Genomic DNA, 70,733 nt, shown 5'->3' with positions numbered 1-70,733 from the left:
TTTTCCTTCTTGTATAAGCTAGTTGGGTTGCATAATAAAGTTTAATTGCTAAGAAACAGAGTCAACAACCCATGCTGTTATTCCACACCAAAGGGCTTGACTGGTACTGCAAGGCAGATCCTTGCTCTACATTCCAGCAGCAGGGTCTTGCTTCCCAATGTCTGTGCTCTAGTTGACCAGCCCTATCCTGGGACAGGGCACATCGATGAACAGAGACCATCCCCAGGTCCCCACTGCTGCCAAGGCCTGAAAACTGACCTGCCAAGTAGCCCATGTCACACGAATGAGTGGGTGATGTTCTTAGCTCTGTTCAGACGTTACTCCCCAGGTCCCAGGAAAGCATCAAGGGTTAAGCTGGGTTCCATGGCCTCTGTGGCCCAGTCCCCACATTGTCACTGTCTAAGTGCTACAGCAGTGTCCTAGGGTCTTCATGTAGGCACAGTCATCAGCTATCTCAAGCGACAGAAACTTAGAGCTACTGCTTCCAAGATGAGCTTTCCCTCCTTGGTTACCTGGGTTGCATTCAGTGAATAAGGCTTGGCACACTGGGAGCCACGACAAAACAGGAACAGTGGAGACTCAGGTTAGGGACAGTCCAAGACAGGCTACACAGCTGGGCGTGGTGCACGCCCTTAATCCCTGCGCTCAGGAGGCAGAGGAAGGTGGAGCTCTATGCATGTGAAGCCAGCCTGGTCTACGTAGTGAATTCCTGTCTCAAACAGCGAGAGAGGTAAGGATGGGGGCAAAACCAAAGAAGATAGTTCCAGTGTGCTGGGGCCTATAGCCCATGCCCGGTTCCTACCATGGCAGCTCCTGACTTAGTTGAGGGGTCTCTGTGCCACCCAAGAAGGTGAAGCCCAGGACTGGAGGGCTCGCCCTGTTTCCAGCAACACTGGGGCTCAGGAGGCTATCAGCACCCACCTCAAGTTTCCGGGACACGAGTGACAGTGCTGCAGGGTCCAGGTTGGAGGCGGCCAGCACCTCGTTGAACTGCACCTCTCTCTTCTCCACAGCCGCATTCAGCGCCTGCAGCTTACGCTCCAACAGCAGGTTCTTGAAGCCTGTCTTCTGCTGCACCTCCTGGATGGCTGCAGTGAACTTCCGGTAGAGCTCATCCCTCTCCTGCTGCACCTGAGACAATGAGACAAGGGTGATCAGCAGGGACCCACCGGGGACACCTCACTAGGGAGAGGTGCTTCTGCAGAAGGGTCACTTTCACTACTGCCACGGCCCATGGGCATTTGCTGCACACATCACCTGCACTAGATCCCGCATGCACAGAATGAAAAGTGGGTAGTTTAGCACATAGCAGAAAGTAAGGGGGGGGGGGTCAGAATTATCCTGGCTAGGGCATTGTAACTAGCATTATCCTGGTTAGCATTATCCTGGTTAGGGTCACTATTGCTGGTGATGAAAATCCATGACCAAAGGCAAGACAGGGAGAAGGGTTTATTCGGCTCACACTTCCACATTGTAGCCTATCACTGAAGGAAGCCGGGACAGGAACTCAAGCAAGGCAGGAACCTGGAGGCAGGAGCTGATGCAGAGGCCATGGAGGAGTGCTGCTTATTAGCTTGCTCCCCGTGGCTTGCTCAGCCTGTTTGCTTATAGAACCCAGGACCATCAGCCCAGGGGTGTCCTTACCTACTATGGTCTGGGCCCTCCCCCAACAATCACTAATTAAGAAAATGCCTTACAGGCATATCTACAGCCTGATATTATAGAGGCATTTTCTCACTTGAGGGTCCCTCTCGTGTCAAGTTGATATAAAACTGTCACACTCAGTGCTCGTCTCAGAAAACAGGAGCTGGACACCTGCACCTGTTAACACGCACTGCAGATGGCCAAGGCGCTGGGTGGGGCACACTTAACACACACTGTAGATCCAGGTGTCAGGCGAAGCACGTTTAACACACACTTAGACAAGTCCTGGGAGTGGTAGTTTCATCAGTTTCCTCCATCCTTGCTGATACCCCTCCCTGCCTTGGCAGTTTCAAATATCTGGCCAAGGCCAACCCTGTACCCCAGGGCCTCAGGGCGTTGACTGGCATCCATGACCTGAGAATTTTATCTGTGAACTATATATGATCTTTGGAGAGAGAATTCATGACTACAGACCAATGGTGGGTTTGTCCTCATCGTCCCCAGAGCTGGTTCCTTTGAAGCAATCTGTGTTAGATCTAGACTTACTTTCAAGGGCACCGAGCATTCTGGAGGACATGACTTGCTGGGCTCTGCCACTGTCTGTTGGCACAGGACAGCCTAAGGGCAGACTCAGAGGGAACCCTTTTCTCCCTGTGTTTCTGAGGCTTGGGGGCCCAAGGCACTGAAACCGTACATAGCCATTGAACATGGAGCTGGAGCTTGGTGGGATTCTGTGAGAGCTGGGTAGGCTGTGGTGAAGCCTTGTACGGTCGGCCTTGGATGGTGCTCAAGGGAATACCATTGTATGAAAGGCTGCAGTAGAAGCAACGCCATATTTTATTCCTAATAGTAAGACTGCTTTCACATGTGTAGAAAACAGGAAACAGTCCCACCAAATGTTTAGATTAGTGGCCTCAGGGAATTCACATCAAAGGCTGTTTTGTTTTTGTTTATCAAAGTAAGGCATCTATCTATTGGCAGAGTCTCTCCTTGTAGTCCAGGCTGACACTGACTAGATCTGGGTTTAAGGTGTGTCCCACACCTGTCTTACTCCCTGGTCTCTTTAGAATGAATAGGCAATAAGCTGATATTAAGAAAAGTGCAACTCAGATGAAATCACAGGAACCAAGTATCCTTCACAAAGTGATAGTCCTGCTTCCATAGAGACAAAAAGGATCACTCCCAACTAGGGATCCTGGTCTCATGAAACTCTGGGCCTTCTACACAATACCACAGGTTTTAAAAGATTTATTATGCATGTACACCTGCCCACCAGAGGGCACCAGATCTCATTATAGGTGGTTGTGAGCCACCATGTGGTTGCTGGGAATGAACTCAGGACCTCTGGAAGATCAGCCTGTGCTCTTAACCTCTGAGCCATCTCTCCAGACTCCTATATCACAGGTTTTTGCCTCATAAAAGTCATGTGCGTGTCAGGTGGTGGTTGGGGCACACACCTTTAATTTCATCAATTAGGAGGCAAAGGCAGGTGGATATCTGTGAGTTCAAGGCCAATCTGGTCTAAAGAGTAAGTTCTAGGACAGCCAAGAATACACACATAAAAAAAAAAAAAAAAAAAAAAAAAAAAAAAAAAAACACACACACACACACACACATAAAAAAACTTGTCTCAAAAAACAATAGAAAAAGGTTGTACGCACACACCTGTGATTCCAGCTGCTCAGACGGCTAAAGTAGGAGGGTGCTAGATCCCAGGAATTTAAGACCAGGCTGAGCGAGACAGTGAGACCTCATTTCCAAACAAGCAATATGCCGAGCAGGCAGGAGGGGTGCAGCCTTGGCCCCGCAGCTGCTCACCTTGCTGAACCGCTGCTCCAGTACCTCATGCTCCCACTGCAGGTCCTTCAGCTCTTTCTCAGAAACCTTTAAACGCGCCTTGGTGCACTGCAGAGACATCGGGGAGGAAGGGGCATAAAATGCTTCGGATTCACAGACACTCACATACCAGACTCCTGGAGACGGCAAGGGCAGAAAAAAAATCATGGCGAACAGCTGGTTGGAGACTCCAGCAGCTGGGCCCCAGCCAAGCTATGAGTGGAATGTGTGGAAAACCAGGGTCTGATCTCCAGTAGCGCCCGCCTGCTTACACCCCCAGGGTTGTCCGAGGGCGCCCAGCATCGCCATGGCTCCCATTCTTGCACTAAGGATGAGTCCTGCTCACATGGGCCTCAGACACATCCCTCACAGGCCTTCCTCCTGGGCCCAGGAGGGAGGGGAAAAAGGATCAAAGGAGGGAAAAGAACGCAGTGGACACTCACAATCAGGATCTGCTGGTCCCTCTCGTAGTTCCCAAGCCTCCTCTGAATGTCACTCATCTCGTCCTTGGCCTTCTGCAGGGGTTCTGCCAGCCGCCTGTTCTGCAGCGACACCTCCGCCATCTCCCGCTCCAGGTACTCTTCCTTCTTCCGCATGTCCTCGATCTGCTCCTGTCAGCACAGAGCACAGGGCTGCGGGACGGCGGCTGAAAGCTCTCCTCCTCATTTGTCCTTACTGTGAGACATGCGTGCACCTGGGTGCGCACACCACAGCGCACACAGAGGTCAGAGGACAGCTTTCAGGAATCCTCTCCCTCCACTATCAGTTCCAGGGCTCCAACTCAGGTTGGCAAGCACTTCTACCCACGGGACCATCTCACTGGTACTGATTTGAGACAATGGCTCCCTGAACAGCCTAGGCTGGCTTTAAACTAGTTCTCCTCCTGCCTCTACCTCTACCTCGTAAGCACTGAGATTACAGGTTTATGCCAGCATATCTAGCTACGGATGCTCTCAATTAAAAGATCTGAGGCAGGCGTCATAGCACACACCTTCAGTCTCAGCCCTCGGGAGGGCCTATGTGAATTCAAGGCTAGCCTGTTCTACGTAGTGAGTTCTAGGACAGCCAGGACTACCCAGCGAGGAACCCTGTGTCAAAAAGCCAAGCAGTCACATGCATACTGAGGACTTAGTCTTATTTTACATATAATCTTTTTTTTTGAGACAAGGTTTCTCTGCAGCCCTGGCTGTCCTGGACTCACTTTTGTAGACTAGGCTGGCCTTGAACTCACAGAGATCCACTTGCCTCTGCCTCCTGAGTGCTGGGATTAAAGGCGTGCGTCGCCATGCCCAGCAGAAGCAATGTAAAAGTATAATTCCATGCAGACTGAGGGGGTCACATTTGTTTTTAGACCAAGGGCAGTTCTCCACTGTGGAAATCCTGCCAGTGTCAATTTGTGTGTCCCAAGTTACGAAACAGTGAGGGATGGGAGGAACTCCCCACACCATCCTGTCAGCACCTAGGCACAATGACAACTGCCAACTGGCCACATTTCAGTCAGCATGCATTGCCTGCCTCAACCCCGCCTACATCGGCATGCCAAGGCACCTTGGCCCCGCCCACTCTACATGTCAGAACACCTTTTCAGTTATTCCTTTCTCCTACAACACAGCTGGAGAAATGCCCAGACGACTTCCAGTTACACTGTGGACTGCTTACACACTACATGTGAATCTTATCTGAGAGTAACAGAGGGACACTGTCCAACACTATAGAAAGGAGTGGTAGATCCAGTGGGGTTGAAGCGGGTCTGCACCCCACGGTCCCTGAGCACGTCACCCAGACCACGGCAGCACCTTGAGGGAGTTGATGAGGGCCAGGTTGTTGAGGGTGACGTCGTTGTAGTAGTTCTTGATGTCCGTGAAGGCCTCCTCGTGCCGCTGCATCAGGGTGCTGATCTGCCCATTCTTGCGCTCCTCCACCTCGTGGATCTCAGTCTTTCTCCGCAGATCCAGCTCATCTCTCAGCATCTTCATCTTCTTATCATACTTGGCCTCGATCTCTGAAAGGCAGCAGCACACACAGCAGCTTAGAACAACAGGTGGCCCGAGGCCACAAGAAAAGGTGCAGCCAACAAGCAGTGGCCAAGAGTGCCTGTTGGGGTCAGACAACTGCCAGAGCCAGATGCTTTGTGGGGCTCTTCCCACAAGTGACATCTTCAACACATGGGTCCCTGTCACCATCCTTCTGCCTATGGCAGCCAATGCTTGTAGTAAGTGTCCCACACTAATCCCAGTGGACTAGCCATGGCCAATACGGCCACCAGCCACATGCTACAGGACACAGTCCATAAGCCAGGTGGACTTTTAACACTTACGGCTCTCAGTCAGGAGCTAAGGAGAAGAGCAAATAAAGTGCTACCTGCAGTAACTGTTGCTTTCAGACAGACAGGGAGTGTTAACTGCAGCTCCCCAAATTCACGTGGGCATGAGTTTTTTCTGTGGCTCTGAGTGAACCTGTTGGTTTCTGAAATAGTCTCTCCCTGCTCATTCTGTCGGTCTGTCTTCCTCTCTCTCGTGTGTACGCAAGCTGCTTTAATGTGACTTCTGTGCCTCGAGTTTCCTACCAAACAGTGATGGGAGGGATTCTCCGACACCACCCTATACCGCGTGTCTGCCAAACTGACCTCGAACTTGCCTTTCAAAGTCATTTCGCATTTTGGTGATCTCCTCAGCATGTCTCTGCAAAATGAGAAGTGGGTGTTACCAGACAGACAGACAGACAGGCCTACTACCCTGAGGCTGAGCCTTTCCTCACCCGTGGGGAAAATTCAGCTTAGTGACCCCTGCACTGTCTCTGCCTTCTGGGTTCTCCTCACCTCTTTGTCTCAGGGAGTACAGCCACACAACATGGCTTTGATAACCTCCACACTTCCCTCAGTGAGGCTACCTCTGAACCTGGGCGACAGTGGCGGACGTGCCTAACCCTCTCAAAGCCTGAGAGCAGCTGATCCAACTGCATGGACAGCAACTCTCTCCAGGAGCCATACAAAGCTCCTGCCAGCCCACCTCACGTGCCAGCCTGCCTCACGTGCCAGCCCGCCTCACGTGCGTCAGGTTCCAGCAGTGCGCAGAAATGTGGTGATGATGATGATTTTGATTTTGAGACAAGGTTTCCCTGCCAGCTCTGCCTGTCCTGAAACTCACTCCACAGACTAGGCTAGGCTTAAACTCAAGAGATCTATCTGCCTCTGCCTCCTGAGTACTGGGATTAAAGGTGTGCACCACCACACCCAGCTCAGAGATTATTTTAATGAGCAACCATATGTTATAAATTTTTGTAAAATTTTAAATGTGTGAGCATTACATCTGCATATATGTTTGTATACGATCTGCATACCTGGTGCATGTGGACACCAGAAAAAGGAAGGCATCCCCTTCAAACTGGTGTTATACACACCATGTGGGTAATGGAAACTGAACTTGACTCTTCTTAACTGAGTACTGAGTTGATCTGAGTGATCTGACCGCTGACCCACTTCTCCACTCCGCCTTGTGTTCTGCTGGCATGTATGTCTGTATACTACATATGTGCCCGGTGCTCACAGGGCCAGGAAAAGTGGTTGGATTCCCTGAAACTGTACTCATGAGTGGTTCTGAGCTGCCATGTGGTTGCTGGGAATTGAACCCAGGCCCTCTAGAAGAGTAGCCATTGCTCTTAACTGCTAAGCCATCTCTCCTACCCCTATATATTACAAATTTGATTAAGAGTTTTGCTAATTTATCTGTTAAAAACCTCTGATCACCTTTTCACAAAAAACCAAGTTCCTAGCTGTAAGGAACAGCTCAGATGGCCAGGTCCATTTCCCACAGCTTATACGGCCAGGCGCACTCCCACAGCTTGTACGCACCAGGCTCACTCCCACAGCTTGTACGCACCAGGCTCACTCCCACGGCTGGTATGCACCAGGCTCACTCCCACAGCTTGTACGCACCAGGTGCACTCCCACGGCTGGTACGCGCCAGGCTCACTCCCACAGCTTGCACGCACCAGGCTCACTCCCACAGCTTGTACGCGCCAGGCTCACTCCCACAGCTTGCACGCACCAGGCTCACTCCCACGGCTTGTACGCGCCAGGCTCACTCCCACGGCTTGTACGCGCCAGGCTCACTCCCACGGCTGGTACGCGCCAGGCTCACTCCCACGGCTGGTACGCGCCAGGCGCACTCCCACGGCTGGTACGCGCCAGGTGCACTCCCACGGCTGGTACGTACCAGGCGCAGGTTCTTGATCACCACCTCGTTGGCCAGCTCCTGCTCCTTGAGCTCCACTTTCAGTGTGCGCATGTCCTTGCGCAAGGCGCCCTCCTGCGTGCGGTGCTCCTTCTGGGCGAGCTTCATGACGACAGTACCCTCAGCCTTCACCTCCGCCAAGTTGTTCTGGTGCTCATACAGCAGGTGCTTTACTTTCTGCTTGTAAACCTACAAGGTGCGGGGCGGGGTCAACGCTCTGAAGTGCCAGCCCATACCCAGCTCACAAGCAACAAAGTGGCGAAAGAACTGCAGAAGGCAGCGCGCTCGCAGCCCTGCCGTGTCACAGGCTTCAACGCTAACACTCAGGGGCTGTGCAGCCTCTCCTGCTCCTGGAAGTGTGAAAGTGCGTTGCCTTGTCCTCTTCAGAGACTTTTTGGCAGTTCTAACCGAGGACAGGGTTGACATCGTGGCAGGTTACTCAGTTATAAAAAAAATAAATAGGCTGGGCGTGCTGGCGCACACCTGTAATCCCAGCACTTGGAGAGACAAAGGCAGGCGGATCACTGTGAGTTCGAGGCCAGCCTGGTCTACAAAGTGAGTCCAGGACAGCCAAGACTACACAAATACTGTCTTGAAAAACAAAAGAATAGAAACTAAAACTTCACGTTTGTTTGTTGTTGTTGTTTTGAGACAGGGTCTCCTGTAGCCCAGGCTGGTCTAAAACTATAGTTACATAACTAAAGTTGGCCTTGAACTCCTGAATCTCTTGCATCCACCTCCCAAGTGCTGGGATAACAGGCATGGACCAATGCCCACCACTATGTGTTAGGTACTGTGCAGTTTTCTTGGCTGAATTCATAGCTGTCCTTGGAGCACCTGCGCCTAGACCTTACAGCAGTCCTCTCTCATTTGGGCAAGTGGTCCTCTTCAAGAGAACACGCTGACTCAGGAGGGACACGTGTGCAGATGTGCCCACCAAGTTAATAAGCAGAACGGAGGCTGGTGATCAACTGGGTGACAGACGACATGGCCAAATCACCTTTGTACTCCTCCTTGGACTCTTAGAAAAATCGCCCTGGTTCCTGTCACAGCCGCATCGAAGAGCGGCAGCCGGGGCGGTGCGCTACTCATGGCTGTGGGGCCTCAACAACGCCACAAGGTGACAAAGAGGCACAGCTGGCACCTCAGGCGTCTCACCAAGCACACCAGGTTCGTGAACTTGATCAGGGAGGTGTGCAGCTTCGTGCCCTATGAGCGGCGTGCCATGGAGCTGCTCAAGGTGTCCAAGGACAAGCGCTCACTCAAGTTCATCAAAAACAGGGTGGGCACGCACATCCGGGCCAAGAGGAAGTGGAGGAGCTTAGCAACGTGTGAAAAGATAGGAAAGTTGTTTTTCAACCCTGGCCACTTGGTACCTTTCAAGATGGCCTCAGGGCTATTCTAAACCCACACCTTGGTACCTGTCCCAAGCACCTGACAGCACGTGATGTCCCAAGTTGAGCTCTTACCTCTCAGGGATAAAATAGTAACCAATCATGTTTGTACTGCGTTCTGCTTCTTTAAGAGTATAAAAGACGCAAGCTTTGTTTATTCGGGGTCTCCAGCTCAATAGAGCTTGGTAGACCCCATTGCGATGGAACAATAAAACATCCCTTGCTGATTGCATCAGACTGGACTCTCATGTCTCATTGGGCTCCAGGAAGTAGGACCTAGCCCCCCAGGTCTTACGTGTGCTGGCAGCCGTGAGGAAGGCAGCAGCCAAGAAGGGCTGATGCCCCCTCCCCCAATAAACGATTGTGCCACACCAAAAAAAAAAAAAAAGGAAAAGGAAAAGAAAAATTCACCTCTGGTTCACAGTAGAAAGAACTGGTATGTTCCCAAGAAAACGAGGACACACCCACCCACCCCACCCCAGACCGTTTCTATGCGCACAGACAGACAGACTGACCCACTCACCTTGATCTCCACCTGGTGCCTCTCCTCCGCCTCCTCCATCTCCCGGTCTTTGTTGCGCAGCTCTGCCTTCTTCTCCTCCAGCTGCCTCCGCGTGATCTCCCAGAAGGTGTGGATTTTGTCGCGCTCCAGCTGGAAGTAGTTGCGCTCCTCTCGCTCTCGGTCCAGCTCCTCCCGGATGCGGGTGACATGTTCCTCCACCTGACCAGGCACAGGGCATCAAGTGAGGCCCATCCTCCACGGAGAGTGTGTGGGCCGCCAGCAGCAGGGAAGAGAAAGGGAGGAGCCATTTTACTAAAGTTAAAATACAAGGCAGGGCCCAGCACTAATCCCAGGAGGCAGAGGCAGGCAGATCTCTGTAAGTTCAAGGCCAGCCTGGTCTACAAAGCAAGTCCAGGACAGCCAGGACTGTTAAACAGAGAAACCCTGTCTCGAAAAAAAAACTTAAAAAATTTTTCTCAAAAGGAACACAAGCATTATTTTTGTTCAAAGATATTAGCATTACCATTGTTATTAATTACAAAAACAAAAAACAAAAAAAAAAAAAGCAAAAAAACAAAAACCTTTAAAAGGAAGTGATCTACAACTATTTTAAACTGGAAAATGGTTGAAAATTGGAATATATGAACTGTAAAAGATATAAAAATCACACAGAACCCCATAAATGTCCCCACAAAAACTATAAAAACTAGTGGGCTCTTTGCACTCAGCAGACCTAGGTCCAGAGCCAATTATAAATCTGCAAATAGGTTACGGGGGAAAGTAGGACAGGCTTCCAGCTTTCTCGGGCTCTGGCTTCCCTTGAGAATTAGTTATCTTAGGCACAGCCCCAGGACAGTTACTGTATGTTCCCTCTCAAGACCACAAAGATTGCATTCCACAGGGCGGGGGTGCACGCCTCCCAGCACTCAGGAGCAGAGGCAGGCAGGTCTCTGTGAATTCGAGGTCAGCCTGATCTACAGAGTGAGTCCAGGCCAGCCAGGGCTGCACACAGACACCCTGTTCTCCAAACACCAGAAGACTGCCTTCCACACCATAGTCTCACTTCAATAAAGAGGACCACAAGCAGCCAAGGAGCTCTGAGGAAGACGCTGGGCTAGAGCTGGGGCCTGTGAGGGAACATGGCACGCCAGAATCTGACTAGTGCTTCACATAGTGTCATGCACACTGACAGTGTCTGACAAGTGTCTTCACACTGTGGGCCTTTAGAATCACTCAAATAGTTACAAAGAAAATTCCTGTTCTGTTTGGCTCATATGGTATCAGAGTTTGTCATCAATTGCTACTTGGATTTCTTATAAATATCCAAATTTCTAACTTCCCTTGAAAAATCAAAAAGTTAAGAACACCAGAGTTCAGGACCCACTGGGCACCCACGTGTTAACTTAGTACAACTGTAAATGGGCCTTGTCTTCCTTCCAGACCCTGAAGGCTTCCAAGGCTATGCTCCAGAAACACAGTGCATGAAGGCCTGCTCAAGCCGAGTGTGTATTGGGACGTGTAAAACACCACGGTTCAATCTCCACAGATGTAAATAAGCAGGGCACAAAAACCATGTTGGGGCAGCTGAAATTCAGACTGTTCTACATCCAGCCAAAACACAAGCCCCTAGCACACCTCTCTTTAAGATGCTCAGAGTTTTCCTGTACATAGAATAAAGCAGCCTGGTCTACACAGACATTCCAGGGTGCTCAGGGCTATAGAGAGAAACACTGTCTTAAAGGGGGGAAAAAACAGCAGTCATGGGAACAGAGATGGCTCAGTGGTTAAAAACACTTGCTGCCAGGAGTGGTGACACATGCATTTAATCCCAGCACTTGGGAGGCAGAGACAAGTGGATCTTGTCAAGTTCCAGGCCAGTCTGGTCTACAAAGGGAGTCCAGGAGAGCCAAGGCTACACAGAGAAACCCTGTCTCGAGAAACTAAAAAAAAAAAAAAAAAAAAAAAAAAGCATTTGCTGCTTTTGCAGAGGACCAAGATTCAGTTCCCTGAAACCATTGCTGGCTACAACCATCTGCAAACCCAGTTCCACAGGGTCTGAAGGCACCTTCTGGCTTCCTCAGGCACTGCACACACATGGTACACACTCAGGAAAGGCACACACACTCATACACACACGTAAAATGAAATCTGTAAAAACATACACATCGCATGTGCATCATGTGTATGCTTGGTGTCCTTGCAGGTCAGAGGAGGACATGAGGTTCCCTGGAACTGGCATTACAGATGGAAGTGAACCACTGTGTGCATGCTGGGAACCAAACCTGAGTCTTCTGCCACAGCAACCACGCTCTTAATTGGCAAGCCAACTCTCCTGCTCCTAAAAATACCCATTTTAAATAAAAACATAGCAATGTAAAGTTGCATGTGGTAGGCCAGGGCTGCAAGCAATAAATTATTCAGAATACAAAGAGAAATCAAGGAAATGTATTGACATATGCTGCGAGAGAGCAGCAGGCGATTTTCCTAAGAGGTCGCGTGTGGCTGAGAACAGGTGAAGTCTTGTTGATGGTTGAGGGGGAAGTTGTTTGGTCTTCTCAGCCATCTGTGTGGGATCCGCATCTGCACACATGGGGGTGAGGGACATCTCACTGCTATGTATGTAGCAAGTTTGTAGCACTAATTGTTTTTCTTGAGACTGGCCAGCAGTGGACAGTGCCATTAGGAGCTGGCCTCCAGATGTCAGTAGAAGACATCAGGCGTCACTTAAGTCCCACACCCACCAAGTGGTCATGCTTGTGCGGTAAAGTGGGGACGTTTCTCTTTCACTTTTTGGCCTTTTGCCTGAGATCGGCAATACTCAGACCCTTGGCCAACTCCAGTTTCAACATCACCAACCCCTTTCATATTCTCTTACACCATTAAAACAGTGAGTCAAGAAAAAATAAATAAATAAAACAGTGAGTGTTGTTAGCACAGCTACATATAACCCTCCGGGCCCGTGTCGGAACCTCACAAGGCAACCTCATCAACACAGACACGGGAGGACATAGCGTGTCTGTCCCATGTTGCGGTCTTTGCTGTAATTACGTTCTCCAGCCTTTAACACCAACATACACAAGCAGCTTAGAACAATCGGCGTAAGGACATTACCTCCTTGAGTGCAGTCCTCAACACTACTAAAAATACAATGAAGAGCTGATAGGCGTGGTGGCGCACGCCTTTAATCCTAGCGCTCGGGAGGCAGAGGCAGGCGGATCACTGTGAGTTCGAGGCCACTGGTCTATAAAGTGAGCCCAGGACAGCCAAGGCTACACAGAGAAACCCTGTCTCGAGAAAAAAAAAAAAACAATGAAGACCTCACCCAGGGCCAGGGGTGTAGCCCAGTGGACTAGCACACGCCTTAATGAAACAAATAAAGAAAAGACTAACCACAAGCAACGAGAAAGAGACAGCCCCAGAAAGGCTGCTCCTTATTGGAAGTTTTGTCAAAAACAAAACAGCAAGGAGCCAGCAAAATGGTTCATCGGGTAAAAAGGTCTGCTGCGGAGCCTGAAGACCTGAGTGCAATCCTGACCCCCACACAGTGGCAGACTCACATGAGTTGTCCAAATAAATAAACGAAAGGTATCAAGTTTAAAAACAGTGAATGATTAAAGACGGAGACAATAGCTTATTTACTTATTTGTTTATGTGTATGTGTGAGTGTGTGTGGTTTTTTCAAGACAGGGTTTCTTTGTGTAGCCTTGACTGTCCTGGACTGGTTTTGTAGACCAGGCTGATTTTGAACTCACTGATTCACCTGCCTCTGCCTTTCCAGTATAGGGATTAAAGGTGTGCGCCCCTGTCTCGAAAAAAACAAAACAAACAAACAACAACAACTCTCCTTCCTTTGAAGCAGCTTTGGCTGTCCTGGAACCCACTATGTACATCAGACTGGCCTTAAATCACTGAGCTACACAAGCCTCTGCCTCCCAGGCATCCACCACCACACCTGGCTAAAACCTTCCCGTTTGCTATGTTTACTGGCAAACATGGATGACATATATGCTTTACCATGCATGTCTCAACTCTATGACCATCAGGTACATAATGAAAAAAATGCAGAAAGTTTAAAAAATAGCTATTATGTTCAAGGGATGGGGGGGGGACTCTTTCCAAGTTCTTATTATAGTTTCTTCACATGGCTGTATTATATTTCTTAAAAACACGTCCTGTGGAGTCGGGCATGGTGGTGCACGCCTTTAATCCCAGCACTCAGGAGTCAGAGGCAGGCAGATCTCTGTGAGTTCAAAGCTGGCCTGGTCTACAAAGCAAGTCCAGGACAGTCAGGGCTGTTACACCAAGAAACCCTGTCTCAAAAAAAAAAAAAAAAAAAAAAAAAAAAAACAGAAACAAAACAAAGAGAAACCTTGTCTCAAAAAGAAAGAAAAGAAAAGAAAGAAAGGAAAGGAAAGGAAAGGAAAGGAAAAAAGAAACGGGTCATGTGGAGGTGATGGAACTGCAGGTACCTGGAAGGCACGCTGTGCTGGGACAGATTGAGAGAAGGGACCAGCCCTGCCTGGGACCAACAAGGGCTGCGCTCACCTGCTCCTTGGTCATGTCCTCCGGCGGGAGCCCATCCACGATGTTGCTGCCTTTGGCCTTGCCTTTCTTGCCTTTCTTTTTGGGCGCCTTTGGGTGAAGAAGAGATGGCTGAGTAGGTAAGGGACAACTCTAACAGCGCCCACAGGCTGGCCGTTGCTTACATGGGCATTCAGGGACGGACCACCTGTTCAGAATCTGATCTCTACTGCTGACACACTGCTGAGTGCACACTCACCTGGAGGGCATCACTGTACTCACTCCTACACACCTACACACACACACACACACACGCGCGCGCGCGCGCGCACGCGCGGGGTGGGGTGCATTTGGGGAAGCACAGAGGAGAAATCTTCCCCTTTGCAAAAGGGAAGGAAGCCCCCCCAAAATCCATTCATTCCTGGATGTGGGGCAAGGATTTCTTTGGTATTGTTAAATTAAAAAAACAAAAAACAAAAAACTTTTTTTTCTTTTGATGAAAAACTGATTTGGGGGAGGGTAGAGAGGGTTGAGTAAAGAAATATGGGGTAAGAAAGCTAAAATTAAGTGGAGAAGTTTTGGTTTCTCTGTTATTTATGTAAACATGTTTTTTGTTTTAATCCCAGGTGTGGGATATGGGATTGCCCACAGCAGCAGCCTTTCTCCTGTGGCTCTCAGGGCATGGTCTTTGCCAGCTGCAGTTAGTTTAATTCTGAGGACACTGGAGAGGGAATATGTGCCAGAAAGAGACTCTGAGAGCAAAGCCGGCTGCTGGTGCTTCTTCCCCACCCTGCTGCTCCTGCTGCTGTGGATGTGATGGGGGGGGGGGGGGAGGAGAAGTTGGAGAGATCCTGAAACGAGGATTGGATTTACCCTAAAGAACCCAAAGACCCGGACAGCAGGAAGTAGCCAAAAAGAACTGCGCCCCTTCTCCCCATCAGCCTCCTTTCCTCTCTCCTACCTGGTGTTCGGGTATTGGAAACAATTGGGTTGGAGAAGGGAGAAAGAGATTTAAGAAACCAAAGTAAAAATAGATTTTAAAACTAACACCTACAGCCCGGCGTGGTGCGCACGCCTTTAATCCCAGCACTCGGGAGACAGAAGCAGGTGGATCTCTTTGAGTCTGAGGCCAGGACAGCTAAGGCTGCCCAGAGAAACTCTGTCTCTGAAAAAACCAAACAAAAATAAGCAACAAAACAAACAAAAACGCCTACAGGAGCATTTGAGGGGTAGTGTGGAAGGAGGAACACACACACGCCCCACGCCACCATGCAGAATGTTGCCCTATCACACGCTCCATAACCACCACAGAGAGACACAGGAAGCTTCTCAGTAAGTACAGAGAAAGTGCCTGTTAGGTAAGATCTAGCCTCTGTTCTCATGGATTTAAATGCAGGGAGGAGTGACCAAATGTGAGGCTTCATTTCTTCCAAATATAACCCTACTTCAGAGAGCTCTGGTCAGGCCAGCAGCACACAGAGTGTCTGTAAATGTGTCACCGGCAGAAACTGCTCACCACGCACTGCTTTATTTTAAACAGCTTTAACAAGGCCATGAAGGCTTTGAGGGAAGATTCAAGAGCAGTTGAATTGGCTATGTTTCCGGACAGGAGCTCCCACAGGGAGATGCCACCCACAGCTAATGGCCCATGCCCGGGCACACCTGCCAAGAAACTGCATTAATGACAACAGCTACAACCCAAAGATGGGTGATCATATGAGGAAGGTGTAAGGAGGCGGGGAGCTTCTAGCTTGTTCTTCCCAAGAGCCCGAGGTATCTGAAACCCAAGGTGGTGCCCCTGGGCGCCCCTGGGTGGCGTGGGACCTCCAGCCACCGTGGTATGAGCTAGGCTCTTCACCTCAGAGACAGTTCCTGTGGTTTCTCCTGTGTCTGACTCTGCTCCCTGTGGGCCCTTAAGGGCCTCAGAGTCCATTTGAGGTGGAATCCTACATCCCAACGATCTGACGGACTGAGCTTCTGACTTCTGGCCACCTTGCACGCCAGGCTCTCAGTCTGGCAAGTTCGACGACCATCCCAGAGAACGGAAAAAGTCAAGCCTTAGCTCGAGTTTGATACAGGCCCCGGCAGCCAGGCCTCCCTGACCGGGACCCCACAGAAGCGCCCGGTTCTCAATGCTAGTAATCCAAAACTGCAGGCCGCTCACCGCAGGCCGCCCAGGCCCGGGGACCCGACCCTATGCGCACTTCTGCACGCGAAAGTCCTCCGGTTCGCCCCAGGTTCTCGGTGCATTGGAGACCCAGAGCATCGGCCCGACTCACCATGCTCTCAGCAGTGTAGCACCGCCACTACTCCCGGAAAGGCGCTGGTCTGCAGAGGCTGAGCTGTCTCCTAGCAACCGGGACGAGATCCCGCACCGATTCTCAAATCCTCGCGAGACTATCCTCCACGCCACCACACCCCACCCAGTCCTGAGGGACCTGGGCTACCGGGAGAGCGTCCCTAACGACGGGACTGAAGCCGAGCTAATTGCTGGTCTCCCTCCTGCTGGAACTGAGGAGGCGACTATTGTCCCTTTCGGTTGGTTCTCCAGAGTCTACATGGCGGGCACTCTGGGAGGACTAGGTTGGAGAATGTCTGAATGGTTAATCTGCCACCCAAGCTTAGTTCCCAAATTGGATTTAAATGTGAACCAAGAGCCCGCTCCTGCGGTGCATCCACCTTGCCCGGCTTGTGGAAGTTGCTTCCACCTGCTGAGGATGAAAATGCAAAGCGGGGCTTCCAGACAGTGGGGAAAGGAAAAGGCTGGGAGTATTATCTTGTGCCCGCAATCACAACACTGGGGGAAGCCGAGAGGAAAACTGCATGGTTTGGGAGCTAGCCTGGGCTACCGCATGAGTTATAATTCAGCCAGAGTTACATACCAAGACCCCCATCTCGAAAACAAACCAAGAAAACAAAGCAGCCTGCCAGGACGGGGAGCTCTATGCAATTAAGTAGCGGAGTATTTGCACACATACTGAGCGTCCTGTCAGTCCCCAGAAAAGAGGATCAGCAGGGCATGCTTCCCCGTTCGCTTTGGACATGAAGATCCCGCCACTGCTCCGTCGAAGCAGCAGAGCAAGGCTTGCTCAGTAGCAGGCATTTGAGAGTCACAGCAACGAGCTCCTCTTGTTTGCTTCACAAGCCCCCTGTCCCCCCACACGCAGATTCTTGGAGAAGGATATGACCAGCTGGAGAACAGCATTGGTTCCTCCTAATGTTCTGCCCGCGGCTTATTTATAGTAAACCTTAAAAAAGAGCCATCATGACTGCTAGGCTGCTCGCTGTCAGTGAACTCGAAGGTGAGCGCTGAGAGGGAGGGGGTCAGACTTCTCCTACAGGAGACAGTGCCACAGCACAGTAGAGTAAGTAATTAGCACGCACCCACGACATGCTTCATGCTTGGTAATTTGACTTTTGCTTTCATTAATCTATGGGGGAACCTTGAATTAAATAACTGTAGTAATAAATCCTTTCAGCCAGGTGTGGTGGCGCACACCTTCGATCCCAGCAGAGGCATGTCGGTCACTGAGCTCAAGGCCAGCCTGGTCTACTGAGCAAGATCCAAGGCAGCCAGGGGTACAAAGAGACACCCTGTCTCAAAATCAAAAACAAAACAAAACAAACAAAACACAGCAGCCCTGCTCCTCAAAAAGGGCAAGAACAGGAAGATTTGTTCGGGAAGCATAGATAGGATTTTTGCTCGGATTTTCCAATATGGGATTGAAGAGATGAGCAGTTTAAGGAGCACCGGTTTGAGACCCCCTAGGCTCCCAAAAGACCCACCCTGACCTGGGCTTTTCATGAATAATTTAAGGTACGATAATCAGAAAAGAGCCTTTTCTTCACGCTGCCAGCTTAAGAACGTCTTAGACAGCATCAAACAGTGCCATTGGTTCAGAAGCCCAGACAAAGGGCATCAGTTCCACGCGAAGCCCCAGAGCAAACACTGATACCCACAAGCCAAGTGAGGTCTTGCTACCTCAGCCCACTGCCTCAATAAGCTGGAGGCTTGGATATCTATCGGTGCAACCAAATTGGTCTTTATTTTAGAAGTAAATACTGAAATATTTGAAAATGCAATGAATTGCTATTATGTGTACAGAGGCCTGCTTCAGAACAGCACAGTGTAAGGAAGGCGGCTGTTATACACGGAGAACAGTACCTGTGACCGGCTTGCCTGGGCTGGGCTTATGCGTGATCACACGATGCCATTCTCCCTACTGTGTGCTTGAGAAGGTCCTTAACGGAAATGCAAAGATAAAACAACACTGGCCTCAAAAGCCGTGCCACCTGCTGGTGACCAGCTTGGAAATCTTTCACAAGAATCTTTCTCCACCAGGCTGTGGTGTCGCGCTCCTGTAATCCCAGCACTCGGGAGGCAGAGGCAGGTGGATCGCTGTGAGGTCGAGGTCAGCCTGGTCTACAGTGTGAATCTAGGACAGCCAAAGCTACATAGGGAAACCCCATCTTGAAAAACAAAAAAACAAAACAAAACAAAACAAAAAAGAATCTTCCTCCATCTTTTATTCATCTTTCAAGCGGGAATCACTGGGAAACAAAGATGTCAATGACAGGAGAGAAGGAACCCCAAGGCACGGTGACAATCCAGCGCCCTATTTGGTGACAATCCAGCGCCCTCGTTTGTCTTGCTCATGAATCTGAAGCTTGGCTACGACTTAGTGGACCAACCCACCCAGCCCTGTCATCACCCTCTTCCGAGGAAAACTCAAAAGTAACCCCCTGGAAGCACCTGAGCCTAGGCCAGCGATCGGCTGGGATCTCAGATTGTCAGCAAGAACACACAGGTGGAGCCTGGGTAGCCTGTTTTTCTCACCACATGGTGACATGCTTTTTACAGGAGAGTCACATGGCATCACATCTACCACAGGCCACTGGCCAGTGCAGTCACAGGCTCTGGCAACACTGAGGCAAAGGTGTCTTGACAGGAGTGGCTCGGGAAGAAACACCGCCAGTGGTTTGGGCTTTTATGCTTGCTGGGGCAGGGTGTCAAGCAGCCATGGCCGACCTCAAAGGTGCTGCGTCACTGAGTATGATCTTGAACTCCGGATCCTCCTGCCTCCACCTGTGAGGCGCTGGGGTTACACGTGTGGCACACGTGACTGGCTCCATGACATTTTTAACAGCCATAGTCCTTTTGAACACAGTGTGCTGCCCCAGTTGCCTAGTGGTGGCCTATGCCCGACCCACGTCTCCACTTCTCCCAAACTAACTCTGTACCCCAGTTTTTGTCCCAGAGGAAAAGAATGACCAAGGAGTGACCCCTGACTCAGGCCTGGTGGTGCTTTAGAAGGCTTTAACCAGAAGGTGGGTTTATTTCCTTGTCCTGTAAACTAAAGAAAAGAACTATTAAGCCAGGCGTGGTGGCACACACCTTTAATCCCAGCACTCAGGAGGCAGAGGCAGGCAGACCTCTGTGAGTTCGAGGCCAGCCTGGTCTACAAAGCGAGTCCAGGACAGCCAAGGCTACACAGAGAAACCCTGTCTCAAAAGAACCTAAAATAATAAAAATAAATAAAAAGTTAAAAATAAAACAAAGCAAAAACAAAACTATTAGCTTTCTGAAATTGACCTTCGAACTTAAAAGCCATAGGCTACCTGACGTCCACTAGAGCTAAGCAGGAAGCAGAAGCTGAGAGTCAGACCCTACTTGACCAAACAAAGCTGTCAGGCTGCTGTCCTTCTGGCCATCCGTTGTGCCCAAGGCAGAGCCCAGTTTATCCACTAGTCCATACTCCCCAAAGCCTTCTTAGCTATGAGTAACACAGCCTCTCCTGATAGTTGGTTTTCTCTTTTCTTTTTCTTTCTTTCTTGTTTTGGTAAAAAGTGTAAAAGGGGTTTAGGTTGGGCCTTGAATGTGCAACCTGGAAAAACTTACTTACTGTTTCTGTGCTCAGCATCTTCTTTGGATCTCTGGAAGAAGTAAAGAGATACCGTGTGTCTTAGTTAGGGTTACTGTAGCTGTGATGAAAAAACACACTCAAAGCAACGTGGGGAGGAAAGGATGTATTCAGTTTACCCTTCCACATTGTCATCTTCAAAGAAAGTCAGGACAGGAACCTGGGCAGGACCCTGGAGGCAGGAGCTAGTACAGAGGCCATGAGGAACTCCTTTTGCTCCTCTGGACTTGCTCTGCCTTTCAGCGATCTGTCTCTCTGTCTGTGGAGAGCTAAGATTAAGGTGTATGGCACCACTGCCTGCAGGACCACCAGGCCAGGGACAGTACCACCCACAGCGGCCTGGCCCTCCCTCGTCAATAATAAATTAAGAAAATACCCCACAGCTGAACATTATGGAGACATTTTCTCAACTGAGGTTCCTTCTTCTCAAATGACTTCATTTGTGTCAAGTGGACATAAAATATCCAGCACGCTGCAATGTAAGCGGGTCTGGTGCAGAGCTGTCGTTTAGAGATGGGACTCCAATTGTGGGCTCTCAATACATCCGAGGCCTCCTTTCCTTTGCCAGGTCACACTCCGCCACCTCCCCACACTACCACTCCCCCACCTCGTATTCTCAATATGGATTCAATAGTATTAATCAGATCCAGGCTTATCAACTGAGGGTTCTGACACTGCTTTAGGCCTTCTTGTGCCACCTCCTCTCCTACTCTGCCAGGCGCCCCACAAATGCCTGGGGGTGGATGGATGGATGGATCTCAGTCCACGCAGCTCAGTCCGCAGGACTGAGGGGTCCGCAAAGGGCTGTGTCCCTGCAGGATGACAGGGGCGCGGGGGTGGGGGTTGTTGTTGGCCAGGTCGGCAGGGGGCGCGCGAGGAACAGGGCGGGGCTGCACCTGTGCTGCTGACTGCTGGAGATGGGGAGGGGACGGGCGCCCGAAGCAGCTGCGCGCCCCGCCCCGCGGGCTCCTCCCCGCCGCCGCGGCCCCTTGACTGCTGCCCCGATGCGCTGCACCCGAAGCCGGGACCTAGTAGTCGCCAGAGCAGTTGGGGAACCCGGGCCGGCTGCCGCCGCCGCTGCCTACACCCCTCGCGGACCCCATTGGCTGCATGGAGTCTCCGGAGGGCACTGGTCGGGGAGGTAAGTCCAGCCCAGGTCCCCCGAACCCCAGCAGCAAAACTGCAGCCCCTCCTGCCCACTGGCCGGCTGCTCCCCCGGCCCTGGAGACCGGCGGATGCCTCCAGAGCCCGCCTGCCCGACTAAGAGCTGGGGGCGGAGGAGGGGGCCGGGCCAGCGCCTTGGAAACGTGCGGGTACCGAGCTTGGGAAAACAGACTGCGTCTCTTTCACCGCTCTTCGAGCTCCAGATTCAGGAAGCCTGGCTGACTATCCTCCAAGGTGGTGATGGGGGTTTCGCCCTGAGCCCCTTACCAGCCGAGGCTGGGAGTGGGGGTGGGGCGTGCAGGGACCGGAGTTCGGGGTCTTGAGAGGCTATTCATGGGGACGACGCTACCCGCTTGTTCACGCGCAGGCTTTGTTCGCCGCAGCGGCGATACCCGGAGGAATGAGAAGAGGCGGAAGGGGGTCTGGGGCTCCTGGCTAAACTGGGGTTTTGGTGAGGTCATGGCGCATGCACCCGAGCTCCTGGTGCTGCAGGGCAGCGGCGTCCATGCTGTCCAGCTGCCATATATTTGGAAGGGACGGTGTAAATTGTGTGCTCCCGTCTCATCCTCTCGCAGCAGCTGGACATCCTTGAGGTTAAGATCCTACCGCAGGTCTGCCTTCCTTGGAGTCTGCCAACAGGCAAGTAGCTGATAATAGGGGAGGAACTCTTAAATAAATCACCCACCCCGCCCCCCTTCTCAGCTTTCCAGGGATCCATCGCTGTGGCAACTTCGTTTGCCAATCTGTGCCCAATACCTCTAGGATTTCCTGAAGGTCCCATCCCAAGGAGCCACCAAGTGTCTGAGGATTTGGCCAGCTTGCCATTCCGCTTGCAGCCCAGCTACAGAATAGCATTTTCTGAAACCTAAAAGGCTGCCCCCTGGGAGTTGTCCCCAAGCTGTCTCCTGTGTCTCCAGGCGGGAGCAATGTCCTGTTTGAGAATCCTATTCTCCTAGGCACCAGGCGCCCCCCAGCCAGTGGGATTGGTTATGCTTTGTTGTTTTGTCTTTATGGGAGATCAATGTTCTTGCTGTTGACAGTCTCAGGACCCAGGGTCTTCCAGCCAGCGCTGTGGGCACCAGAGGGTGGGTAGATGGTTTGGAGAGTAAGGACTTGCTTGCAGAGTTCAAGGCTATTTTGGAGCTGTTTGATGTTGGAAACCTGCCTGTGCCCCCCTGAGGCTCTGTTAGCATGGCTGTCAGTACAGGCAGCCCCTTGTATGGGGCAGGTTTTTCTTTTTCTGGAGAAAGGAGAACCTGCCCAAAAGTTTAAATAGAGATTGAGTGAGTTGTTTCTATTTCTTTGTTTTTGCTGTTGTCGTTTGTTTTGGGGTGTTTTGTTTTGTTTTTCAAGACAGGGTTTCTCTGTGTAGCCTTGGCTGTCCTAGACTCACTCTGTAGACCAGGCTGGCCTTGAATTCACAGCGATCCACCTGCCTCCCAGAGTGCTGGGATTAAAAGCCTGCGGCACCATGCCCGGCTGAGTGAGTTGTTTCTAATACATAACTTACTGTTTGGGCGCCTCAGACACAGATTCAGTGAACAAACCAGCTACCTATTCTATGTAGGTCCTGTGCCTGCCAGGGTGACTGTGACTCCTATCTGAGTTACACTTTGGAGAGTATGAGACACACACAAAAGCAGAGCCCAGCATGGTCTTCTGTATTCCACCTCCCAGGCCCAGCCAGGCTAGCTCATACAGATTTGTCAGCTTCCCTTCAGTACTTTTTGTTTTGTTTTGCTTTTTGAGACAGGGTCTCTCTCTGTGTTAGCCTGGGCTGTCCTGGACTCACTTTGTAGACCAGGCTGGCCTCAAACTCACAGAGATCCACCTGTCTCTGCCTCCCAAATGCTGGGATTAAAGGGGTGTGCCACCATGTCCTTTTTTTATTTTTATTTTTTTTTAGTATTTTGTATCAAATCTATACTGGTTAGTCATCAACAGCCACTGAAGAAACTACCTTCCCAAAGGTAAAAAATTTTAAACTATTACTAAGCCAAGTTCTGACTATGTAGCCTTGGCTACCCTGGATCTTGCTGTGTATACCAGGCTCGCCTCAAACCCAGAGATCTGCCTGCTTCTACCTCCTTAGTGCTGGGATTAAAGGTGGCATGCACCATCATCCAAGCTTAATATATAATTTTTGTACCTAAGTAATTGGGGGTGTACGTGGTAAGGTCTCATTAGGTAGCCCTGGCCAGCCTGGAGTTCACAGATACCCACCGGCCTCTGTCTCTTGAGTACTGGGATCAAAGGCATGCCTCACCATGCCCACAGCAAATAATTTCTTTAAAATGTGCAAAGCATAGCTGGGTGTGGTAGCACACGCCTGCAATCCCAGCACTTTAAGAGACAGAGGCAAGCAGATCTCTGTGAGTTCTAGATTAGCCTGGTCCAAGACAGCCAAGGGTATACAGAGAAAACCCTGTCTAAAAAACCAAACCAAACCAAAGTGCAGCTCATGGAGAGAAGGCACGGGCATCAAAGTGTAAAAGCTGCCCTCTTTGGGAGGCCCCCGGCTACCTTTGGGTAATAGGTCTCTGTCCCATCCCCATCTCTAAGGGTTTCCCAGAGTCTGCAGAGAAACAGGAGGCTGTGGCCTTGCACCCAGAAGACTGAGTAGTAGGGTCTTTAGCCTCCTTAAATCATTGCACTGATGGCACAGACCCAGGTGGAGGTGCTGCGGACATGGCTCAAGTGGCCCCCTACCTCTGGGACCCTCTTTCCCTCATGTCACTAATTCATTTGTTCACCTGTCCACCGGTGTAAGGAATGGCCAGGCCTTGGTAGCACAGCAAGGAACATGAGATTTAGGCCCAGTTTCCAAGTCACAAATGTGCTAGAAATAGGGCAACAGCAAAGTGTTAAGTGACAAGTTAGCTCTTAGGAAACCTGGTAGATAGGAACTGCAGCACCCCAGCTCCAATATCTAGCCACAGGTTAATGCAGCAGCAGCCCGCTTATAGAGGCTGTGGAAGACCAGAGCCAAGGGTCGCTGCGGAGTCCTCCTAAGGGCATCAGATACCCACTTCCCTCTACCCTGTCTATGGCGACTCCAAGAGATCTGAGCCCATTCAGCTGTTGGCTCAGCCAGCCTGCCAGTATTTGCCCTGTCCTAGCTTGCCCACCACACTGCCTTTGCTTCCTCACTGGAAAGGACAGTAGATCTTGCTGGTGGACAATTTGTTCCTCCTTCCCACAGTAGCTTTCCAGGAGGGCACAAACTGACTTGGATGATTCTTAGCACAGTCATTTATTAATTGTGGAGCCTTCGGGTCATCCATTCACAGACACAGAGATGGGGGGTCATTTATTCATAGACACACATAGATGGGGATCATTCATACACAAAAGATGGGGGTCATGAGAGAGAGAAAGACAGAGACAGAGAGAAGAGATAGGGATAAGCCGGGCGTGGTGGCGCACATGGGAGGCAGAGGCAGGTGGATCTCTGTGAGTTCGAGGCCAGCCTGGACTACAAAGTGAGTCCAGGACAGCCAGGGCTACACAGAGAAACCCTGTCTCAGAAAAAGAGGGAAGGAGGGGACAGGTGGGGTCAGAGGCTTTCTCTGTCTCGGCAAGTTCTGGCTTCTGGCTTCAGTTCTCGTCATCACCCTGCGTTCCCCAACTGCTGGGATGCTAAGTGTGACCCTTACACTGGCCTCGAGGTGGCTCTGTTTACTGGTCTGTAGGCAGTCTCACTGAGCCCTGCCTCCATCTCCCCAGAGCTGGGACTGTGAACAAGCACCACAAGAATGTCCCTGATGGTGACAGCTCTGGGTTCTTCATTCTCCTCTCCCACCGAGTTGGGTTAGGACAAAGCACCAGGATTTACAGAATAAACACAAGACCAAGGCCGCAGTGAGATGGAAAAGAATGAAAGCAAGATACATGAAGATACGTTAAAAACTTTACAGCAACACTTGCCCAGTGTGCACGATGCTCTGGGTTGATCCCCAGTACCCCACACAAAGGGGTACTGCCTCTCACTGACTCTAAACTCGCATGGGCAAAACCTGAAAAGATGGAATAAGGCCACTAGTTTCTTGTCCTGGGGTCTGAAGACTGTATGACCCCAGGATCTCTTAGTGAGGGGTGCATGACAGGGGGCAATACTTACTATTTAGCTAAGGTTCTACCTAGATAGCCTCCCCACCTCAACCCAAGACCCTGGGACATAGAGGGAAGTGTGAACCATCATTCCCTCCCCCCACCTGGCCTGTGTTCTCACTGAGCTCTCACCCTCATACAGATGGACACTACTCAGATGGGGACCCTTCAGAAGGTTCTACCCATCCCCCTCCTCCTGGCCCCATCTGAGATGCACATTCCCTCCTCAGTCCTCTGCATCTGACAGGGAAAGACTGAAGTGTGCAGGGATGCGCCAGCCCCACATCTGCTACCAACACATCCCGTCAGGAAAGGCAGGCTAGCCAGACATGCAGCTGTTGGCACCGGGAGCCTGGGCCGTGGCCTCCTCAGTTCCTAGCTTGCTTGCAGCAGCAGCTGCTCTTCATCACCCGCGGCTGCCAAAAATAATCCATGGGGCACTTGTGCATCCCAGCATAGACCCGCAGGTCACAGAGGGCTTTCGTTCACTCTGGTGCACACAGTGATTTCAGGTGGGGAGGGGCAGTCAGACACACTATGTAGGACCTAGAAACCAGAGCGGGAAGCCTCAGGGTCTGGGAAAAGCTACCTGAGAACAGGGCAGGGAGGTTTGAAGGTGGGTGCTCTCCTCTGGGGAAATGTAACTCAGGCGACAGGCACAAGGGATCGCACCTGACTAGCTGTGGGGATTGACAAGGAGGCTGGGGTGGCAGTGATGGGATGGGAGCCCCTGCCAGGGCTCTGTATGAAGTGCCTGGGAGTCCAGATGCTCACTAGGTGAGGCTCCAACCCTGGGAAGGAGACCACTAATCCTAGTGTGGGGCTGAGCTGAGGCTTCGCCTGGCAGACCCCAGGACTCTTGTCCAACAGCGAGCTGTTATATAAGGAAAATGCGCAGCTCACTTTTTGAAACGAACATTCACAAACTGTAGCAGGCAGTGACGGGTGGTGGTGGGGCAGCAAGGCGTCACTTCCAACTCAACTTGCTTTACATTTCAATTCAAATAACCATACGAGGTGTTTTTAGAAATCAGTCAGCCCCTAGCAGAAAGACAGGAACCCACAAGCCACAGGCCAGACCTATAAACCTGGGGAGGCAGAGGCAGGAGGTTCTCTGTGAGTTCGAGGCCAGCCTGGTCTACAAAGTGAGTCCAGGACAACCAGGGCTACACAGAGAAACCTTGTCTCGAAAAACAAAACAAAGCAAACCACAACAAAACCAAAAAACAAAAAACCCTAGGCAGGCCAAAACCTAGACAACGCAGAGCAGTGCTGGGACAAGGGAGCCATTCGCTGGCAAACTCGATGTGTAATTCCCACACTAAGAGCATCCTGGAGTTATAGTGCTAAGTAGTCTGTTTGTCTGTCCACTGGCAGGGAGAACAGGGCCTGCTAGGGAGCAGTGACATCTCTGCCTCCTTGTCTAAGGCCATGAAACGGACCTGTCTGGGAACTCTACTACAGCCAGACCCTCCGAGGACCCAACATATCAGCTCATGTTCCTCCTCACTCATGGCAGATCCCTGTCCTGAAGGGCTGTGGGGGCCACAAGTGTGGAGGTGACACTATGTCTCGGTTACAGAGATTAAGGAAGTCAAGGTACCACAGGCTGCCCTGAGTGTTCCAGCACACGAGACAGGGGACACTTGCCATACACCTGTGGCAGAAGATGAGGTTGGCATCCCCATTCCAGCACCAGGGTTCCTGCAGGTCACGGAGAGGAGGCGTAAGTATCCCTGACCATGCCCCCACTCATCAGGGAACAGAGCAGCCTGTGTGTGAAGCATACAAGCGCCATCCGGGTGCTGGGTCTCCCCAGGTCTGGTCTAGTGCTGGCTTTACAGAAAGTGCCCGCTCAGGGGATGGCTCAGTGGATAAAGTGCCTACTGTGCAAGCTTAAGAACCTGAGTTCAGCTGGGCGGTGGCTCACGCCTTTCATCCCAGCACTTGGGAGGCAGAGGCAGGCAAATCACTGTGAGTTCGAGGCCAGCCTGGTCTACAAAGTGAGTCCAGGACAGCCAGGGGTCTGTTAAACTAAAAAAAAAAAAAAAAAAAAAAAAAAAAAAAAAGAGCCTGAGTTCAGATCCCCAGCAGTGCTGTAAGAAAGCCAGGTATGGCTGTACATGTTTCTAATCCGCACACTGGAGAGGTAGGTAGACGGCCTGCACTGGTAGTCATGAGAATCCTTGGGACTTCCTGGCCAGCAAGTCTAGGCAAACTGGCAAGATGAGAGTCCTCATCTCAAAAAGTAAAGCAGAGAACAGCTGAGTCAAGACACCCATCAGCCTCTGGCCTAATGCCTACACATGTGTATGAAAGTATGTGTGTGCGAGTACACACACACACACACAGTGCCAGGTCACCCCTGGGCCTGTAAGAGGTGGCTGCGGACTGAGGGGTGCCTGTGCCCCTGCAACCCGCAGAGCCTCTGAGCAGCGTCTCCTCCTTGGAAGTCCACTTTGATCTCCTGGACCTCACTGAGCTGACCGACATGTCTGACCAGGAGCTGGCTGAGGTCTTTGCGGACTCTGACGACGAGAACCTGGCCACCGAGTCCCCAGCAGGTGAGGCTGCACACCAGTTTGGGGGAAAGGAGACATAAGGGGGAAAGCCTGGGGCCCTGTTCCCCTCAAATCCCCAGTTTGTTTAGCACTTGACCTCACATTCCATTTCTTAGTCACATTTCGTGTTGCTGTTTCCTGCATAGGAAGGAGGCTCCTTCCTTTTTACCTCTCCTTGATTTCTCCAAACGAACCACAGGAGACAACCCCATTGATCCTTGAAATTATAGTTTACTGAATGTGGATTTTAAGGCAAGCACAGGGGTGGAGTGAGGGGGGTGGAGCATTCACCAACCTGGGCCCCTCCTCACTTGAGTGGCTTCTCCTCTGCAAAGGAAGGGGTGTGTGTAAGACCAGCAGGGGATGTTCCCGTTCCTGTGGCCATAAATCCTTACTGGGGACAAGTCCTTCAGTCTCCAACTTTAATTTTTTGTTGTTGTTTTTTGCTTTTTGTTTTGTTTGTTTGTTTCTTCAAGGTAGGACTTCTCACCAGGTGGGGTGGAGCACACCTTTATTCCCAGCACTAATGAGGCAGAGGCAGGTGGATCTCTGAGTTCAAGGCTACACAGAGAAACCCTGTCTCAAAAAACAAACAAACAAAAAGATTTCTCTGTGTAGCTCTGGCTATCCTGGAACTTACTCTGTAGCCCAGGTTAGCTTCAAACTCAGAAATCCATCAGCTTCTGCCTCCTGGGTGCTGGAAATAAAGGCTTATACCAGTTTTTGTTTTGTTTTTTAAGGACAAGGTCTCAGCCAGGTGGTAGTGGTACACGCCTTTAGTCCCAACACTTGGGAGGTAGGGGCAGGCAGATCTCCATGTTCGAGGCCAGCCTGGTCTACAGAATGAGTTCCAAAATAGCCAATACTACACAGTGAAATCCTGTCCAAAAAAAAAGTCTCACTGTGTAGCCCCTGGTTGACTTCCAATGTGGCCTCAAACTCAGAGACCAACTGCCTCTGCCTCCTAGGTGCTGGCACTAAAGTCGCCGCACAGCTGGCCTGACGATGTTTAAGACAACATCAGTGTGCCCTTCAGCTGTCCATGCTGTGCTGTGGGACAGGAAAAGCAAAGGGGCCGAGCCTCACCCCCACCAGCCTCAGCGTCTCCTACCCCCAGCCTCACCCCCACCAGCCTCAGCTTCTCCTACCCCCAGCCTCACCCCCACCAGCCTCAGCGTCTCCTACCCCCAGCCTCACCCCCACCAGCCTCAGCATCTCCTACCCCCAGCCTCACCCCCACCAGCCTCAGCGTCTCCTACCCCCAAGCCAAAACATGCCCATGTGTGACCTAGGATAAGACCTAAACTGTATGTCAAAGGCCTCATGAAATTAAGTCAGCACCCTTTTCTTTTTGAGAAGTCTTAGCCTTGAATCCAGTGACTCCGAGAGACATCGGAAAAGTTCCTGCCCATCACATAAAATCTTCAATGCAGTGGCAGACACCAAGAGGCCTTATGTGACCCAAAAGCCACATTAATGAGACTAGCAGAGCCAGTGTGGGACCTCAGTGCCCCTACCTTCTGAATGCTAAACTCTGTGTTCTCATCAGGTCTGCACCCACTATCCAGGGCTGGCTGCCTACGCTCCCCCTCCTGGACAAAAACAAGGGCGGAGCAGAACCGTGAGAAACAGCCCCCCAGTGACCCAGAGCGGCAAGGGACAGTTGTGGACACGTTCCTTACTGTGGAGGGGCCCAAGGAAGATTAGCCCATCTCCCATCTGTTCCAGAGTTGCCGAAGGGCTGGGCCACACCACCGTGATGGCAAATCAGGACTGTACTGGCACAAGAGATGGCTTCTGCCAAGTCCCAAGACTCCAGCCATCACCCCTGACAACATGTCAAAGTCCGGATGCCAGGAACAGGCCTCTGGTGCCCCAACACAAGCACGGCCCAGTGGCCTTAGGTCCAGCTGGTTCCTGGACCCTGCATCAGGGATGGCACTGGATGGAGTCTGCCTTGGGATGGGTGGACAGTGATGACCTGGCTCCTCTAGGAGCCTGTCTCTAGGACAAGATGTTTCTCTTGAGATTCTGAGTAGGTTCAAGGTAAGGGATCCAAGCCCATAACAGCTACCCAGGACCCGGTAGGGTTTATCTCAAACCTCAGTGAGCTCTTATGCCCAAAGTAGGGCTGGTGGTAGGCCATGGGCTGGCTCTGCTGTCCAGCCAAGTGGCAGGGTGGGTGTTAACTTCCCTAGAGCTTCATCTTGACTTAAATCTTGAACGCTTCCTTCGCCCTAGCCAGGCACTGCTGTTTCCAGTCTCTTCCCAGGCCTGCTTCTCTTGGTCTGTGGGTGTGAGAGCTCAAAGGTTGAGAGACTGCCCCTGACTTCCTTAGTTCAGAGCATCCATCCATAGTGACAACTCCCAGACTGGTCGAAGGACAGAGCCTGTGTCTGTCACAGGGGCATACACTGTGCCTGTCCTCCACGTCCCATTGCCTAGCTCCACCACCCACACAGCCTGTCACATGTTCACTTGGGAGACTCTGACACTGTGATCTGTCTCAGGAGCAGCTCAGGTGAGGCAGGGCCAGCCTAGCCACCCACTGTGCTGTGAGGTGCTGGGCACTCAGTTTAGACACTCTCAACACTACTGTCGTGTGCTCAAAGACAGAACAGAAGGCTGCTCTGGCCATGAATCACAGACTGGGTTTCAAATAAAGGTTTCCTTGCTTTTTGTCCCCAGGCTGACCTGCCCTGCTGCCCACTGTCTTCTGAGGAAGACAAGGCTTTTGATTTTCCTTTGCAGTGACTGGGCTTCTGTCAGGGGTAGGAACAGCATCCAGGAGGCTCCTACTTTATAGCCAACCTGCCTCTGCACTGTTGACCCCTAAATGTGGGTTATTTCTGCCTGTCTCCTGCAATGATAACCAACTCTGGTTTCCAGAGGACACCACCCAGCAGCCACCTTTCAGCTATGCTCCAACCCACCAGCTCTTATCCGACCATCCACCTCCCTGCTGCAGCCTCCATGCAGCACAGTGACAGTGGGATTAAAGTAGCCCCATCTTTGGACCCATGGCCCTTCTGGCTGGTATCAAAGTGCCACTGGTGGTCTGCTGGGCTTATTTGAGTTGCACTGTAGGGACAAGTGCCCTGGATATCTAGTCCCTAAGTTAACACAACAAAAGGATCTAAGAAATAAAGTCCTGCCAACTCTTCCAGCCAACAGAGGCGGCCTGGGCTGAAGCAGCACTCTGCCCAGAAGCCACAGGGAGACCAAGCCTTGCTGCTTTGCATTAACCCGTGAAATGAAGCCACCCAGGAGTGACTGCCCTCCTGCAGGCCCCGGTGAGCATGACCTTCCACACAGGCAGTCACCACAGGTCTTGTTAGCAGCCAGGTCTGCTGTGTACATTTGCTAGGAATGGTGTGGTTTTTGGCAAATTCTAACCATCCATGTCCCCTTTCCCTTTCTGGAGAGAGAAGCAAGCAGGAAGAAGCAGCCCTGCCAGCAGTAGCTGCTCTGAGCTCTAAGCAGGGCTGGCTGGCTGGCTGACACCTGCTGTCCTTACCTGTGAGCACACCTTCAGGTTTCCGTGCAGGTGGAGCAGCACGAACATGGTATTACTTGTTCTGCCGTCTAGAAAGACAGTGTTGTGACACATACCCCGTAAGTCACATAAAACAGGTAAGACAAGGGATTCCACTGGTAAAGTACCACCAGAGCAAGAGGATGCTATAGCTATTTCCAGCGACTTCTAAAACATATGGAGTACAGAGGAAACACCTGGGTCAAAGGTGAAGGTATGGGGTGGCAAACCTTGAAGAGGATACTGACCCAACAGAATGGGAGATACAGCCCAAGCGTGGCTACAAGCATGCTGACACCTCCGGATCAGCTGACTATGGCATGCAGAGGAGTGACTGGGGTCAGTGGTAATTCCAGCTGGCCAGAGGTGTGCACACTGTGCCTGTACTCCACATTGCACTACCCAGCTCCGACACCCCCAGAGCCTGTCATGCTTAGGGGAGGCTCTGGCACGTGATATACCTCAGAGGAGGCAGGCCGATCCAGCCACCCACCACACCCAACCACTGCTTGGTCACCATGGAAAAGTCCCACAAATGGACCAAAGTAGGCACTTCAAATAACCCTGTGATGACACTGACCCTAGAGTCCCTACCACAGAGTCTACAATGTCACAGGCCTTCCTGTCTCATCAGAGGGAACCTAATACAAGGCTCCCCAGACCCTAAGTAGCTCAGTGAATAATGATACAAGTTGAGCCCTGGCGATTTAAAAAACTATAATGTAGGGCTGTAGAGATGGCTCAGCAGTTAAGGAAGGGCACTGGCTGCTCTTCCAGAGGACACAGGTTCAATTCCCAGTGCCCACATGATGGCTCACAGCTGTCACTCCAGCATCAGCGGGTCTGACACCGTCTTCTGGCGTCTGTAGGCATTGCATGCACGTGGTGTGCACACACACACACACACACACACACACACACACACACACACACACACACACTCCAGCATCAGCGGATCTGACACCGTCTTCTGGCCTCTGTAGGCATTGCATGCACGTGGTGCGCACACACACACACACACACACACACACACACACACACTCCAGCATCAGCGGATCTGACACCGTCTTCTGGCCTCTATAGGCATTGCATGCACGTGGTGTGCACACACACACACACACACACTCCAGCATCAGCGGATCTGACACCGTCTTCTGGCCTCTGTAGGCATTGCATGCACGTGGTGCGCACACACACACACACACACACACACACTCCAGCATCAGCGGGTCTGACACCGTCTTCTGGCCTCTGTAGGCACTGCATGCATGTGGTGCGCACACACACACACACACACACACACACACACACACACACACACACACTCCAGCATCAGCGGATCTGACACCGTCTTCTGGCCTCTATAGGCATTGCATGCACGTGGTGTGCACACACACACACACACACACACACACACACACACACACTCCAGCATCAGCGGATCTGACACCGTCTTCTGGCCTCTGTAGGCATTGCATGCACGTGGTGTGCACACACACACACACACACACACACACACACACACACACACTCCAGCATCAGCGGATCTGACACCGTCTTCTGGCCTCTATAGGCACTGCATGCACGTGGTGTGCACACACACACACACACACACACACACACACACACACACACACACACACACTCCAGCATCAGCGGGTCTGACACCGTCTTCTGGCCTCTGTAGGCATTGCATGCACGTGGTGTGCACACACACACACACACACACACACACACTCCAGCATCAGCGGATCTGACACCGTCTTCTGGCCTCTATAGGCATTGCATGCACGTGGTGTGCACACACACACACACACACACGTACGTACGTACATACATACATACAGGCAAAATTCCCATACACATAAAATTAGAAATGAAAGATTTTTTTAAAAAAATTCCATAATGTACATTTTACAAACAGTGAAAGTTGGAAGTATCTGTCCCCTGATGAAATTTCTGTTTCTGAGGCAAACATAACAATTTAGAAAATGTACAGTACTATGTACGCCCAGTATAGTCCTTGCACCCAGTCTGGTCCTGAGTCAGGGCCCAAAGAGGAGGACAAAAAGGTTCTCGGCCCTCCTGGCCAGGCGCTCATCAGCATCAGTTAGAGGGCTGGTGAGGCACCCGCTGCACAAGCAAGAACATCTAAGAACATCTAAGAACAGTTCCCCATCATCCACACACAAGAACAGCTAAGAACAGTTCCCCATCATCCACACACAAGAACATCTAAGAACAGTTCCCCATCATCCACACACAAGAACATCTAAGAACAGTTCCCCATCATCCACACACAAGAACATCTAAGAACAGTTCCCCATCATCCACACACAAGAACAGCTAAGAACAGTTCCCCATCATCCACACACAAGAACATCTAAGAACAGTTCCCCATCATCCACACACAAGAACATCTAAGAACAGTTCCCCGTCATCCACACACAAGAACATCTAAGAACAGTTCCCCGTCATCCACACACAAGAACATCTAAGAACAGTTCCCCGTCATCCACACACAAGAACATCTAAGAACAGTTCCCCATCATCCACACACAAGAACATCTAAGAACAGTTCCCCGTCATCCACACACAAGAACATCTAAGAACAGTTCCCCGTCATCCACACACAAGAACATCTAAGAACAGTTCCCCGTCATCCACACACAAGAACATCTAAGAACAGTTCCCCATCATCCACATACAAGCCAAGCAAAAAGGCTCATCTGAACCCCGGCCCTGGGAGGCAGAGATAGGAGGGTCCCCGAGCTGGCTGGCCTGCAAATCTAGCCAAATTAAGAGTCTCCCACCTCTCAAAAAAACAAGCTAGCTTGGCTGGCAAGATGGTTCAGTGGGTAGAGGCGTTTTCTGCCAAGCCTGATGATGTCTAGAACTGACTCCCAAAGTTGTCCTCTGCCCTACACATGTAGATCATGGCACATACATGTTCGTGGACATGCATGTGCAGATAAAAGTACAAATAAATAAATGGAAAAACTCAAATAAGATAGAAAGCAATTGAGGAAGACATGCTGTGTTAAGCTCTGGCCTCCGTATAATCATATGCACACATGCGTATGCATACACATAAGCACCTGTAGTATACACACAGGGACAAATGGATTCCTCCCCAGGGGCCCACGCAGACCTGAAGGGATGGCTGATGCAGCTGATGGTGCAGCCCTGAGACCTGTGACCCCAGGGCGTCCTGAAGGAAGGACACAAACACACTGTCAAGGAACCCAGGCCTCCAAGCATGAGGAGGTCGCAGAGCAGGCCTCACCACACCCCAGGACCCACAAGAAGAATGTGTCTCTTTTAGCTCACAGAGGCTTAGAGTTCACAAAGCCCTTCCTTTCATCAAGAGCTGTTCTGCTACAAACGGGGTGACAGTTCTGTACCAGAGCCGGAGGGCCCGACCCAAAACAACCCTTTTGTGACTGAAGGGCAAAGGGCATGCTGGGAAAAGGACTGTGGTAAAATGGAATTAAATCTGACACTCCATCAGTGAAGCAATCCCCAAGGCTAGATGCCAGGTCTGACTGAGGGAATAAAATTCCTGACACTGCCACAGGCCAGGGATGGCCATACTCCCTGTCCTTAGGCACAGCCCGACTGGCGTGCTGGCTTCCTAAGGACCAACCAGCTTACAAGCCTAGCCTTCCTTTGTAAATTAGCTTACATCTTCCTTAATTCTTTACCAAACTCTATCTGTGTGGGGTCAGGCTTGCCCTCTGAGCAGTTACCTCAGGCAAGCTCTAAGAGACACACCTGGAAACCGATCAGCTGTGTCTACTGAAGGCACAATGTAGTTCCAAATGGCCCCACACAGGGATCCCGCAGAAGACAACATTCATGGCTTCACAGAAGCCAGAGTCCAACTTCCTCTCCTATCTGAACTGGCCAACGTCTAGGTCCAGGCCTATGGTCTCAGGCCATACCTGTGCTCCCTTGGCTATTTCCTTGGCTGGATGCCACCAAGTCCCAGCTCCCCTCTGGATTCTGAAGATCTTGTCTAAAACATCTGTCTGCAGTTGTCACCTGTTTTAATTTGTTTTCCAGTCCCTCTGGCAGCTACTCCCCAACAGTCAAGCAGCTCCCATCAACAGCGGTCACGGGCAGCCACCCACAGGCCACAGCAGCCACCCACAGGCCACAGCAGCCACCCACAGGCCACAGCAGCCACCCACAGGCCACAGGCTACACAGGACTCTCCTGCAAGCACCGCCGCTCAGGGCTTCCTCCCTCCCTCCCCTGATTCCAGTCTTTCAGGCCCTCAGGAAGGGACGTGTCCTCCTCTAGGCTGCCGGTCCCCTCTACAAATTCCTCATAGGAAGACTTCTCTGCAAAGGGCCGAGGACCCAAGAGCTCTATCATGTCGGCCTTCTCCAGCACTTCTTTCTCCAGGAGTCGCCTGCTCACCTGAAAAGGATGGCCACCCATCAGGCAGGTGTGCCCAAGCCAGGGATGTACTTAGTGGTCCTGATGCAGGGTAGAACCTAACCTAAGAAGGCCTACAAAGATGAGCATGGACCACACCCCAGCCTGGGGCCCACAGCCTGGCTGTCTCTGAGCAGAGCCCACTCACCTTCTCAACCTGTTCCCGGCACTGTGTGAGCAGCTCCAGGGTTCGATTATAGGCAGACCTGACGAGGCACCGGACCTCCTCATCAATGAGCTGGGCAGTGGCCTCACTGTACGGCTTCTCCACCATGGTTTCGCCTTGTCTGGGGAGGTCAAAGGATACCTGGCCCAGCTTCTCGCTCATTCCAAACTGCACAACCTGAAGAGCGGGAGGAGTCCAGGGTAAGTCACGCCCAAAGCAACTACCAGGGCCGCGCAGCAGGACGCTGCTCCTCACCTGGGCATAGGCGCTCTGCGTGACCTTCCTCAGGTCATCCTGAGCCCCTGTGGTGATCTGACCAAAGAACAGCTGCTCAGCCACCCTACCCCCCAGCATCATACACATGCGGTCGAAGAGCTGCTCCCGTGTGTAGAGGTACTGCTCACGGGGAAGGTACTGGGCGTAGCCAAGCCCCTTGCCCCGAGGTATGATGGACACCTGAAAAATAAGAGCCCCGAGCTGGAGAAACTGGTAAGTGGTCAAGAGCGTGGACTGCTCTTACGGAAAACCCCAACAGACTCTCCCTTCAGGACTCAGAGTGAGGGCTGCACTCATGTGTACAAACCTATACACACACACACGCACCACACACACACACACACACACACACACACACGGAGGCTGGAGAGACTTCTCATCAGATAAGAGTATTGCAACAAACAGGCCCAGGTTCAGTTCCCAGCACCCCTCTAGTGGCTCACAACCATCTGTAACTCCATATCCTGAGCTCCAGGGCATCTGACGTTCTCCTGCTGAGGTCACCTGGTGCACATATAAACATGCAGGAAAACACTCATTCACATAAAATAAACCTTAAAAAATATTAAAATTAATCTTAAAGAAAAGTCAAAGCCTATTCTCTGTCAGCCTCAAACACTGTCCCATAAGGTGCCGCATTGGCCTGGTCCCTTAGGGCTGAGGATGGCAGACAAGAGCCCTGACTTGAGCCCACTATAGACCAATGGAGTTACCCTGAAGAGTAGCCCACCCCAATAGCCTCAAAGTCTGACCGTCCAACAAAGCTGCAGAAACTGAATGCACAATTACTCAGACAATAGTCAGATCCAAAGCCTAAGACTTGAGCCAGGCCCCTCCCAGAGCCAACACCTCCTCCTCTACTTCCCTCCTCAAAAAGGAATCTGTCAAGTTATACACCAGTGTAATCCATGAAAAGTAGAAGTGGGCTGGAGAGATGGCTCAGGTACTCCCCACCAACCCTTATGACCAAAGTTTAATGCCCAGAACCCATATAGGAGAAAACTGGTTCTCACCCCTGACCATCATGTGTGTACGCACATATTCTTTCTCTCTCTTTGTCTCTCTCTGTGTCTGTCTGCCTGTCTATCTGTCTGTCTATCTCTCTCTCTCTCTCTCTCACACACACACACACACACACACACACACACACACACACACACACACACACACACAGAAAGGAAAATAAAAGAGCCGTGCTATACCCATGTGGGCTGACACCAGAGACGGCCCTTGGGCCTAGAGGCTGCCAAGGCCATCAGCTGACTAACAGCCCGAGCAACTGACCTTCAGCAGAGGGTCTGCATGCTCCAGGAACCAGCCCACCACTGCATGGCCGGCCTCGTGGTAGGCTACAGTTGTCTTCTCACTGGGTTGTAGGACCTGCGTCTTCTTTTCAAGGCCTACAAACCACATTCCAAGGACTGAGGACTGAGAAACTGGAAGAATGTCCACCCCAAACCCCCCAGGCACCCGACAGTCTGGACTGACGGCCCAAGGCCTGGCCTGGGGCCTGAGCGGCAGCTCCATTCTACAACACCCTGGAGAGAAATCCACCTCCCAGCACCGGAAGGCAGCCACTCGTCCACTCCAACCAAGCCGGCCTTTCCACTCCAGCAGCCATTCTCAGGGCTGGAGTGAGGCTTACAGGGGAGGTGCACTGGCTGCTCCTCTAGAAGGTGAGGGTTCAGTTCCTAGCACCAACATGGCAGCTCACAACCACATGAGACTCCAGTTCCAAAGAGATCTGCTGCCCTCTTATGGACTCTGTGGGCACTGCACACATGTAGTACACATACACATACATACACATAAATAAACCTAAAAACAATTTTTTTTAAAGCAAGCCACTGTCAACAGTCATAGGATCACTCTGTTTGTGTCAAGAAGCAATACCCCAGCACAGTGACACAAAGGGGGACATGCTTGATGTCCAGTGAGCACACTGGGAGTAGGCACAGGACACAGAGAAGCAGATGACAGTATGTAGTGAGCAGCTCAGACCGCCACTGCGAGGATTGATTACTTAGCTCACCAGAGCCGCTGAACAGCCCTGGAGAGTGCATGTACATGTGTCTCCATACTATTATACTTGAAAAACAGACCAGAACCTCGACGATGAGGCTGGAGGATGGCTGCCAACCCAGCTGAGCTTCATTCAGGTCTGGGCACAGGGATGGATCTAAACTACCATCTGCCTGATGCCCCTCTCCAGGAACCACAGCAGACCAGCCAACAACAGCATTTGACACCTCTCAGTCTCCGAGCCATAAGAGACCCTTAATCCACCCACACTCCAGTGCCCGCCTGGCCAGCCGAGCTAGCTGGCCTGCTCCAGAAGACCCAGGTGAAGAGAGCACGGTAACATTCAGCCTCTTGCAGGGATGGCCCCTGCAGAACAGTCTTTTCCTTGAAACTACCCCTGTCCACGCTCTGCTCTCCCTCCCTCTGAGCAGACGTTCCCTGCTTTCTGCGTCCAAATCCAGGTCTGGTTTCTCAGGCCTGCAAACGGCCTGCATACAACTCAGAGCGGAGCGGCAGCTGCCGGAGAGCCCTAGTTCTTAGGGGCCATGGGCTCACCTCCAATGACCCTCTCGATGGCTTGCTCGAAGTGCCGCTCCTGGACGGAAGGGCTAAGATGACGGGCAGCAATCAGAGCTGCTTCATTGCACACATTTGAAATATCAGCACCTGAGTCAGGAAAAGAGTAAAGTTAGTGTTTCTGGCTGTTGACATCATGCCAAGATCAACTTTATTAAAAGAAAATTTCGAGTAAAAGCAAGCTAAACTTCCCCAGAAATTTAATCCCAGCACTTGGGAGGCAGAGGCAGGCGGATTGCTGTGAGTTCAAGGCCAGCCTGGTCTACAAAGTGAGTCCAGGACAGGCAAGGCTGCACAGAGAAACTCTATCTTGAAAAACCAAAAAAAAAAAAAAAAAAACAAAAACAAAACAAAAAAACACCTAAAACTTCCCCAGAAAATGTAGAAACTGCTTCACCCGTCACTGTGACTTTTGCCAAAGTTTCTGACTAGTTAGTTACACAATTTTACTGAGAAATAATTCATGTGTCCCAAGGGCATATGCAACATTAACTCTAGTGAACTCACTGCTGTGACGGACAGCATCACCCTCCTCAAGGGATCTAAAGCGACCTGAAGACAGAGCTCTGGACCATGAGGTGATGGAGTAGGAATGGCCTCCAGGGGAGCCTATGCTTGAATACTTGGTCTCTAGTTGGTGGAGCTGTCTGTCTGGGAAGGACTAGGAGGCGTGGCTTTGTGAGAGGAGGCATGTCACAGGGATCTGGATTGGAGGTTCCCAGTCAGGTCCCTCAGCTCTCTCCTGCTGCTCCACCTTTGCTCCGCAGTCATGGACTCAGTCCACAACCATAAGGCCAATTTAACGCTTTCTTCTGTCAGTTGCCCTGCTCGTGGTGTTTTATCCCAGCAGCAGGAAGGAAGCTACGGCAGCACGTGAGGTTGTCTTGACTGCATCAATCTACATCAAAGGAGCCATGGTCACCGTGGGGAGATCTGGGCTGTGAAGTGGAAATGAGCTAAAGTGTACCAACATGAGGTGCCCGTCGCTCTCTGTGCCTAGACAGGGCATGACCCTCAGCTCCTGTCACTGTGACTCCCCACCTCGATGAACTATAGCCTGGAACTCTGAGCCACAATAAGTCCTTAAGTCCAACAGGAGGTGCTGGGCTGCCGTGGGCCCCTCAGCTCTTCCTTGCCTCCATTTTTTTTCTCTTTCTATTCCACAGACGTAAGCATTGCATTTCACCTATTGCACATTTTCTGGTTCTCTTCTGCCTGCTCAGACTGACTGCGCTGTCCCTCCAGTAAATCTCACATTCTGCTTGTAGTGCTTTTCAGCTCCAGATTTATTTGTTTATTATTTGGATTTTTAAGACAGGGTTTCTCAACAGTTCTGGCTGTCCTGGAACTCTGCAGACCAGGCTGGCCTGCCTCTCAGAGCTCTGTCTGCCTGGGATTAAAGGCGTGCAGCACCACACCCGGCTCAGCTCCAGACTTATGCTTGGATCCTTCTAGCCTTTGTCTCCTCACTGCCGTTCTCTGCTTATTGCGACGGTTTTATGATTTCCTTTAGTTCTTTCTTTGAGAGTATTTAAGATACTTAATTTTAAGAACCTTTTTTTTTTTTTTTTTTTTTTTTTTGAGACAGGGTTTTTCTGTGTAGCCCTGGCTGTCCTGGACTCGCTTTGTAGACCAGGCTGGCCTCAAACTCACAGAGATCCACCTGCCTCTGCCTCCTGAGTGCTGGGATTAAAGGCTAAGAACTTTTAAAAATTACATTTATTCCTGTGTATGTGTGAGTGCAGTGTGGGCTCAAAGGACAACTGTGGACGCTGTTCTCTCTTTTCACCATATGGTTACTGGGATCCCGTGAACTCTCACCTGCCCATTTTAAAAATTGCAAGTGAGGCAATGGTGGCAGATAGGAGCAGAGGCAGGCAAATCTCTGTGAGTTTGAGGCCATCTTGGTCTACATAGTGAGTTCTAGGACACGTAGGGCTACACAGAGAGACTCTGTCTCAAAACAAATTCCTTTTATACTGACTACTGTATTTCCTTCCTCTGTGAACAAACAATACCCGCTACTTTCCAGGCTTTATAGTTTTCTGTTAAATCCTTAACCAAAAAATGTAGTACCTGCTTTAATTTTTCTTGATATATCACAGTGCAAAAAACAGCGGCCAGGCACAGAGGTGCACACCTGCAATCCCAGCACTCAGGAGGCAGAGGCAGGTGAATCTGTGAGTTGAAGGCCAGCCTGGTCTACAAAGTGATTCCAGGACAGAAAAGGCTACACAGAGAGACCCCCATCTTGAAAAACAAACAAAACAAAACAAAACAAAAGAAAAAAGAAAAGAAAAGTAGAAACCATGAAAGAGAAATTTAAGCTACCTGTCTTCTGGGGAAACATCCAGGATTAAAAGAGTTGCACCTTCTATCCAAGGGTCAATTCAAATTTATACAGAGGAAGAAGCAGCCTTCAACCCTGAGAACCAATGAAGTACCACAACCAGTTGTGGGTTCTTTGACTTTGTAACCATGCCAACAGTTCTTGTGATATGGGATTGTACATGACCCACGCTGTCAGAAACAGCAACACAGCACCCTGATATTCACGGAGACTGCATGCAGTGAGAGTGAGGAGCCCTTCGTCCTTGGTTGTTGTCTTTAAGGTTTATTCTAGTACTTACTTATGTGTGTGTGTGCAGCTGACCATGGCGGCCAGAGAGCAGCTGGGTTTGCTACTCTGTGGGGTCTTCTTTCCCAGCCTTTATCCACCCGGTCTCACCCCCTATCACTAGATAGGAGAGAAAGAAGGACAGAGGGCAGAGAGGGAGATAGACATCTTTGAATCTAATTTCTTTTTTCTTGTTTCTTCTTTGAACACGGCTACTGACAAAGCACAACCAACAACCAACAACCCCACCTCTCAGGGCCCTAGCATTTATATAATCTCTGATAAATTCCCAGAATCCCAAAGGTCACACAATCATAAAAACGATCTGCAGCTGGCAAAACCACGCCTGTGCTAGAACATGAGGCAAATCAGTCAGCTGCTGCAAAGTAGCCCCATATCCCCACACCTAGGATTAAAACAGAAACACACACACACACACACATACACACACACACACACACATACACACAAAGAGAAAAACAGAAACACAGTCTTCTATTTCTGAAGTTTTTTTCATTTATCTTGTTTTTCTGTTTTCTTGAGGGTGGTGGTGAGACAAGGTTTCTCTGTGTTAGCCCTGGCTGCACTGGACTTGCTTTGGAGACCAGACTGGCCTCGAACTCACAATAATCCACTTGTCTCACCTCCTGAGTGCTGGGATTAAAGACATGCACCACCAACCAATTGACTGAGGCCAAAATTCCAGAATTCTCACTACACAAAAGAAGGCATCAAAGCCCCAGGGTGAGAGCTATAGGCAGCTGTGGTCCACCCACATGTGTGCGAGGAACCTAACTATAGTCCTTTGAAACAGCAACAATCTGAGGGGCTGAGCTCAGCTCTAGAAATGGCACCCTGAGTCCACGTAGGAGCGGCTTACCCTGAGTCCACGTGGGAGCAGCTCACCCTGGAGTCCACGTGGGAGCGGCTCGCCCTGGAGTCCACGTGGGAGTGGCTCACCCTGGAGTCCACGTGGGAGCGGCTCACCCTGGAGTCCACGTGGAAGCGGCTCACCCTGGAGTCCACGTGGGAGCGGCTCACCCTGGAGTCCACGTGGGAGCGGCTCGCCCTGGAGTCCACGTGGGAGTGGCTCGCCCTGGAGTCCACGTGGGAGTGGCTCGCCCTGGAGTCCACGTGGGAGTGGCTCGCCCTGGAGTCCACGTGGGAGTGGCTCGCCCTCGGGTCCACGTGGGAGTGCTCGCCCTCGGGTCCACGTGGGAGTGGCTCACCCTGGAGTCCACGTGGGAGTGGCTCGCCCTCGGGTCCACGTGGGAGTGGCTCGCCCTGGAGTCCACGTGGGAGTGGCTCGCCCTCGGGTCCACGTGGGAGTGGCTCGCCCTCGGGTCCACGTGGGAGTGGCTCGCCCTGGAGTCCACGTGGGAGTGGCTCGCCCTGGAGTCCACATGGGAGTGGCTCACCCTCGGGTCCACGTGGGAGTGGCTCGCCCTGGAGTCCACGTGGGAGTGGCTCGCCCTGAGTCCACGTGGGAGTGGCTCGCCCTGGAGTCCACGTGGGAGTGGCTTCGCCCTCGAGTCCACGTGGGAGTGGCTCGCCCTGGAGTCCACGTGGGAGTGGCTCGCCCTGGAGTCCACGTGGGAGTGGCTCGCCCTCGAGTCCACGTGGGAGTGGCTCGCCCTGGAGTCCACGTGGGAGTGGCTTCGCCCTGGAGTTCCACGTGGAGTGGCTCACCCTCGGGTCCACGTGGGAGTGGCTCGCCCTGGAGTCCACGTGGGAGTGGCTCGCCCTGAGTCCACGTGGGAGTGGCTCGCCCTGGAGTCCACGTGGGAGTGGCTCGCCCTGGAGTCCACGTGGGAGTGGCTCACTCTGAGTCCACATGGGAGTGGCTCAGAACAGGCTGTGAGGGGGTCTAAGTCCTTCTGCTGTGGAATAGCCTTGAACTCCTGGCTGAGTCCTCCAAGCTGAGTCAGGGGCTCTGCCAAGAAACCTGGTATCTGGGTAACTCACTCTTGTTTCTCAGCTGGGCATGGAAGTGGACTCCTCAACTCTGCAAGGGGCAAGGAAATGGGGCAGGAAGGACACACTAGACAGAATACCAAGACGGCCTTCACATGTAGCCCGGCAAGAGCACGCCTGGCCCAGTGCTGAGCAGGACGCTGTCGGGAACCAGAGAAGGCTCCACCGCCAAATGAAACACAGGGCAGGAGGGGAAAGCTGTGGGTCAGACCATGAGGCAACAGCGGCCTTCAGAGGGCTACTCTGGAGAGGCAAACAGGACAGAAGACCCCTTCCATAGGTTACCCCCCTCCCCCATTTCTGGGGTTCAAGCCACTCTGGGAAAGAAACAAGAACCATAGCACCAATGACTAGGTGTTGAGTAAAAAAAGAAAAACCAGACGAACACTCCAGATAAGACTCAAGCCAAGACCCACGTGCAATACGAGGCCTCTCTTCTGTAGTAAGGACTCAAGTCTGACTAGAAACCTGAGAACTTCAATGTGAGCCTATAGGCTCAGGCTAAGAGCAGCTGAAGGAGATTCAGAGTTCCACAGACCAGGGTGAGCGTTTGCCAGGACCAAATGGACAGGCGCGGCAGCCATGGTGTGGCTACAGACTAAGGAAAGCTTAAGAAGGGCCCCGCTATGATGGGGCTCAGCCAAGTAACACTTACCGGTGAAGCCTGGGGTGAGAGCTGCCAGCTTCCTGGAAAGGGCGTCTTTGGTGAGGCTTTCATCTAGCTTGAGCGGTCGCAAGTGGACCTTGAAAATAGAGGACCTGCCTTTGATGTCAGGGGGACCTAAGGAAGAAAATGAGGCAGACAATGCGATGTTTTCAGAGCCCCCGGGGTGAGTTTCCCCACGACTTCACAGAAGGTAAGGACAGACAGCAGAGGCCCTGCTGCCTCCATCAGCTGACTGCAGCAAGACTAAAATGGCCAAAAGCCCAAAGTGTACCTGCCCTGCGCAAGGCCACCACCAAAACACCTTCTTGAACTAGGTATGTAGCTCACTGTAGAGTTAGTATGAACAAGGCCCTGGGGTCAATCACCAGTAAAACACACTCACACACATTTACACACACACACACACACACACACACACACACACTTTCACACTCTCACACACATAATTTCAGACCCTCACACCCATACACAAACTCACACATTCACACTCACACACACATAAACACATACACACTCACACAGGCACTCTCACACACACACTCTCTCACACACAAAACCCCTCCACTTTCTTAATATTAAATCCATTCCTAAAGGCCATGTGACCCATCAGAAACTGCCCTGAACACAGGTAATGGCCACACAAGACCAATGTGCTCCACTCGGGAGATGTGAGGGAAGGTTAATATCCTTGACCACCGGGGAGAGGGGCAACGGAGAAACCCTTGTCCTCTCAAGGATCCAAGCTGGGGAATATAAACATGCTATACCACTCTCACCTGACATCTGCACAGGCCAAACCGCACCTGTCATCCCCAAATGTCAGACGGGCCCAGCACCAACCCTCCGAAGACACAGAGAATGAACTCTCCACATCTTTACCCTCGGGGCTCAGACCCAAACCTCAGACATATATGACTGACATGCACTCACCAATGTAGATCTGGCGGTCAAAGCGGCCCGGCCGTGTGAGGGCTGGGTCCAGGATGTCAGGGCGATTGGTGCCAGCTAGCACGACCACATTAGTGGCAGAGCTGAATCCTAAACACAAGGAAGGCTAGGTAACTCGGGGAAAGGCCCAGGCAACACCTGAACTCCACGGCCTTTCCACGGCGGACCTCGGGCCGGCTCTCCTGCCCTTTGCTTGCCCCTCACCCTTCTGTGGGAGCCATGGAGCAGGAATGGGGCCCTGCTCAGCTGCCCTGGGGACTCAGACTTGCCCCATTCGAGGAAACACAATACATGGCCTTGACCTCTGGCTCTGAAGTCCCACCGTTACCTTCTGCTCTAAGTAAGGAACATTTCTCCTGGTGGGAAAGCAGACCTTTTCTCAGAAAACAGAGAACCCTCTGACCTGAGACAAGGCTAAGAGAGAAATGCCAGGACATGGCATCTCCTTTGTACTTCTGGTTCCTGCCAGCCTGATACCATCTTGTCAGGGCTCACTACCTCTTCCCACCCAAGTCCTTGTGGCTTGTGGGATTCATGGAGTGCAGCCAGGTGATGGCAGCCAGGAGCAGTCATCCAAGGAAAACCCGTGAGGACTGTGGTGAACTGTGCACATGTGTCCCCCTCAGTCCCCTCCAGTGGAAAGCACAGTGAACACCATATTTCACTTAGCTTTAGGTATTAAAGATTTAATAGATGATTCTAGCAACAACTTTGGTATGCACAGAAGTGCCTGTAACTGCTTTGGCTGCCATAAGGCCACATGAGTGGCTGTCTTCATCTACCTTTCTCTGACAACAGTTCCCTGTGCCCAAACAACTAGCCCAGACCACGTGACTCATGCCGAGCACCTGCCTTCCTCCCTGGAGAAACCTGGAGTCCTGGTACCTGCCAAGCAGAGGGCACCTGACCACCTCCCAGTGGAACCATCAAGAACTCAGTCACCATAACCCCTGATCATGGCAACTCCTAAATGCCATCACAGCTTGTGCTCGGAGAAGATTCCAGAAACTGCACCTGCTCACAGATGCCATCCCATGTGCCTTCCTTTTTGGCTACTTTTGTTGTGTGTTCCTCCTTTGTGCTGGGTCACACCTGAGTACACCTGATTCTGTGACTCACTGGCAAAATACCAAAGGGGGGGGGGTGGCTTAAGGAATTCGACATGACCCTAGAGCCAAAGTGAAGACAGAATCTGCCAAAGACGCAGTGGAAGTATTTCTGAGCTCAAAAGCTGGGAGCGCCTGGAAGGATCCAATGGAGGGACACCCTGGCTAGAATGACTCTGAGATCAGCAGAACAAGAAAGGAGTATGGCTGTCCTCCGTGCACCAAAAGGGACACTCACACTCATATGCCGGGTCTACCTCATCCCAGCCAACTTCCCACCTCCCGGAACGTAGGCAACGAGTTTCCCATTGGGCAGTGAGGAGCACTATGTGGATCAAACACTCATTTCTCATGTTTGCTTGATAGCATTCTTCCTTAAAATCAGAACACACAGCTGGGCGTGGTGGGGCACACCTTTAATCCCAGCACTCAGGGAGGCAGAGGCAGGCAGATTTCTGAGGCCAGTCTAAGACAGCCAATGGATACACAGAGAAACCCTGTCTCAAAAAACAAAACACAAATCAGACTGCATCACCCAGACACAGTGGCACCCTGTAACCTGTAAGCCCGGCATTCAGGAAGAACCAGAGCTCTAATTCTGGCTATACTGTAAGAAAGAAGAGTAAATCTATATTCCTCCGGAACCGAGTCTCCGCAGCCCTGCTTCCGTGCCCACTTACCATCCATCTCCACAAGCATCTGGTTTAAAGTGTTCTCCTGCTCGCTCTGGCCTCCCAGGTGACCACGGCCTCGCTTCCTGCCAATTGCATCGATCTCATCAATGAATAAAATACAAGGAGCATTTTTCCGGGCCAATGCAAACATGTCACGAACCTGAAAAGGAATCCAGACGCTGTTTTGTGATTTACTTTCCTATTGCACAGAAGAGCAGTTCACTTTAGTCCTCCCTCCAACACATCAGCAGCTCCCTGATGGGGTGCCCTCAGGACTTGTCCCACCTACCCGTGCTGGCCCAACACCAACAAACATTTCCAGGAACTCCGACCCATTCACAGTGATGAAGGGCACACTGGCCTCCCCGGCAGTTGCTTTTGCAAGAAGTGTTTTGCCAGTACCCGGTGGGCCAGTGAGCATTGCTCCCTGGAAGAGAAAGGGACACCTAGTTCTCCACAGGACACACAGTGGGAACAAGCCCAGTTCTACTTAGATCTAAAAAAAGGCATTTGTTTCTTAACACATACAGGCAAGTTCTAGGATTAACAATCTCATCAAATACACTTTTAGAGCCTAGGATTTTTAGAAATCGTTTCTCTCTAAAAAATTAATGCACATGATGGCAGAAATGCCTCAGTCGAGGTAAGGTGCCATGCAAGCCAAAAGATCTGAGTTCAGTTTCTACAACCAATGTAAAAGAGGCAGGCACACAGATAATCACACTCTGAGGTTTCAGATGTTCAAATCAGGCCCGGTATCTCACTCTCTCTTCCTGCTGTCTGCCAATCTAGATGCAGAACTCTCAGCTCCTTCTCCAGCACCACGCTGCCCACCATGATGACAATGGACTCAATACCTTTGGAATTTTGGCTCCTAAGTCCTGATATTGCTTTGGATTCTTCAGGAAATTAACAAACTCCATAATTTCCAGCTTGGCTTCTTCACAGCCAGCCACGTCTGCGAATCGCACATCAATGCTGTTCTTTAAGATCTTGGCCGTCGTCTCACCAACGCTGAATAGGCCTCCTCCACGCCCGCCACGCCCCGTCCCCACTGGACCCCGCTTCATAGCATAGAGCAGAATGCTAACAAGGACCAGGGTGGGCACCAGGCTTCTGAGAAGAGAGCTGCAAAGCCCAAGAAAACCATCTGTTACATTCACTTAGTAAGATCAGTCTAGCTGGCATTTGCTACTTTGTGGGTTCCTTTTTCTTCCACCCTAATAAATAGGAGAGAAAAAAAGAAAAGGGGGTGATGTTATCTTTAGACTACGTCCTGCTGATTGGGGTGTCAAGCTCCTTGGGCCAAGTTTGGTCTTGCTGTCAAAATATCTAAGTTCTTCTGCTTCTCCTCCTCATTTCTTTGCACACAACTACTCAACAAACAGCGATCAACAGCGACCAACCTGCCACCAGCAACCACCAGCCTATCGGAGCTCTAGCATTTATATACCCTCTGAAAAGCTTCAGAATTCCAAATGTCACACACTCACAGAAAATAGCTGCAGCTGGCAAAATCACACCCCTTGTAGAGCACAAGGCAAATCATAGTCAGCTGCTGTGAAGCATATTCCCATAGCATTCCTGTGGGGGGTTTTGTTTGTTTGTTTTTTGATTTTGTTTGTTTGTTTGTTTGTTTGTTTGTTTGTTTTGGTTTTTGAGACACGGTTTCTCCTGACTGTTCTGGACTCTCTTTGTAGACCAGGCTGGCCTCAAACTCACAGAAATCCACTTGCCTCTGCCTCCCGAGTGCTGGGATTAAAGGTATGCACCACCATGCCCAGATTACTTCTGTGTTTTTTAAAAGAAACCAAAATTTGTACTACAGGCCAGAAGTTCCATTGTTATCCAGAAAGAACAAACAACTTTAAAACATTTACTGCACAAAAGGAGCAGTTTCTAAAATATCCCTAAGTCGGCCTGCAGTCTGTAAGTCCTAATAGCACTGTACCTGCCCTGACCTACCCAACAAAAGGCTTGGTAGGGCAGGAGGCTGCAGCCTTAGCCTTTGACTAAGTTGGTCTGAAAGAGCCTTAGCCATATGCTTGTCTCAGGAGACTCTGACTCATCAGAGATATTAACACCTAATATGTTTATTTTTCCTGTATACTTCTTTGTTTTCAAGACAGGGTTTCTCTGTGTAGCCTTGGCTGTCCTGGACTCTCTTTGCAGACCAGGCTGGCCTCGAACTCAGTGATCCACCCACCTCTGCCTCCCTGAGTGCTGGCATTACAAGCATACCCTGCTTTATAATCCTTTTTAAAGGCTGCTCGGCACTGAGTCACTGAATAGAGAGACGTAAGCCAGTGCCGCGTGTGTACTTGGGCAGCTGAGCCAAGACCTGGATGATGATGAAAAGAGTTGAGACTACATCTTAAAAACGAAACATTTTAAAACTAAAAATAGACCAAAACATGGGGCAGTGGGCATGCCTTTAAAACAAACAAATATATGTATACATATACAGTATTGATACTGTAAATATTAGCAGATATCCTGACTGTCTTATGTTCAGAATTAAACCTCTCACACTAGATCTCCCACAGACCTCTGTACCCCGAGAACTCACCCATCACTCTCAGTAGTGTAGACCACAGCAGCCTGGTTGGTCGGCTCAATCCCCAGTTCCCACTGGGCAGATTCAAGGTTCCGTTCAAAGGTATCAACACTACCGATGTTAAACCACACGAATTTCTGCAGAGACCAAAAGGAAGTTTAGTCTACACCCCATGTCCTGCAGAGAACAGCTCTGACGCGCACATCCACACTTGAGCTCTGAAATTATGGACTCCTCTCTCTTTCCCCTAGCCCTGACTGCTAGATGCAGACAAATCCCTTCCTAAAGCTAGTCCCAGCTGTAAGTATGCAAAGATTAGTTCATCCAGTTTCAGGCAAACTAAACTTCAAGGTTTAAAGGTCTGGATAAAACATAAAATGCTGCAACAAGAGCCAAGGCCTCTCCCTTTGTCTTTTATTCTTTTGTCTTTGTTTTTGTTTTTGTTTTCGAGACAGGGTTTCTCTATGTAGCCTTGGCTGTCCTGGACTCACTCTGTAGACAAGGCTGGCCTCGAACTCACAGCGATCCACCTGCCTCTGCCTTCCAAGTGCTGGGATTAAAGGCGTGTGCCACCATGCCCAGCTAATTATAGTAGTCTAAAGGCTTCCTGTATTATCAATTTATAACAGTAAGATAGATCATAATAATTTTAAATTTTTTGTTGTGTTTTGTGTATGGGTAATTTTCATCCAAAATATCTATGCACTATGCACACGCCTGGTACCTGTGGAAGCCAGAAGAGGGCAACAGAGCCCCAGGAACTGAGGTTACGAAGGCTTGCGAGCCATCACATGGGAGCTTGAGATGAGGGCGGAGACCTCAAGAAGTGCAGCCAATGCTCCTTTAACTACTAAGCCATCCCTCCAGCCCAAACCATCTTATAACACAGACTGCTGGACAACTGGGACAGCATCTTACTGAGTGGACAGCTATACTTCACACCTTTGAAGCTAATGTACCCAGGAGAGGCCACTCTGCAGCTAAGAGCACGCACTGCTCTTGCAGAGGACCAAAGCGTAGTTCTCAGCACTCAAATCAGGAAGCTCACACCCATCCGTTACTCCAGCACCTCAGCAAGACCCTATACACAACACACTGACATGCATACACAAAATTAAAAATAATAAAAATAAAATATTTTTTAAAAACGTAGCCTGGGGGCCGGGCATGGTGGTGCACGCCTATAATCCCAGCACTCAGGGAGGCAGAGGCAGGTGGATCGCTGTGAGATCGAGGCCAGCCTGGTCTACAAAGTGAGTCTAGGACAGCCAAGGCTACACAGAAAAGCCCTGTCTCAAAAAACAACAACAGAAAAGTAGCCTGATGTGATACATGCCTTTCATCCCCGTGTTTGGGAGGTAGAGGTAGGCAGATCTCTTTAAGTTTGAAACCAACCTGGTCTACATAGTTCAGGACAGCCAGCACTACACAATGAGACCCTGTCTCAACAAACAAACAAATGTATCTGGGACACTTGGCCTGAAATTCATGCCTCACCTCAGATGTTGTCCCAGGAACAGGAATAACACGCACAAATTGCTTATTCACGACCTCCAACCGATCCACCTTGGAAAAAGAGAGAGGCAGTCATAACGGTGGGGCAGCAAGAGGGCCCTCAAGCCAACCACAAGAACTGTGACACGGCACGCCTGCATCTAAAGACAACGCAGCATCCCATACCCTTGGCAGCCCAGTCAGAGTTTTAATTTCTTGTTCTCTTGGATCTGCAAGTTTGGGGCATAAACCTATCTCACAGTAATAAACAAAGCCTCAGGAAGTCTCTTAAATTTGGTACATCTGAGCTCCATCCCAGACTTTAAATCCCTAAACAGAGTAAAAGCTGATCACATGGTGTGTGTGAACGTGGGTGCACACGCCTCCATACATGTGGACATGAGAGGACCACTTATGGGCCAGTCCTCACCTCCCATGTTGTTCTAGACCAGCGGTCTCAACCTTCCTAAAAAGCTGAGACCTGCCGGGCGTGATGGCACACGCCTTTAGTCCCAGCACTCGGGAGGCAGAGATAGGTGGATCACTGTGAGTTCGAGGCCAGCCTGGTCTACAAAGTGAGTCCAGGATGGCCAAGGCTACACAGAGAAACCTTGTCTCAAAAAACCAAAAAAAAAAAAAAAAAGCTGAGACCCTTTAATATAGCTCATGTTGTGGGGACCCCCAGCCATAAATTATTCTCGTTGCACCTCATAACTGCAATTTTGCTACTGTTATGAATCATAATTAAAATCTGTGTGTCTTAGGTGACCCCTGTGAAAGGCTAGTTCTGCCCCCAAGGGGCTGTGCATTCTAGCCATCTTTGTTTTTCCAATGCATATTCCAGACTGCCTGGCCCAAGTTTCCAGGGATTCTCCTATCTTCACTCCCATCTCCCCACAGGTGCACAAGGGTCACAAGCAGCCTCGCTGTTCATCCAGCTTTTACGTGGCCTCTGGGGATTTAACTCAGTCTCATGCTTGCACAGCATGTGTCGGTCCCCACTGAGCATCTCCCTTATCCAGTAGAGTAGAATCCTGAGTGCAGACCTAATCCTGATTCAGAAACACTTTGTCCAACAAACACACACACAGAGGCACACACAGAGGCGCGCGCGCACGCACAGACACACAGACACACACACACACACACACACACACACACACACACATACGCACGCACGATGACAATAAGGACAGAAACAGTCCATAGGTTCATGAGCTGCCAGCAGCTGTACGACAGACTGGCCTGGGCCTCAGTGAAACAAAGAAAGAGAGCAGAGAACAAGCACACACCTAGAAGCCTGGCACTCAAGAAGCAGAACTGTTCAAAGTTCAAGACCAGAGTGGGCTACAAGGGGCAATCTCACCTCAAAAACAGCAACCAACCCCCCAAAAAGAAACAAATAAAAAACAACAACAAAAACACAATGAGATACAGCCCATTTCATAACTATAATAACACAGTATTGCTCTTGCTCAATTTTTAAAATATGATTTGCTTTCATTTAGTGTCTGTGTGTCTGTCACATGTTTAAAGTGCCCACATAGGCCAGAAGACATAGGGTACCCAAGCATAGAGTTAAAGGCTGCTGTGAGCTGCCTGATGTGGGCGCTGAGTTCCTCTGGAAGAGCAGCAAGTGATCTTAACTGCTGAGCCATCTTCTCAGCCCATTAGCAATTTTCTTTGGCAGGTGGCGGTGGAGGAGGTTTCTAGATAGTTTTTCTGCACAGCCCTGGCTGTCCTGGAAGTGGCTCTGTAAACCAGGCTGGCCGTGAAACCCGGAGATCAGCTGGGATTAAAGGTGTGCGCCATCACCACAGTTCACCAAGCAGTGTTAAACCACTATGACATACATGAAATAACAGTGCAAACACGCTCGTTAGGAAAGAACCTCCCAGATGCACTCTCACTCTCCCCACAGCAGGTCCCTGTGGGCAGGTCCATGGGCAGGGAAGGGCTGCAGCAGCTCTGTCCACTCTACTGTTAGGGGAGCTACCAAGCGCCTCAGACAGGGTCTCACAAATTCAGGGCTGGCCAACAGGGGCCACAGGTACAGTGAAGGATAAAAAGTTGTGACTCACACATGAGACTGAAATTCAAAGGCCAGTGGATAGAGCTAAAACCTAGAAGACAAGCTAAAATGATACTGCGGGGCATGAAGCTAAGGCAGCTTCTACCCACAGAAGGCAGGCCGACCCGTCTGCCTGAGCTGTTCTGATGAAAGCTGCTCCATCCGCGCTGGGCCCCGTATGGGCTGCTCAGGACACTCGTCACACAGCAGTCTGACTCTCTGCCCCTCCCGGAGCTCACCGCACCTCAGGGTACCCTGCAGCTCCTGCACACCCTCCTGCCCAAGTAGACAGTCTAAAAATCTCCTCACCAGACCTCTGGCCAGGTAATACTGCACAAAGTGTTTCCAGGTGATCTCTTTTCCGGTATCTCGAAAATAGAAATATAAAAATCCCACAGCCACGCCTGCCCCCAAAACAGCCAGGCTCCGGAAGTCTTTGTTGTCCCAAGGAAGCTCCCCCTACGGAAGAAAAGGTAACATGTTTTCTAGTTAAAGGACAAACAAGGTGATTTAAAATGTCTCTCTTAAGTTTTTATTTACATGTACGCCTGTGTGCCAGGGAAAGGGGGTGCCCACGGAGGCCAGAAGGGATTTGCTTCCACAGAACTGGAGCTGCAGGCAGCTACAAGCTGCCCAATGTAAGTGTTAGCTCTGGTACAGCATGAGCTCTCACTCACTGAGCATGCATGGACTCTAGAGACTGAGTCCAGAGTCTTGCATGAACTAGCTGAGAGCCCAGCTACTGAGCTACAGCCCGGCCTTAGGACACTTACTTTATGAAGACGGCAATTTCTCTTTTCAGTGTGTCGCCCTGGCTGGCCTGGAACCAGCTATGTACACTAGTCCAGCCTCAAACTCACAGAGCTCAGCCTCTCTCTGCCTCCCGAGCCACCATGCCATGCTGAAGGTTCTCTCCTATCTAGGACTCTGTAACACACACAGAAGTCTTGATCTATCTTAATAAATTCCACACAATCTTTGAACTATCTACGTCCCTCAAAACTCCACACTGGAGCTGGGCAGTGGTGGCGCATGCCTTTAATCCCAGCAATTAGGAGGTAGAGGCAGGTGGATCTCCATGAGTTCGAGGCCAGCCTCATCTACAAAGTGAGTCCATGACAGCCAAGGCTACACATAGAAACCCTGTCTTGAAAAAAAAAGAACTGGGACTATGGGACACAATTGCATCATAGGAGTCCATCTTCATGCATGGGATCTGTGTGCTAACACTGAAGGTCTTGATGGGCACACTTTGTTTCTTCTTGCCATATAAGGATGGCTCCTTATAGATGAAGCAATATACAGGACGTGAGCCTTGAAAGCAGATCAACACCTCTAAAATACCGGACACAGCATTCTGACCCTGCACTTTCCAGCCTCTTTAATTGGGAATAAACATACAGTATTCACAGATTAAACACTCAAGCAGTGCATGGTGGTGTGCACCTGTAATCCAGCACGCAGAGGCAGGGACAGGAGGGTCACCACAAGCCTAAGCAACACAGTGAGCTCTAGGCCAGCCCAGGCTGCATAACACATCACAAAACTACCAAAACAAACAAGAAACACTTTTGTCTAACAGCAGGAACAAAATTAGACAGCCAGGTTCAAAGCCTGAGCTCTGCCTGCACCACACCGTCTAGGGAGGCGCAGGCTCCGGGCTGCAGGGACACACAAACCTTCTGCATGCGTTTCCACCAGCCAAGGTCATCTTGTTTCCCTCCTCTCTGGCCTCCATTTCCTCCAGGCCTAGCGTTCTTTGGTTCTACAGTTTCAGAGATTAAAAAAAAAAGAAAGAAAGCGAAGTCTTATATTCCAACAGAAAAAGATAAATATGTAATTTTCCAGAGATTAAAAAAAAAGAAAGAAAGCGAAGTCTTATATTCCAACAGAAAAAGATAAATATGTAATTTTCCAGAGAATTCAAAGAGCAGAAAAAAGGCAAGGGGGCAGTTCAGTTACACGTCTGCAATGCAAACGTGAGGGTCTGAGTTCAGGTCTCCAGAGTCCATGGTAAGAGCCAGATGCAGTGGCCTGTGAGCCTCTGGACTCAGGAGAGACAAGGAGGATTTGTGAGGCACACAGGCAAGGCCAGCCTAGCCCACCCAGCAAGTTCCAGGTTCATAAAAGACCCTGTTCAAAAACTAAGGTGGGGGCTGGTGAGATGCCTGTCACCAAGCATGACCAGAACCCATCCCTGGAACACACGGGTGGAAGGAGAGAGCTCTTCACTGCCTCTGCCTTCCGAATCTCTCCCCCGCCCCTCCCCGTGTCTCTCTCTCTCTCTCTCTCTCTCTCTCTCTCTCTCTCTCTCTCTCTCTCTCACACACACACACACACACACACACACACACACACACACACACACGAATAAATACAGTTAAGAAAATTTAAACCAAAGCAGAGCATGATTAAGGAAGACAACATTGACCTCTAGCCTACAAACACATACACTATATGCGCAGTGCATGCACAAATAGGCATGCCCAAACAAATAACGGAAAAACAATAAACAGGAAAAAGGACAAAGCTGGGAGATATTGTTGAAAAGCAGCTTTATTGGGCATGGTGGTGCACACCTTTAATCCCAGCAATAAGGAGGCAGAGGCAGGCAGATCACTGTGAGTTCAAGGCCAACCTGGTCTACAAAGTCCAGGACAGCCAAGGTTATACAGAAAAACCACCACCAACAACAAAGAAAGGCAGCTTTATATACATATAAAATCATTAAATTTACTTTGTGAGCTTCAAGCACAAGCTACTTATTTGTTTTTGAGACAGGGCTCCATTATGTAGGCCAGGCTAACCTGAACCTTGCAATCCCCCCACCCCAGCTTCCTGAGCGCTGTGACTTCAGCTATGCTCCACCATACCAGGCAGTCCTGAGCTTTTGCAGCAGTTGTTTTTTTGGTTTGGTTTGGTTTTTGGCTAACATACCATGGCTATAGTTAGGTGGCAGAGAAAAAATAAGGCAGGCTGGCACAGCTGCCTCCCTTAGGAGACTCAGTGCACATTATGAACTCTATGTGCAGAAAATTCTGCTGTTGCGTGGGGTTTTTTTTTCTTTTTTTCTCACTATGTAGCTCTGGTTGCCCTGGAACTCACTCTGTAGACCAGGCTGACCTCGAAATCACAGAGATCCAGTTGCTTCTATATCTCAAGTGCTGGGATTAATGGTGTGTGTGCCACCACGCCGAGCCCATGTGTATACTTTTGACCTCTGGACTCTAAGAGCAAGCGCCCTGAGCATCTTTGCAATATTCATACAGGTTCTAGGTCGGAACAAGCCCTTCTCCACACTCCAGCAACCCTAAAACAGTGTCACGCAGGTCCAGAAAAGGCTGTGGTGACACAGGAAATGGCAACATGAACTAATGAGACAGAGAGAGTCACAGTTGTTACAGATAAAACATGAGTCTTGAAAAGATGGTGGCAAGACATACCAGCACGCATCCCAGTATGCCTGTGTGTATTTCTCACCGTTTAGTGCTCACAGTAGCTAAGCTGGTGAAGAAACCCCGGTAAACCATCCCGATCCCTAAGCTGACTCATGGGCGGCTGCAGAGACTGACCACTCTTACACAGGACCCAGGGTTGAATCCCAGCTCCCACATGGTGGCTCCTGACTGTCTATCACTGCATTTCCAGAGGACCTGACACTCTCTTTTGGGCTTCCAGCATAGGCACATGAGGGGTACACAGGATGCATTAAAAAACAAAAAACTCAAATATGTAAAATAAAATAAAATGTAAATTAAAAAAAAAAAATTAAAGCCAGGCAGTGGTGGCACACACCTTTAATCTCTTTAAGCAATTGGGAGACAAAAGGCAGGAGGGTCTCTGACTTTGAGGCCAACCTGGTCTACAGAGCAAGTTCTACAACAGCCATGGCTGTACATAAAAACCCCAATAGAAACAAACAAAACAAACAAAAAACAAAAAATATAGTCCAACAAGACTTAGATCCAAACAAGCTGAGAAAATAGTGACAGAGAAAGAGAGAGACAGGAAACAGCCTGACTCAGGAACTGGAGGCAGAACTCGCTTCACACAAGCACCTGTTTTTCCCTCCTCAAACACTCCGGGCGTAGCAACGACTCTGATCCCAGCACTCGGGAGGCAGAGGCAGGCAGATCACTGGGAGCTTGACATGGGTCTGGTCTATATAGTAAGCTCCAAGCCAGCCAATCTACATAGTAACACCGTGTCTCAAAAAAACCAAAGTAAGCACATACACAAAAAAAAGCTTGAAAAAGGGGGCTGGAGAGATGGCTCAGCCGTTATGAGAACTGGCTGCTCTTCCTGGAGACAAACGATCCATTCCCAGCAGCTCACACCTGTCTGTAGCTCCAGTTCAAGGCATCTGATGGCCTCTTGTGGCCTCTCTGGGCACCTGGCACACAAACAGGCATGCAGGCAAAACACTCAAGCATATAAAATACAAATAAAAGCTGGACTTTTTACCTTTTTCTGGAGCTACTGAATTTCCTGGGTTGGTACTTCCTTTGTTCTTCTTATTCTTAAAAAATTTCTCAAAACCTTAGGGACAAAATGGAGAGGTTTTAGCATTTTTAAAAGGAAAACAGAAAAGAAAGAAAGAAAGAAAGAAAGAAAGAAAGAAAGAAAGAAAAAAACCCTACACACACTTGGAAAAGCACCGATCCTGAGAAGCGGCCGAGAAAACAAGGGAAAGGTCACCTCTCCTTCCTGCCTTTCTTCTCACCTGATCAAAGCAGCAACTAGCCCAGGTCCAGACACAGACACGTGGGCTAAGGAGCATTTTCTCCCACTCTCTGGAGACAGAGGTCTCCAGACGCATCCACGCCTGTGGTCCCTTTGCTCAGAACACTAAGCACAGGCCCCTGAATTCTAGGTACCTAGCCTCCAAACATGAGGATGTATCCTCAGACTCAACTATGCAGGAACATACTTACTCCGGCACCTCTTAAAAGATTCATCCAGAAGCATCCTTCTGGATGTTTCACTTTTGCCAGAGTCAATGATATATCAGTGGGAAAGGCATGTAGGTGCCATGGTGGCTCAATATGAACACTAGGAAGTGGGGGGCTGGAGAGGTGGCTCAGCGGGTAAGAGCACTGCCTGCTTTCCCGGAGGTCCTGAGTTCAATTCCCAGCATCCACATGGTGGCTCACAACCATCTATAATGTGATTTAATGTGCACTGTATACATAATAAATAAATAAATCTTTAAAAAAAAAAAAGAAAGAAAGAAAAGAAAAAGAAGACTAGGAAGGGAAGAACAGGAACTTGCTAGCTGTCATGCCCCCTTGTCACCCGTCTGGGCAAGCTATGCTATCAACTTCCCAGCGCTAGTGTAGGCACCTCTGGGCGGTTTCGAACACAGCCTCGGGGAGAAGGCGGTCAGTCTTCCCTGCAGAGCCAGCTGCTTCGAGCATTTCCCGGGATGACACTGAAACAGACACAATTAAGCTGCTTCCGCCACCGACACCACATCTTCTCAGAGTAGCCAGAACAAGGTGCAAAGGACAGACTTCACACCTGAGGCGTGAGCTTTTTACTTTAGTTACCTATTTAAATATCCAAACAATGAATACCAACTAAATTCACAGTAAAAACTCATGAAGAATTCTTTATAGCCCTCTTACGAGGCAGGGGCGGATGGATCTCTGAGTTCAGGCCAGGCTGGTCTGGAGCTCCAGGACAACCAGGGCTACACGGAGCAACCTGCACAAACAGTTTAATATCCAAGGAAAATAAACTAAAATAAACATAAAAACAAGATAACTAACCATTTCCTGCCTGAGGCAATCTCAGCAACAAACGATTAGTTTATGTATATGTAAAAAAAATTTTTTTTAATTAAAAAACAAGAGCCAGGCGTGGTGGCGCACGCCTTTAATCCCAGCACTCGGGAGGCAGAGGCAGGTGGATCTCTGTGATTTAAAGGCCAGCCCGGTCTACAAAATAAGTCCATGACAGTCAAGGCTACACAGAGAAACCCTGTTTTGAAAAACCAAAAAAACAAACAAACAAAAAACCACCAAAATAAGAAAGGAAGGAAAGAAGGAAGGGAGGGGCTGGAGAGATGGCTCAGAGGTTAAGAGCACTAGCTGCTCTTCCGGAGGTCCTGTTCAATTCCCAGTAACCACATGGTGGCTCACACCCATCTATATGTGATCTAGTGCCCTCTCCTGGCCTGCAGGTGTACATGCAGGCAGGGCACTTATATACATAAAAGAAATAAATAAAACCTTTAAAAAAAAAAAAAAGCCAGGTGTTGTAGGCACGCCCTTAATCCCAGCACTTGGGAGGCAGAGGCAGGTGGATCTTTGTGAGTTTAAATCCAGCCTGGTCTACAAATTGAATCCAGGACAGCCAAGGCTACACATAGAAACCCTGTCTCAAGGGGGGGAAAAAAGAAAAAGAAAAAGAAAGAAGCCAAGCAGTGGTGGCACAAGCCTTTGCACACCTTTAATCCCAGCACTCAGGAGGCAGAGATAGGTGGATCTCTGCAAGTTTGAACCCAGCCTGGTCTACATAGGAGTCCAAATATAAATAAATAAATAAATAAATAAATAAATAAATAAATAAATATTAAAACCCAAAATAAATAAATATTTTCAGTTAAGAAAACAAAACAAACAAACAAAACCGGGGACCTGAGAGATGGCTCAGAGGTTAAGAGCACTGTCTGTTCTTCCAGAGGACCTGAGTTCAATTCCCAGCAACCACATAGTGGCTCATGACCATCTAAATGTAATCTGATGCTCTCTTCTGGTGTGCAGGTGTACATGCAAGCAGAATACTGTATACATAAAAAAATAAATCTTTTTTTAAAAATAAAGAAAAAACCAAAACAAAATACAAGCAGGGCATGGTGGTGCACACCTTTAATCCCAGGTAAAGGCAGGCAGATTCTGAGTTCCAGGCCAGCCTGGTCTACACAGTGAGTTCCAGGACAGCCAGGACTACATGGAGATCCTGTCTTACACACACACACACACCTGTAATCTCAGGTCTTGGGAAGCTGAGGCAGAATGGGCACAGGGAGTTCAAGTGCAGCCTGGGCTAGAGTGAGACCTTTGCATCAGTTATGGGCAGTGAAATGGTTCCACAGGCAAACACACTTGCTCCCAAGCCCAACAGCCTGAGCTCTGTGCGTTGAGAACCTAACAGTGGAAGAACAGAAAGGACTCCCACGAGTGGTCCATGCATGACATGGCATGTGCACGCACACACAAATAAAACAAGCCATTAATTAATACTGTGAGACTAAACTCTTACAGCTGAATTCAAGGTCAGTATGGGCTACAATACTGTATCATAAAATAAATAAATAAAACGCATTTCTTAAGATGCCCACATCCATGCCCTCAAGTGTTATCTTTTTTCCCTAGCACCTGCTTATTTTTCACATTTAAAAATGTAACTGATGGGCTGGAGAGATGGCTCAGCGGTTAAGAGCACTGTCTGCTCTTCCAGAGGTCCTGAGTTCAGTTCCCAGCAACCACATGGTGGCTCACAACCATCTATAATGTGATCTGATGCATAATGTTTACATAATAAATAGATCTTTTTTTAAAATGTAACTGATAGCCGGGCATGATGGCGCACGCCTTTAATCCCAGCACTCGGGAGGCAGAGGCAGGTGGATCACTGTGAGTTCGAGGCCAGCCTAGTCTACAAAGCGAGTCCAGGACAGCCAAGGCTACATAGAGAAACCCTGTCTCAAAAAATTAAAAAAATAAAATGTAACTGATTTGATTAGATAGAATAACTTTTGAGCTGGGCATGATGGCACATGCCTTTAATCCCAGCACTTGGGAGACAGAGGCAGGTGGACCGCTGTGAGTTCGAGGCCAGTCTCTACAAAGTGAGTCCAGGACAGCCAAGACTACACAGAGAAACCCTGTCTCAAAAAACAACAACAACAAAAATAAAATAAAATAAATCTTCGACTTTTAAAAAATCTCTTTAAATGTGACCACAGGCTTTTAGTGTGGGCACCTGACAAGCATGCAGCTTGTGTTCTCTGCCCTCGGCCCCCCACCCCCTCACCCACCCACACCCACACTCCTTCAGCAAGGGCATTCCCACTGTGCTGCCTGGCACTCACAAGTGCACCCTGCACTGCCCTGCCTTTTGTGGTGCACCAAGAGTCTGAGCACTCCAGGTGGAATTGCTGAGAGGGGTTTGCAAATGGCAGCAGGCACTGCTTATCTGGATGAGAGCTTCTTGCCCCTAAAAGGCCCTTCTCAGGGAGGGGAGTCTGCACTGTATGGTCTTGCAGACAAACTACTTATGGACTGTTGAAAAAAAAAAAGTCTTTTGGGCTGGAGAGATGGCTCAGAGGTTAAGAGGACTGCCTGCTCTTCCAAAGGTCCTGAGTTCAATTCCCAGAAACCACATGGTGGCTCACAACCATCTACAGTGAAATCTGGTGCCCTCTTCTGGCCAGCATGCCTACATGCAGGCAGAGCACTGTATACATAATAAATGTTAAAAAAAACAAAAAAAACAAAAAAAAAACCATGGTGGCACATGCCTCTAATCTCAGTACTTGGGAGGCAGAGGCAGGTGGATCTCTGTGAGTTCGAGGCCAGTCTGGTCTACAATGCGAGTCCAGGACAGCCCAAGGCTACACAGAGAAACCCAGTCTCGGTCGGGGGGGGGGGGGGGGGGGGGGGGAGGGGAGTCTTTGGATAAACTCTAGCTCTGCTTCTGAATAAAAAAAATAAGAAAAAAAAAAAAAAAACACTTCCATTTACATCAGCCAAGAACAAGAGCTACTGTCACAGTCGGCAACGAAGGCAAACAGTGTTCTAGATAGCCTCTTATTCCAAGAAAGAGACAGCAGCTTTACTAGATAGACTATTTATCTCGCTCAGGGTTACGTTGATTCCAAGACTGGAGACAAGTTTTCATCATCACAGGTCAAAAGCCATGACCACAGAAAGTACCACAATAAAATGTAGCACGGAAAAAAAGAAAAAGCTGGGCAGCAGTGGCACGGGCCTTTAATCCCAGCACTCAGGACGCAGAGGAAGGCGGATCTGAGTTCCAGGCCAGCCTGGTCTACAGAGCAAGGTCCAGGGGACAACTAGGGCTACACAAAGCAACCATGTCACAGAAAACAAATAAGTACATTCAGTAACTCAGTATAAACTGTACTAGGATACAAAAATTCCAATGTAAGAGAGACGTTTGCATGGCTTTTGCGATTTTCTTATGGTGAGACTCATCCTGTCAATGACAGCAGCTGGGAAGTTTCGGCTGTGTGGAGGCAGATCTCTGTGAGTTCAAGGCCAGCCTGGTCTGCAAGCGAGTACAGGAAAACTCCATCAAAGAAGTTAGTCTTTTACTTTTTTGTTGTTGTTGTTTTGTAGACAGGGTTTCTCTGTGTGGTCCTGGCTGTCCTGGACTCACTTTGCAGACCAGGCTGGCCTCAAACTCCCAGGGCTTGGATCAGAGGCATGCACCACCACAGCCAGCTTGAAACTTTCAAGATTAGCCTAATTACTGACTTTCTTAGTTGGTTACTAGAAACCACCCTTAATCAGGGTTACAGTGAAAACAAATTGGGGGGGGGGGGCACTGAATGTACTTTGCTTTAGAGTCATGAAGGATACACAAGCATGGAATCTTCCTCTGCAGTTAGGAAGGGAAGCTGAGGACAGGCATGTGTGGCAGGGCAGCGCCTACAGAAAAGGCCCTGAGAGGGCAAGAAACCCTGAGAGGCCTTTTGTGAAGCCTGGTCTTTGTTAGAGATACCAGAGCCATGAGACACCTGTGAAGGGAGCTGCACATAGCTCTGGGCGTGCCGACAGCCTCAGAGAGCAAAGCCCTCTGACACCAGGCATGGAGCTGAAGGATTTGGAGCTTGGCCTACTGGGGGTTTTGTTTGGTTGGGTTTTGGTTTTGGTTTTGGTTTTTTGAGACAGGGTTTCTCTGGGTTAGCCTTGGCTGTCCTGGACTCACTTCGTAGACCAGGCTGGCTTCAAAGTCACAGCGATCCACTTGCCTCTGCCTCCGAGTGCTGGGATTACACCCACCATGCGTGGCTGGCCTACTGGGTTTGGATCCAGGATTTCTTCTCCATACTCCCACTCCTCCCTCTTGTGAAATGGTCATGTTTATTCTAGCAAATATATGTTGGAAATATGAAATCTACTTTTTGATTTTACAGGGAGTTGCAAAATTGAGAAGCAAAATTGTATCTTATGGTCTCAAGGATTGTGTCTGAAGAGAGCCTTGCTGATCTAAGAATGACGAAGCTTCATTTAGAAAGCCAAGCCACCTGCTGAGGACGACCAGTGCAAAAACTGTCTGATTAACCCCCATGGCATGAGTCCCCTGATCAAAAACTGGAAGACTGTGAAGCTCGTGTTAATAGCTAGTGGTTACTTGCTGTTTTCCCGTGTTGGTTTCACAACTAGATACACAGGATGCCCTGTGCACCGGCACCCACAGGGCTGCGAGGCCGGGAAGACAATGCAAATCATGAGACTGGAAGTAGTTAATAAAGCGATTGCAGGCAGCCTTGGCAAAGGCCCAGGAAGAGGCTTGCTAGTCCGCTTGTCTTTTTCATCACATCTTCACCAGAAAAGTAAAAATGCTAGGCCGAGCATGGTGGCTCACGCCTTTAATTCCAGCACTGGGGAGGGAGAGGCAGGTGGATCGTTGTGAATTTCAGGCCAGCCTGGTCTCCAGAAGGAGTTCTAGGACAGCCAAGGCTACACAGAAAAACCTTGTCTGGAAAAAAACAAACAACAAACATTCAGATTTGTTTTAATAGTGACAGATAAAAAGTCCTATTTGTAGCTGAGGTGTTGGCACACACCTTTAATCCCAGCACTCAGGAGGCAGAGGCAGGCGGATCACTGAGTTCAAGGCCAGCCTGGTCTACAAAGAGAAACCCTTTCTTGAAAAACCGGAGGAAAAAAAAAGTCCTATTTGTGATGAAAGAAAGGAAAACTTCCGTAAGTCTCAGAAGAAACTGAACTTTTTTTTGTGGGAAGGATGCTAAGCTTTGTCACTGGTGAAGGCAATATTGGGGGCTTTGCCCTTGGACACACTACGGATACTCCCTGAGATTAACCTTGAGATAGACTGGGTGGAGCCATCCTGGGCCAGGAGTTCAGAAAGCGGACCTGGGGACTCCACGTGGACTGCTGTGTTTCTAATCGACCATCAATGGGAGAGGGAGACCGCCCCTTGCACATGGCAGACAGGCAGGCGGAGGGGACAGAGAGAGGAGCAGCAGGTTCAGACCGGGCTTGAGTGTACATGGATCAGAAGGAGGATCAGCGAACAGGCCGGACCAGCGCGCAGGCCAGAGACACCTAGGGACCCGTCCCGTGGAACCGATGCTGGAAGGTTCACTCTTTTTTCCCTTTAACCTTTTTTCCCTCTTGTGTAAGCTAGTTGGGTTGTAAAATAAAGTTTAATTGTTAAGAAACAGAGCCACAGAATCAATTAATAAAATAAAATTTAAAAAAAAGAATAAATTAATAAAATAAAATTTAAAAAAAAGAAAAGAAACAGAGCCACCATTTTTCCGGGGTCCTCTGTGTAGTCATGCCTGTCCTAGAACCCCCTTGTAGACCAGGGTTACCTTCAGAATCAGAGACCCGCCTGCCTCTGCCTCCCGAGTGTGGGACTAAAAATCAGAGACCCGCCTGCCTCTGCCTCCCGAGTGTGGGACTAAAAATCAGAGACCCGCCTGCCTCTGCCTCCCGAGTGTGGGACTAAAAATCAGAGACCCGCCTGCCTCTGCCTCCCGAGTGTGGGACTAAAAATCTGAGACCCGCCTGCCTCTGCCTCCCGAGTGTGGGACTAAAAATCAGAGACCCGCCTGCCTCTGCCTCCCGAGTGTGGGACTAAAAATCAGAGACCCGCCTGCCTCTGCCTCCCGAGTGTGGGACTAAAAATCAGAGACCCGCCTGCCTCTGCCTCCCGAGTGTGGGACTAAAAATCAGAGACCCGCCTGCCTCTGCCTCCCGAGTGTGGGACTAAAAATCAGAGACCCGCCTGCCTCTGCCTCCCGAGTGTGGGACTAAAATCAGAGACCCGCCTGCCTCTGCCTCCCGAGTGTGGGACTAAAAATCAGAGACCCCGCCTGCCTCTGCCTCCCGAGTGTGGGACTAAAAACCAGAGACCCGCCTGCCTCTGCCTCCCGAGTGTGGGACTAAAAATCAGAGACCCGCCTGCCTCTGCCTCCCGAGTGTGGGACTAAAAATCAGAGACCCGCCTGCCTCTGCCTCCTGAGTGTGGGACTAAAAATCAGAGATGCGCCTGCCTCTGCCTCCTGAGTGTGGGACTAAAAATCAGAGACCCGCCTGCCTCTGCCTCCCGAGTGTGGGACTAAAGGCGTGAGCCACCGAGCAAGATTGGCCTTTTAAACATAGTTTAAAGACCATGGGGCGTTTTGAAGTTGAACTAAATGCATTTTGCCATTAGGCTGTGGCTGGGTCTAAGAAGCCCAGGGGGACAATGTGGTCATTTGACTCCCATGGGCATAGAATGGCCCCCATGGATTCATTTGTTTGAATAGTCCCCAGCAGGGGGAACCGTTTGGGAAGGATTAGGAGGTGTGGTCTTACTGGAGGAGGCGTGTCACGGGGGCTGGTTTTGAGGCTTGACAAGTCTCCTGTCATTCCCAGTTTGTTCTCTGCCACCTGCTTGTGAGATGTGACCTTTCGGCTGCTTTCCAGCTCCCTACTGCCATGCCTTCTCCAACCTCTAGAATTCTTAACCCTCTGAAACCGTAAGCTTTCTTGTGTAAGATGCTTTGGTTATGGTGTTTTATCACAGCAATATAAAAGTAATCAAGACAATGGTTGGTCCTTTCCTGATTAGTGAAGAGCCTCAACTCAGACATAGCTTTCACAAACACTGTGACACAGACCTGGGCTCCCTTCCTGGTGTTCGGTTCCTGGCTGGTCCTCAGCCCACAGCCGAGCAGCTTTGTTGCACTGATCCGTTATGTACAAGGCCAAGATATGAATGTGGCTCATCAAAGGCTCTTTCTGTTTCCACCACACAGCACAGCCCTATCTGTGTCCCACCGCCACAACAGTGACACAAGCAGGCCTTGTAAAGCCGTCTTCTAGCCGGTCTGCTTCACTCAGCCCTTCTTACTCCTGTAACACAGAGCACACCAGCTGCACCCACCCCACGGTAACACCGCTATTCCACACGGCTGGCAAGGCTGCCTCTACCGCCATTCCTGCAGGGTGCAGGCGGTCCAACCTAAGCGACACATCACACAGCGTCATCACTCCATTTCCTCATTTTGCCACCCTCTCCTTCATCCTTCATAATAACCCCACACAAGCCCTACGCTTGCTCACTGCTTCACTCTTCCATGCATCCCAGTGTGAACTCTGGAAACATGAGGACAGTGCTGTAGACAGACTGTAGGACACACATGATCACATGGGAGGCTGGGCACGAGGCACACGCCTTTAATCCCAGTAGCCCACTGATAAGAGGTAAGTGGATCTGTGAATTCACAGCCAAATGGTTCGAGGCCAGCCTGGTCTACAAAGGGACTTCAGGACAGCCAAGGCTACACAGAGAAACCCTGCCTCTAAAAATAAATAAAAAAATAAATAAATGCCGTATCAACTACCTAGAGAGGATACTCTCTCTCCAGTGGACACAACTCACACTACAGTGGGGTTTTTCAGTGATGCAGCTGCCCTTGAGTCGCCCCCCCTCCTTTAAGCAGCCCCAATAAACTCAATGATTCACTAAATTGGGTGGGAATGTTTGTTATATTCCACTTTTCTCTGGGCTGCTCCAAAAGATGAACAAACTTGTTTCAGAAAATCCCTGAAACTGACCAGATTCATTAGGCCCTTCCCTCTCAAAAAATATACAAGCAGCAAAGTCACTCTCAGACAAAACAAATCACAACAAAGACAGACTCTCAGAAAAGCCCAGCTGCCTGCAAGAAGCGTAAAGCAGCCTAGCGACCTGGATGAAGCAGAGGCCATCCAAGCTCCCCAGAAGATGCTTGGACCACCGATGCTTGGACCACCGAGAGAGCCGAGGTCACTCTCCAACCTGCTGAACAGCCCGGAAGTTCTGCAGTGTGCTCAAGGTTCCTGGATTTTGCTTTTTGTTTTGCTTTTTATTTTTGGTTTTCCGAGACAAGGTCTCTCTATGTAGCCTTGGCTGTCCTGGACTCGCTTTGTAGGGCAGGCTGGCCTCGAACTCACAGCGATCCACCCACCTTCTGCCTCCTGAGTTCTGGGATTAAAGGCGTGCACCACCACGGCTTTTGTGGGCTGTCTCCCATGTTGGGGTGAGCTTTGGTCATGCATGGGTCTCTGAGTCATTTCTGTTCCTGTAAGTAACCCCAATAAAATTGACTGGCTCAGCAGCTGGGCTTCAGTGCTATCCGTACTCTGGTCTGTTGGCCATTCCTTAGATCTCGTGAGAGCGGTGTCACGCAACATCCTTTCTTTGGTTTGTTGCCAGTGCTCTGCCTAGGGTGACTAGACATTCATGTCTCCTCATGAAAAGCCACACAGCCGACTCAAAGACTATTCGACATACTTCTTTCACAAAGACACAGCAGCTCAGTGACTCAGAACTGCCTGCCCTGTAGCACTGTGCAATGTTCACTATCTGACTGATCATCCACCAGAACAGGATCCGCAGCACTAGACATGAACTGACTCTGCAACCAACAGTGCTAGAAACAAACCTGTGAGCATTTTCCCAACTCGTGCAGCCATTTCCTCCAAATCCAAACAGTCCCTCCTGGGGAGAGGAGATGAGTGCTTAAGACCCAAGAAGCTCACAAATCTTTTTTAAACTTTTTTCGAGACAGGGTCTCTCTGTGTAGCCCTGGCTGTCCTGTACTCGCTTTGGTAGACCAGGCTGGCCTCAAACTCACAGTGACCCACCTGCCTCTGCCTCACAAAGTACTGGGATTAAAGGTGTGTGACAACATGTCTGGCTAAGCTCATAAATTTTATGCTCAGGGACTTTAAAAAAAATTCACACACACACACACACACAAAAATTAAAAAAGAATTCACAAGGCCTATCCCCAAAGTTACACAGGCAGCAAACAACTGCTGAAGAGAGGAGACCCTCTTCAGTGGCACTGACTGTGGGTTTTTCAGGGAGCTCCAGGAATACAGTGTGGGCCTTTTAACAATGCAACTGCTTTTGAGTCACTGCTGTAAGTAACTCTTCCTGGTGCTCCAATAATTAATTCCAATAAGCTCACTGCTTCAGAAAGCTGGAGGAGCCGGGTGTGGTGGCGCAGGCCTGTAATCCCAGCACTTGGGAGGCAGAGGCAGGTGGATCGCTGTGAGTTCAAGGCCAGCCTGGTCTACAAAGTGAGTCTAGGACAGCCAGGGATACACAGAGAAACCCTGTCTCAAAAAAAAAAACCAAAACAAAACAAAAACAAAAACAAAAACAGAAAGCTGGAGGAACAGAATCATGTCTTTTCGACTTATCGTGAGTGCCCTATGTCAGGTAAATGGGCCTTAATTCATGGAAAGCTACTGTCATATTAAGAAGGAACAAGAGGACCAAAAGTGATCTATTTGGAGATCGAGAATCACCACGAGTAATTCCAGTATAGCGATTGCAGTAACTTGCTTATCCTGCTTAAACTCTATAGCCCCTCCTTTGAGACCTACTTTAGTTAGCAGTTAACACCAGGTATCGCTCATTAGCAGATCAGAAGCCATTTTACTCCCGAGTCTCCAGGGAGTTCAAGTTCTCAGGCCCTATGTGCCTGAAACCAGAAAAGCTCAATGATTGTAAATGCATGTTCTGCTTGGGTTAAAGATAAATGTCTGTCCTATCAGAGCTATGACCGTAACATCCTGCTAGGTTCCTTACTCCCAGTGAGCGGGGAGGGGCGGGGGGGGAGGCCCCAAAAGCTCCCCTACCCTAAATCCTAGCCAATCATCTTTAAACGCTCTGTATAGCTACCTGGACATTGTGCTCAGAACAAAATCGATTCTTCTGTGTTTAGCTGGTCAAAATGATGTAACGCCACCCTCCACCTGGCTTCCCACCTTGTTACCTGACTGTTACCTGATTACAGTTTTTCTTATAAAAACCTGTCTTAGAAACAGTCGGGGGGCGGGGGTCACAGTTTGCTCCCGAGTCCACTGTGTCCCTGGCCATGGTCAATCTTGGGGTGTGGCGTTCTAATAAACCATCAATATCTCACTGACATTGGTGCCCAAGTGGTTTGTGTGGCAGTTCTTGTATCACAACATTCTCTTTCAAAATGATGAGCCTCCTTAGTGTAGTGGCAGATGCACACTCTATGGTGGGTGCCAAACTAAGAATGAAGCATCTTGGCGGAAATCTCAGGGTGGCCATCTTTCTCTGCTTAGTATAGAGACCTACGCCTCCTTAATGAATAACGTCTACCTTTCAAATGGGGAGCCCCCCCCCCCGACACACACCAGTAGCCAAATGGATAAAAGATAAAATACACCGGCGGAGTCTTGAGGCAGAAATCACGTAGCGCCTGCGCCCGGCCCAGCCGCAGGCAGATGACGTCACTGCGACGTCCACGCAGCCCCCACCACGCCGCCCGGAACCTGTGGACACAAGAGGATCCCTGCTCACCTGCCAGGCAATGCCACAGGCCCTCACGCTGCTCCACACCGTCCCGCCGCTTCCTGCGCCCCCGCCACATCGCCACAGCTTGGAAAACGGCCAGGCCAGGGCCCGGCTGACCGGCGCCCCCACCAGCCGGAGTAACATCCCCCGGCCCTGACCTCGCGCCGCCTGGGCGCGCGCACGCGCAGCAGACCGGTCATAGTGCGCCACGCCCCTGGGCGCGCGCGTGCGCAGCGGGCCACGGCATTGGCTGGGACCCTAGGGTTTTTGTTTTTGTTTTTTCTTTGTTGTTGTTTTTAGGTGTCCAACTCGCAGGCTGTACTGTTCAGGCTCCTGTGCAGGCGTGCCGCTTTGCTCTGCCTGATGGCTGATGACACATGGCCCGCAGCCAACTTGACCTAGGCACCAAGGGCTTTTAGACGTGTTTTAAATTGGACATTGTCAACGACACCAACGGTCTGGGCGTGTCCTCGGTGGGAAGGCGGCTCACGGAACTGAACTAACTACTTCTCCCTCCGTGCGTGCACAGCTGGTTAGAGGCGTTCCCCGGTATTTCTCATCCAGTTTAACGTGCTTCGACACCACGCGTGAACAAAGGAACCATTTGGTACACGTCTTGCTTACCTCATCGTTCGCCCTCATAGACCTTTTTAATTTTGATTGGTTAGCTGGTCGGCAGGTGGAGCCACGTCAGTTTTGATTTGCCTGCAGCTGTGCTGACCAGAAATTTAGACTCACGCTAGGGAGGCGGCTCAGGTTTGCCTGGGCGTGCGGAATGAACCAGTTTCTGGACAGTGGGGCTGGACAACGCCTGCCCCTTCCTGGGCATTCATATTTTGATATAAGGGGCTGATCAAGGGAGTTCCCATCTATCAGGAAAGTGGTAGATAACTGGGCCTGAGAACAGGAACTTATTTTGACCCTGCCAGCGAGATGGGGAAGTTGTCCTTGAAATGGCTAGATTCAGACAATTGTCCCTTTACAAGTTGTCCCTGCGATGGCTGGACTCCGACAATTGTTTCCGTATAACAGAAGCTGTTCCCCTATTGGGAAGTTCCCAGCTCCCCTAAGGCCTGGGACCTTGAGCTTAGTTTCTGCCTCTGATTAAATGGAGTCTGGAAAAGAAATA

General features: G+C 50.2%; 3 protein-coding genes across 4 annotated transcripts in view; 1 reads left to right on the top strand and 2 right to left on the bottom strand.

Moving 5' to 3' along the window:
- Positions 1–16,498, bottom strand: part of Gas8 (growth arrest specific 8) — a 21,778-nt gene extending 5,280 nt beyond the window's left edge. Inside the window, exons 1-9 of one of the 2 annotated variants that reach the window (XM_051169009.1) lie at positions 16,409–16,498; positions 14,154–14,240; positions 9,630–9,827; positions 7,695–7,901; positions 6,107–6,161; positions 5,277–5,482; positions 3,924–4,091; positions 3,463–3,549; positions 922–1,131 (exon numbers count right to left, since the gene is read on the bottom strand). In XM_051169009.1, coding sequence (XP_051024966.1) covers positions 922–1,131; positions 3,463–3,549; positions 3,924–4,091; positions 5,277–5,482; positions 6,107–6,161; positions 7,695–7,901; positions 9,630–9,827; positions 14,154–14,240; positions 16,409–16,411 — 1,221 coding nt within the window. In that variant the 5' untranslated portion in view covers positions 16,412–16,498. Of the gene's footprint in view, positions 1–921; positions 1,132–3,462; positions 3,550–3,923; positions 4,092–5,276; positions 5,483–6,106; positions 6,162–7,694; positions 7,902–9,629; positions 9,862–14,153; positions 14,241–16,408 lie in introns of those variants that run through there. The other variant, XM_051169010.1, reaches the window with a different exon arrangement.
- A 4,469-nt stretch (positions 16,499–20,967) lies between these two features.
- Positions 20,968–29,853, top strand: Dbndd1 (dysbindin domain containing 1). Its single transcript, XM_051169163.1, is given in 5 exon segments — positions 20,968–21,111; positions 21,113–21,191; positions 26,907–27,050; positions 27,748–27,888; positions 29,435–29,853. Coding segments are annotated over 5 exon segments (666 nt in total). The 3' UTR covers positions 29,593–29,853.
- A 5,235-nt stretch (positions 29,854–35,088) lies between these two features.
- Positions 35,089–69,783, bottom strand: LOC127209162 (AFG3-like protein 1). Its single transcript, XM_051168742.1, has 18 exons — positions 69,611–69,783; positions 58,355–58,442; positions 57,476–57,550; positions 54,691–54,776; positions 53,321–53,470; positions 50,944–51,012; positions 49,459–49,583; positions 47,747–48,017; positions 47,179–47,316; positions 46,896–47,049; positions 45,092–45,199; positions 44,150–44,275; positions 38,883–38,993; positions 37,590–37,705; positions 36,285–36,485; positions 36,012–36,206; positions 35,616–35,845; positions 35,089–35,555 (listed from the first exon to the last, which is right to left on the bottom strand). The coding sequence occupies exons 1-17, from the start codon at positions 69,746–69,748 to the stop codon at positions 35,624–35,626; spliced, it is 2,373 nt and encodes a 790-aa protein (XP_051024699.1). The 5' UTR covers positions 69,749–69,783; the 3' UTR covers positions 35,089–35,555; positions 35,616–35,623.
- Positions 69,784–70,733: the final 950 nt, after the last annotated feature.

Source organism: Acomys russatus, chromosome 26 (assembly GCF_903995435.1).
Source record: "Acomys russatus chromosome 26, mAcoRus1.1, whole genome shotgun sequence".
Lineage (NCBI taxonomy): Eukaryota > Metazoa > Chordata > Mammalia > Rodentia > Muridae > Acomys > Acomys russatus.
The sequence above is the reverse complement of the archived record's forward strand: the minus strand, read 5'-3'. Positions and strand labels throughout refer to the sequence as shown.

Coding starts and splice junctions, on each gene's coding strand:
- LOC127209162 (XM_051168742.1), bottom strand. CDS start 69,748: ATGTTACTCCGGCTGGTGGGGGCGCCGGTCAGCCGGGCCCTGGCCTGG. Junction 48,018..49,458: donor TACACTACTGAGAGTGATGG/GTGAGTTCTCGG, acceptor TGGGCTTTGCAG/CTCTCTTCTCAGAAGCCTGG. Junction 36,207..36,284: donor CGCAGAGCGCCTATGCCCAG/GTGAGGAGCAGC, acceptor CCCGCTCTTCAG/GTTGTGCAGTTTGGAATGAG.